Source organism: Dermacentor andersoni, chromosome 3 (assembly GCF_023375885.2).
Source record: "Dermacentor andersoni chromosome 3, qqDerAnde1_hic_scaffold, whole genome shotgun sequence".
Lineage (NCBI taxonomy): Eukaryota > Metazoa > Arthropoda > Arachnida > Ixodida > Ixodidae > Dermacentor > Dermacentor andersoni.
Genome location: NC_092816.1, coordinates 122,798,252 through 122,870,340, shown reverse-complemented (window position 1 = coordinate 122,870,340; position 72,089 = coordinate 122,798,252). Strand labels below are relative to the sequence as shown.

Below are 72,089 nucleotides of genomic sequence, written 5' to 3'. Positions count from 1 at the left end.
TAAATTGGCTGTTGAAGCAGTTCAGCTGAAACGCAATGGTGCGAAATAAGGCGAGAATGTCGGCAAGTGTTGAACAAAGGTCAAGTAGGTCTTGTGGCCGACGCATGCAGCGCTCGGCAGCTGTCAAGCGACTGCACGTATTAGCGAGATGCCTAGTCGTCAGTAGTTACAGTATGATTCGGGTCTGAAATGTTGGATGCGGACCCCATCACATTGAACACAGTGCATTCTATGGCGTCATTCTTCGACAGATGGTACCGATTCTCGCGCAATGAGGATGGGAACAAATTGCCTCACGTGCCGGCTGTCACCTTCCTCCTACTGCCAACATTCCTTCCCCTCCATAGTTGCTTAGCTTTTATTGGGTTCGGCTGCTAATCACGAGGTCTCGGGATCAAATGCCAACCACGGCAGCCGTATTTAAATGGGTGTGAAATGCGAAAACCCGCGTACTTAGGGTTAAGCGCACGTTAAAAAATCCCAAGTGGTCTAAATTATTCCCGAATCCTCCACTACGGCGTGCCTGCCTCAAAATAAGATCGTGGTTTTGGCAAGTAAAACCTCATAATGTGTTATGTAACATTCGTTAAGGATGTCCTGGACAGTCGCACAACTCTTGAATACAATTAATTGTCAGGAGTTGTGCGCGAGGTCTTTGAGTGTGTGGATAGCCTTTATGGTGTTCGATAGCTGCTAGTCTACATTGCGGCTATATAATAAAGGCGGAACGGCAACATGGTAGAGAATGTGGAGAATATACAAATCCCGCATATATTGACACGTGTACTTATCTTTATCGGGCAACCACGTTTCGCCGCCTAATAAATGTAATCGCACAGCGTGGGACGCGCCTGCATGTATCCGAAGTTTCTGGAAAGTTATCGATGCTTCTATCCGCTGTCTGTGGTCGCCGAACCTTATGTTATCTGATTTCATCACCTGACGCGAATGGTGTAGAACTTTGTGGAAGGCACGCGGGTCCGAACGATTAGTCTGGAACATTCGACGACTGTTCTTTAAAAGCCGACGCGATTGACCCGCTGATCAGATTTCCGACGATCGCCGACCGTGTTCGCCGCTATCGTTGTGCTATAAGTGTAGCCTGTTTTTGTGGGCACAGGTTCGCCCAATAAAAGCTAGTTTTGTATTCCACCGTATTGCTGCTTTCTTCACCGTCACTACCACGTGACAATATTACTGCACAATAACTTTAAATAGCGTTCTTGCTTCACGCACGTGGATAACCGCCATAGGAGACGACTTTGGAAACTAACTGCAAGTACTGTATATGTCCTACCCAAGGGTGTACCTGACCTGGTGGCCAGTAAATGTGACGTAATATTGCGAGCAGCTTCGGCCATAGCATGCTAACGAACGCCGACAGAGGCTGAAGTGACTAGCGCAAGAGGCAGGGGACACTAAAGACGCTACAAGGACAAGCGCCCAGTTGGAAGCTTGCGCTTATCCTTGTCGCCTCTTTAGTGTCCCGTGTTCATCCTTGCGCTAGTCATTTTAGCACGGAATACCAACTAACCCTCACACCCTGCCACGACACAGGGACAGTTTGCTCAACTCTTGTGCCGTGACTTTTGTGTCAAGGTGAAAAACCAACATATCCATGTATATGTCTTAATACTTCAACACATCTAGATTTGCCGCTGCGGCGGTAGCCCATGAGTGCGCATTGAAAAGTCGTTAGTGAAATAATTGTGTGCGCCTGAACGAATTCGATATAGGGAAAATCAAAATCCGTCCACGACGACGTCTCTAGTAGACGCTGTTCGATGTTCGGACGTTAACAATGTGTGCCGACTGAAGAAAGGCTGCCCCGAAGTGCTTCTGACGGTAAGGCTAGCTTCTTTACTCCGTAGAATGAAAAAAATAAAAAATAAAAAGAAAAGGAAAATAAAAAAGCAAGAAAAAAAAAGAACCGCATCAAAAGCCCAGAATCAACCATTGCTCGTCGCGACTAAACGCTCTTAGGATGACGAGTAATTTCCAGGCGACGAGCGAATACGCTTTATCAAGAACACTGATAACTCCGGCGGTACAAGCATTGTGGCGAAGTTCAATGCGCAGGGATAGCTTTAATCTTTTTATTTTTGTTTAGTTGACGTCATCCCGCGTCACCGCGGGAAGTTTGAAAAGTTGAAGGTCAGTACGCCACGTGGTGGCACTCACGCGAACTAAACCCTTGTGTCCAGAAAAGCTGGATACGGTAAGTTGTTTGTTAGTAAATGTGTTATTATCTCTTTATATAAAATGTGTTCTAATAACTTACATGTTATGAACGTAAGTGCAACGGGCCTATAGTTATTTACACCTTTTTTTAGACCCACCTTTATGAATGGGGACGACATGGTCAATCTTCGAGTCATCCGGGAGGGCACCTGAAGATAGAGTTGGTGTAGGTTACGTAGAGGTAAAGGGAAATCGGTTCAGCAAATTGCTTTAGAATTCGAGTTAAAATGGCGTCTGGTCCAGTTGCCTTATTGCCGTTAGTCCTGTTTAGTAATGCTCTGATTCGACTCACATCTAGCTCCACTGATTTCATAGTTGAAACGGAACTTGTACATGGTGAAGGACTGTTTTGGCAAATATAGTGAACGAAAGTAATTATTTAGACAAGTAGCTTTCTCTATGTCATCTAATAACTTCTTATTATTAAAGCGAATTTCGATGATGCCAACTGGTTCTGCTCCGTAGCCTTTCAGGTATCGCCAGAATGCCTTGGCATTCGTTGTTATTTCCTTGCTGAGTAGTAACCCTTACCAACCTTTATGATTTTTTTGTAATAATGAATTACAACACGCAACCTTTCAAAGTGACGATTGCGATTAGTTCTTCGATGTTTTAGGTATGTACGCCTTCTATCCCTAACTATTATTAAGGTACGCGTAGTCACCCATGGTTTGTTATGCTTTTTAAGTCTACCGCATTCGATGCTCGGGATATAGGCATCGGTAAGCTCCTTCAGTTTTTCTTTAATCTTGGGCGCTATAACGTAAAGCTATTCCAAACTTTTCTATTCCAATTCTGCAATCAGCCTTGCGCGATCGGTCAAAAACTTTTTGAACGCCCCCCCCCCCCCCCCCCCCCTTCGCCTGTCTGTCACGCGACGTGATGAAAACCGCGATAGCTCCCAATCTGATATGACGCGTACACTCTGATTATGCATGATTCGACTGCACAAAAGAAAAAAAACTGTTATTTCTGATTCGACGTCTTTTCGCCATTAACCCTCTGCTATTCGTCGAAATGTTTCAGGCTGCACCCACATCACCTGTCCGTCACTCTACGGTACAAAATAGCAATAACTCATTGCGTCAAAGTGACGTGTGCGTGTGAAAGGTGCATTAATATGCCGAGCAAAACTGAATTTTCTTTATGAATAGCCGTAGACTGCCCCATTCCGAAAGGAATAGAAGATGACTGCCGCCGATCGCTCAGGCACTGGCTATTCTCACATGCCAGCGAGTGTGGGTTTATTTGCGTATAACAAAACGCTTTGCGTGGCCGCATAACATTGTCGAGCACTTTAGGTACGTCTACAACATTGCTCTGCCGACTCTCCTTTGCTGAGGATCTGTTCCAGCGGCACTTTAAACTGTCCATTGCACGCCGCCGCGATTTTATACAACCCATCGCAACTTAAATAAGGGGAAGCGGACCAATCGCCAGACGCCGGCACCACCCTCTTTATCCTGTAATCTATTTTCAGTGCGCTGGCTCGGCCCCAGCGAAACTCTCTCCACCTGAGCGTGCTCCTCGCCTCTTGTCAGCCAATTAGATAAGAAAAATCGCTTCATGTAGGTAATGTTATTGGTTTTGAAAGCAAACAAAGGTGACCTCCGATAAAGGAGGAGAGCGTTTGATTGGGCTGTTCAGGCAACGCTGCGGGTCACCGCCCGATGCTTGCGTCGGCGGTTACGCAAAGTTGACGTCAGGAGATTATAATAAAAACACATTGGAATAGGTTTTACGTTATAGGGCCCCTTGTCCCACAATTTTTGAATGCCACAATCAACTCAGAGGTAGTCAAAAAGCGGTAAAAGATGAGGAAGCTTCCTTGATATGCTGGCATAATTACCTCTGTCATATAGGTACATTGTTCTGGTCTCTTTTTTCTTTTGTCTGCTGCTTTTGGTTTTAACATTTGTGATAACAGCCAGGTGGTAACTTATTTCCAAAATAACGTTTACCAAATTCACTATATTTTACGAGTTGGAGAAAACAGGGTCCTATGTATTGGTGCCACGAGTTGGGCCAATAGCATATTGCGTTAATCCCCGAAATAATCTACGATACTTTTTATCTCCAAATTTAAGATTCCACCTGCTGTGAACTCACAAGTTCGTTCGCGCCAGCATAAATCAGGCAAATTAAAGTCTCCAGCCAGCATGAACGTGTGACAAGATTCCTCAGAAACAATTTCATAGAAAACATGTAGCGTGGTGAAAGACGACCGCTAGGAGGCCGGTACACAGCTATAGCTGCAAATGAAGAATTATCTGTCAACGTAACCTTGCACCATACTGACTCCACATCGTCATGACCTATATCTAATTCAGATGTGTTTAAAGAGCGGTGAAACCACGCGAGGTATCTTTGCGATAAGCAACGAAGCCTTCCGGAAAAACTTCCTTGTCTCTAACAGAAGGATCTAACCACGATTCAGACCCAAAGACTATATCGGCTTTCACAGAGTCATCAAGAGCAGCGAGGTCGTCAACTTTGTTAGCGAAGCTTCTGTCATGTAATAAAATAATCTGATGCCCCCTTTTCTCTGTTTTGGGTCATTTAACTTTCGCGACTTGAACGACCTCTTCTTTTTCTGTATCCCACTTACACGTCTTACCATGCACAACTAACTTACCAAAGCTTAGTCTGGCGCATTTTTTTTTTCATCCGCTTTATTGGCCTTAGCTTATTCCCAGAGCCTTTTCCAAATATCTCTTGTTTCAGGTGCATAATTTTCGTCGACAATGTGTTCTTTGAAGTTCCTAGCATTAGAAAGAACGTTGGATTTTTCTTTGTGGGAGGAAAAATTGCCGATGATCGGTCTACATTTCGTTATAGCGACCCATACCATACGCTCTTTCTACCGACTGCATTACTAATAAGCCTAAGTTTTCTTTACAAATGTTTTTGAGCAATTGTTCGGACTGTTCCCACGTTGCTGATTCAGTGTGTCATCGACTTCATAAAAGACTATAGGTTATTTCTGCAGCTTTTTTTTTTTTTTTTTGGGGGGGGGGGGGGTCAACGTATTTGTCTCGCAGTTGTCTGACTGCTTTTTCTATTATCCTGATGGTGCTCTCGCGCACAATTACTGAAGCTTTGAGCTTCGCGATCTGGCCTTCTGTTGCGCATGCATTTTGCCGTTAATTGCCGCCATCATTGCTTCGTGCTTCGTTGAACGGCTTGGCGGGGATATATTGATCGGAGGCACCAATGTTCCATCGGCCGCCGATGCCATCCACGACGATGCTGTCGATGAGGTCACGAGCGCGCGCGCGACGGCTCGTCCTCCTCCTCGGTCTACACCAAACTTGGCCGTCGCTGCGCTCCAACAACCAGCTGCATCAACAGAAGAGGCGTAAGCTGCATGTCGGCTTGAGCGCGCTGCCTCCTAATCCCACGCAGCTAACGCGTGTCGCTCGATTAACAAAGGTTTGCCGGTGCCCCATGAAATGTATATGTTATGTTATCGCTCTCTTTTTATTATCGGTGAAAAAAAAAGGCATTTTATTATTCAAATACTATTCGATATTCGATTCGCTTTCGATAATAATCGATTGGTATGCGATTCGGTCTGGCAAATTACCGTTCGCAAGCCACTAAACGAATCTAATGGACACTCGCGTCTCGTCGATAGGGATTCCGTGCCGGAATGCGTGGAAATATTTGCGTCATTGTGGCACACGCGCGTGATCGCGTTACGTTCCTGCCCCTCGTCCTTCTCTCTCTCTCTCTCTCTGTGTGAAGAGGCGATGCCGATTGGCGAAACTACCTAGTGACAATCGCTTTATCGGTATGGCCGAGGCGGGCCGCTTTATGTCGCGCGGTAGGGCGAAGCTCAATTTTGCGCCATCCTTTATCGTATGCGTCAAAGGAGGCTTGGACCGCGAACCGCGCATTGAGGAGACGCGTGCACGGGGTGATGAATTGAACAAATAGTTTGACAGAAGTTATTTCAATATGCATGACCATTTGCACTATAGTATAAGCGCGGGACTAAATATTCACGATTATTCTCTCCAACTTTCCAGTAAAAACGTGTCATAACGTTGTTAACTAAGCAGTTAATCGATGTTAATACTTCCGTTGCTTTTCCTAGCATGTAAGCTCACCTGGGCAGGTAGTTCATCAGCAGTGACGTAATTCGAATACATTTTGTAGGCACTTTTTAACTACCCAAAGTAAAAAAGGAAACCGTACTATACAGGATGACCATTTTTCAGGTATGTGGATTTTTTTTTTCAGAAATAGCCTGTAATTCTAGTCCTTGAGCTGGATTATTCAAAGGCACGCACAGTAGTGGCACGAGAAATCGAAATACATATTCAACTAACTACCGAAAGTTCATTAATTATATTTTGAATTAGTTACCTTACGGTGGTTAATTTACAAATTGTAGCAGGTGAGTTTGCAAGGCACGTCCATTTGGAAGGAATTTCCAAACGACGTCGATTTGGAGATATATGCACCATCACACCTGTCGTAAAAATGCACTGTTGTTCCACTTACTTTTTTTAAACAAAACGCTCTTTTATGCATTGAGGCACAAAAGTAACCGGAACACCTATGTATTTCGTTCCACACTTTTGGAAACAAGACCTCTAAACTGGTGCCATCTTGGAACTTCATTTCAAGTGGATACGTCTTGCAAACTCACCGGCTTCAATTGCAATATGGGCCGTAAAGTAACTAATTCAAACGCTAATTAGCGCTTTTAAATTAGTTTTATATGTGTTTAGATTTATCGTGCTAGTAATGTCGGCCTCTTCGAATAATCCAACTTAAGCTATCAGCCACAGGTATCTTTAAAAATTCCATAAAATTTAAAATTGTCACTCTCTACGTACATGCCCCCCCCCCCTTTTCCGCTAAATATTGCCGCGTGTACTTGCTTATCTCTCTCGGGTGACCGCTTTTTCGTCGGCTAACGCAGGCTAAACGTTATCGCTCACGACAGGACGCGCATGCATGTATCGGAAGTTTCTCGTATGATATCGATCGTTTTACCGACTGTCTGTTATCGCCGTACCTTGTGTGATCTGATTGCATGTATGCGCGACAGGAATTGTGTAGAACTTTCTGGAAGGCATGTGGGCACCAGCGATTATTCTGGAACATTCGATGGCTCGTGTATAAGCCGACGCGCTTGACCCACTGATAAGTTTTTCGACGATCGCCGACTGTGTTCGCCGCTGTCGTGTTTTGACAGTCCGTGAAGACGGTTGAACGGCGAAGCTGTATATTAGGTACACCGAGTGTTACACCATGCAAGTCAAACCTCGCAAGCACTGCAATACATTGTAAATCTTTTGTTTCACCATTCTTTCACCTCATTATCGCTTTTGCGCGCGGAATCACTAATCGAAAGCTCCGTATATTGGGCGCAAAGCCCACCACTGGACATGCAGGCGCTGCAGTCGTTTTGACGATAGGTTGGATTGGTTTGACAATTGACGGGGCGGCCGGCGCTTCTTCTGGCGCAAGAAGTGCCGGCAGCCACGCGCTCTGTAGTATCGCGTTTCAATCGCTCGGCACTGTTCGTTGGCCGCAAACCGCCCGCATGACATTTGTTTCTTTGACGGGAGGGTGGAATCAATCGTCGATTATTTTGATGCCGACATGGCTCGATCGCCGAAAATGCATTGACAACCGTATAAGATTCGCGTATAAGATGGCATTCTCACAGGGGAAAGGGGTCACTCCAGCCCCTTTGCGCCTATTCAAAATTTGATCGTTAGGATAGGTAGTGTCGAGGACGGGCCCCAAAGTACTCATTTGCTGTAGCCACCTATTAGTGATAATTTTTATTCATTTATACATACATGCATACATACATACATACATACATACATACTGCAGTCTCAATGAGGCTATTGTAGGAGTGAGATTAACAACTAACATATAAACATTTATAAATAAGCTTGCGTGAATTGTTTCAGTGGTAGTAAACGGATGTTGCCCGGTAATGAATTCCAGACTTTAATTGTTGATGGAAAAGAAAACTGTATTTAAAGGAATCAGTGTTGGCAGAAAAAATTGAGATGTTTATAGCATGGTGACTCCTCGTACGTGGTGGTTTGGAAAAAGTCAAATAGTTATCTAGAGAGGAGAGAGGAGGAAAATAGATTAACGTGTGAAGGAATTTTCGGCATTCAAGTTTGCGACGCTCTGCAAGAGGAGTGAGACTAAGTAGGGGAATACAGTTAGACGGCGGAAATTCCTTGTCATATCTCCTACATACAAAACGTATTGCCTTTTTTGCACTGATTCTAGTTCTTGAAGTCACAGTGTTTGTATGGATTCCATACAACGCAGCCATATACGAGGACGTGGCGTTAATTCGAAATGAGTTAGAAATCAGATATAATTAGACAGCTAATTACCGTAAATTCGCTAATTACTCACGTAAGTGCGGAAATTGCTCTGTATTTAGAGGCTGTCAATCCGTACACTCAAAATGGTAAACATAATGTGACCTTGATTTATATTTTTCTAATTTTAAATATTTGGTGCAGGTAAAAAAATTACAGGGTATCTTAATATCTCTCTTAAGAGGTGGACGGGGAAAGCCTACTCTTCCTCCTCTTATCATTCGCCTAATTAGTAAGCATATTTAGTCATTTGTAATCAATTGTAGTCGTTACAAGCCGTCGTTAGACATATTGGTCATTAGTAGTCATATACTAGTCATTACAAGTCATTTCAGTCATTATTAGTCATTACTGCTCACTACTAAGCATTTTAGTAACTTGTAATCAATTTCGGTCATTACAAGCCGTCGTTAGACATATTGGTCATTTCGGAGTCATTAGTAGTCATTACAAGTCATTAGTAGCCACTATTAGTAATTACTAGTCATCATTAACCTCTACCAATCTCTATTCACTAACTGTCACTATCAATCATTCTTCATTCTTTATTCTGTCTTTAATCTGTACCATATGGCGTGATGACGCTTCGGCAGACACTCCGGCGGTCAAGTTTGCTGGCACAAACTTCACCATGAGCCTAGAAAGGCTTTTGCCTTAAAAGCGCCCTGTATATAAGTGCGAGACATGACGGCGGTTGCCAAAAAACTGGATAAATTAAAGTTCGAGGTATATGCTACGGCACGCCAATGCTATTTCTGAAAAATAAACGCCATGCAAATTTTCCAAGCGACAACTGATGCACGGCGTGCAGACGCATAGCCTCATTAAAACACCGTATAGCGTATATAGGCGACACAACGGAAGCGGTCGCACGCCAAATCAACATTTCTGTGCCCGCCGTGTTAGCTTTGCAGCTACGGCATTGCTCGAGGTTGCCGGTTCGATCCCGACCGCGGCAGCCACATTTTGACGGGGGCGAAGTACGAAAGAGCGCTCGTGTAATTACATTTAAGTAATCGGTGAAGAACCGCAGGGGCGGCAAGATTAATAGTCGTAGTCCGCCACTACAGCGTGCCTAATAATCCGATTGTGGGTTTGGCACGTACAATCCCATATTTCAATTGAAGTTTAGCACTTCTGTCACGGTGTGATGTGCCGTGTGAGGCAATGACAATGCTCAACCCTCTCAATGAATATGAACAATGGCGCACGACAACGCCTCAAGCAAACACGTCTCGCTGTGTGTTCTGTGTACTAAGCAGACAAACAGCAGTGGTGCACGCAAGGTAACGTTTGACATCAACTTACCCCTGTCGTGCTAGACTAAGCGCTGAAGAAATTAAACATTCGCCGTCAACATCGCCGCTAAGGATCATCAATCAAAGGAAACAGCACACAAAGCTTCGCTTACGTCGATTCTCACAGTGCGTGGTATCGACACACTTTTTTACTTTAGCAACCTCTTTATTTTTTAAAAGTAATCCTGCCTTCCTTTTTCTGGCAGGTTGCGTGGATGTGCTCTGTAAACGATCATCTTATCGCTTTGTTTTCTTTAATTGTGCATGCGCATAACCATATCAAACGTCATCACGCACGGGAAGGTTTACAAATCATCACATCCAAATGCAGGTACCCACAGATGGTTTGTCTAGCCTGACCAGGGTCCAGAATAAATTGCCAGAAACAGGATCGACTCACGTGTGCGACAAATATTTTTTTTTTAATTCTGTGCACATTCAGTAATGATGAATAGCTAAGCATGGTTTTGAACAACCGCTTATATCTGCGAAGAGGCATGAATTAAGTTGTCTGTACAGACGGAGAAAGCGTTCACGCACTTTTGTAAGTACTACGATTTTTGTGGTGCACATATGATCTTATATGTTGCCGTTTTACTTTGACTTGCTGTTATGCACACCAGTGCTTAATTTTCAAGACGTCTGCTTCTCTAAAGATGATTTCAATTACGATTTTGAGAGTAATATAGTCTCTATAAATTGCCTTTGCGGATTTTTATGTAGCATTTCATGCAGCAAGTTAGGTGGGATGCTCTTCAAGGACAACAGTTTCCACAACTAAAGAGACGACCACCCACGAGTTGCCTCATGTAAAACGATTCACCTATCGCCCCTGTGTTGCGTCGTACTCAATAAATTCAAGTTTTAAGCGCACAGAAGGCAAAGTCATGGTCGCGAGCTCGTTGAACACAGTCAGTAGCGCATATTTCGAAAGTAAGCACAACGATATTCCGAGCGCAATTGGTTTGTACCCTGTGAAGAAGCGCATCACTGCAAACTTCCGCCGAAGGTTCTGCCGACACTCGAGCTCCTTCTCTTGGCGAACTTCGCTTTTGCATCGCATCTCTTCGCTTCGAGATGTGCTCAAGAAGACCGGGAAAAATTGAGTCGTGGAATCGCGCCGGGAACCAGCGTCCATATTTCCCGCGTGGAATCAATATCTGTTTATTTTCAAGAATAACGCTTAAAAATAATGAACGACGTGGTTCTCAACGTGACGTTCACACACTTTGAACTATTTCTGTGAGGCATTCTTCTTTTCTGCGTAAAGAATGTATTTCAATGTATGAAACTGTTTACCGTCGTCGCGGTGCGAAAGAAATAGCGATCGCCAGCGTCACCATGCATTTGACCGCTGGAGCAGCCGTGGGGGACCGCGCATAGGAAAGTTCTTCCTGTTATGAGACGCCGAAACGCTTCTGCGCGACACTTTTCACCAAGAAAAACCGCCACATAGGCGTATTTAACGGCGGGGGCGGGCAGTGGTGGGGGAGGGGGGATTCTTGCACCTCCATTGTCAAAAGTGGGAGGCTAAGTATGCCATTTGACCCCCCCCCCTCTCCCTCGTTTTGAAAGCGGCCACTTTTGGCTGCACGCTGGAAATTCAACCAAAACTACAGCTGAATCAAGATTTTCCTTCTTAATAGAGTGGACACATAAGTAACGCTTTTCTTCGCTACGCAATCCCTGCTTGGGCACCGAGGATTTTCGTTCGTGCCTCCTCGGGACGCCCTGTAGCGGACGACGCGCGGGATCCGCCATGCACATTCGCGCTGCGTTGAAGGCCTGGCACTGGGCAGTTCCCGCCCTAACAAATGTGCGGTTGCGCTACTTGCATCATGCCGCGTTTTTTGGGGACCACTATATATATCCATATTTGAAAGCACAATTAGCTTGCTATATTTAACCTGCGGGCGAAGCGTAGGTCGGGATGAAGTCGTATAATCAGCCGCGCCCAACGATTGGCGGGCCTTACGGCAGGAAATCGTTGGATTATCAAATGCTGGAACTGTTGAATCTCCGTCCAGAAATAGCCTGCGTAGCGTTGCAGTCTCAGTATATTATCACCATCAAAAATCTAATCAAACCTCTTAGAAGTATAACCGTCAAATTTATTTGTGCAGTCACGACTTACTGTAGATATGTTCATAAATATGACCTCGGTCGAACGTGCAGAGTCATTTCAATACAGATAGAACACTGACTTGAATTTTTGTAGTGGCGAGTATCTCTCCCGACATTGTCGACTGCATTTTCAGGCTGTTTGTAAATAAGAGCTGCACTATTACTTGTTTCCCGGAAGGGTCAAAAACAGCAGATATTTCACATTTTGAAGAAGTGAGGACCACTTTTTGGTGACGTGTACCGAAAATTTGAACTGTTTAGGTTGCTTATATGGTCTTAAAGCACTTACTGAATACTCGCTTTCTCCCAATTTTTATGCTTTATACACGGCGCTTAGTTTTCCAACGGTATCTTCAGGAAACTATGCTGGGCATTGTGTTTATATTTATTCGTATTACGAAGCAATGTTCTGTGTGACGAGTGATATATGTTTATTCTGTGTAGGTTCATTAGAGCCTTTGGAGAAAGTATACTCATTAAGACGTTCCAGAGTGTCATACTGCCGCTGATCTAAACGTTTTGCAGACTCTTAAAACAACAGCACAAGAGACGGTTGACATTCCGTGAAAATAGAGAGAATTTTAAGCTCAATGCGCTGTGAAACTTAGACTTTCCTGCTTTCCTGCTTGAAGATAATTACTAAACCCACGTTTTTCCATGCGTTTTCGTGAACCACACGAGATTCGTAGCTTGTTTCTCCGGTGTCCTCGGTGAGCTAAACAAGGCCTCTTGTTTATATTTGGGGAAAATCATGGGCATGGTATGGCCAATGTGCAGGCAATGTTGGAAAGGGGTGGGTTAAAGGCGCATCTTTCACTAGAATACATATGCAAGTGGCCCATACCATTATTAGCCTGTTTTGCGGTGTAATACTTGGACGGCTGCGCTGGCATAATTACAACTACAACTGAGATAAATTTTGCGAACACAGGGGGGGGGGGGGGGAACAATGCACCAAGTTTATGTGCGATGGTAAAGGCAAGTTGATCAAGTACAGCCTAAAAAATTGTAAAGAAGTATTCGAAAGTATCACGCTGCTGTTAGAGTTTTGGAACAGGGGCCCCAAAAAATAGCGTATAGCATAAATAGGATATGGAGCAGAAACTTCGAGACTGACAAGGAAGCTCAAAAACAAGTTAAGAACCGCGCAGAGAGCGATCGAACGAAGAATGGTAGGCGTAACATTAAGAGACAGGAAGAGAGCGGTGTGGGTCGGGGAGCAAGCGGGGATAGCCGATATTCTAATTGACATGGAGAGAAAAAAAAAGATTGGAGCTGGGCAGGCCATGTAATGCGTAGGTTAGATAACCGATGGTCCATTAGGGTTACAGAACGGGTGCCAAGAGAAGAGAAACGTAGTCGAGGACGGCAGAAGACTAGGTGGGGTGATGAAATTAGGAAATTCTCAGGCGCTAGTTGGAATCGGTTGGCGCAGGACAGGGGTAATAGGAGATTGAAGGGAAAAGCCTTCGTCATGCAGTGGACATAAAATAGCTATAGGCTGCGACTGCTGATTATATATGTACATATTCATATAAAAAGAGAGAGGGGGAGAGGTCAAATCGTTTGCGGTTTGCTCCTTCACTCGAGAAAGTTGGTATGCCAGTGAACCAAGGCAGCCCCAAGGTAAATTAGCTCGCTGCACCTGCTGCCGCGTTTGCTCATTGCAGCGCTTTGACAGCGAGTTTCCGCGGTCATCGAGTGAGAGTATATAATGACGTATATTAGGTTCTACATTAGGATATTTTTTTTTTGTTTTGTTTGTTATACTATTTCAATGCAATGTAACCCACCCCCTCTGTAACACCTTGTGGCCCTTCAGGGTATTCAAATAAATAAATAAATAAATTAATAAATTAATTAATTAATTTGTTCATTTTCGCTTGTGCTCGCGTGACACCATGCTTGTTCATTTAGTTAGTATGGTTGAGTTTAAAAGTTTATGCGGCCGATAAAACTATTATACTTACTTCATATAGCTGTTCATTAATTTGCTATCACAATCGAAAAATAATTTGGGGTTTTACGTGCCAAAACCACGATCTGAATATGAGGCACGCCGTAATGAGGGACTCCGGGAATTTTGACCACCTGGTGTTCTTTAACGTGCACCTAAATCTAAGTACATGGGTGTTTTCGCATTTTGCCCCCATCTATATGCGGCCGCCGTAGCCGGGATTCGATCCCGCGACCTCGTGCTTGCCCTACACCATAGCCACTAAGCAACCACGGCGGGTGCTATCACAATCGATGCTTCGCCTTTCGGGCGAAACTACGACTTTTTCAGCTAAAGTCATTACGCCATTTCAAGAGAACGTTGTCTTGAAATGGAGCTGTGACGCTACACTTAACCTTCCTAATCGATTTTTCGCAAGCCACTGCTGTAATGTCTGCTCGGATAATCAGCTGTATTTAGTCTATTTGATGTTCAATACCCTCCGCTCCCAGCAGTCTCGGAAGAGAACAGCAATTTACAATAGGTAGCGAGGCACAGGAAGTGGTAAGGGAATACATCTACTCAGGGCAGGTAGTGACGGCGGATCCGGATCATGAGACGGAAATAATCAGAAGAATAAGAAAGGGCTAGGGTGCTTTAGGCAGGCATTCTCAGATCATGAACAGCAGGTTGTTATTATCCCTCAAGAGAAAAGTGTATAATAGTTGTGTCATTACCAGTACTGACCTACGGGGCAGAAGCCTGGAGGCTTACGAAAAGGGTTGTACTTAAATTGAGGACGACGCAACGAGCTATGGAAAGAAGAATGATGGGTGTAACGTTAAGGGATAAGGAAAGAGCAGATTGGGTGAGGGAACAAACGCGAGTTAATGACATCTTAGTTGAAATCAAGAAAAAAAATGTGCGTGGGCAGGACATATCATGAGGAGGGAAGATAACCGATGGTCATTAAGGGTTACGGACTGGATTCCAAGGGAAGGGAAGCGTAGCAGGGGGCGGCAGAAAGTTAGGTGGGCGGATGAGATCAAGAAGTTTGCAGGGACGACATGGGCACAATTAGTACATGACCGGGGTTGTTGGAGAAGTATGGGAGAGGCCTTTGCCCTGCAGTGGGCGTAACTAGGATGATGATGATGATGATGATGATGATGATGATGATGACCCTCCGCTACTGTGTGGGCTCAAGATTTCAGTAGGGCAGCACCAACGCTCGACACAACAATGCCATATTTTTTACTGTTTTTAGTGACCTGAAGAAAAACTTTAGGGTGCTTCCATGGATCTGGGATGAAACAACCAACAGGTGTGGGCCACTTCAAAGCGCAGGTGAATATTCAAATACTGTAGCTCGTTCTCACGGAGTTTACGACTGTGAAGTTAAGTCCTAGCCCCGATTTTTTAACAACCTTCCGAGCGTTAAGAATCCGGTCCTCCAGCCCTCCTCTGTCGATAAAAGCCAGGCAGTCGGCCACATAGAGAAAGACGCGAACAGCTATTTCACCCTAGTACTCACTGATGGCCCTATCAACCTTTGACAAAAAGATGTCGCTAAGGACGGGTGCTACTCTGGAGCCAATACAGACCCCGGACTCCTGAATGAAAAGTTGTCCTCGGCAGGAAGCGTATAGGTGGATGACAAATACATAGAGAACCGTTCCGAGACAACAGTTGCACCGCAGTGGTGCTGTATTTACAGGACAGTAACGCACGGAGATGCAATGCGTTCATAATCGATGTTGAGGAATTGTTTTATGCAATATCTCAAGCGGGACTTATGATGGCCGTAAAGGAGTGCTTCACGGAACATAACGACAGGCAGAAGTTTATTGTGCTTATTGTCATCATCTTCTCTCACGCTCGGAAAAACACATATATGTAGTACGTATTGAGCAATAGAAAGCTATATCGGAATTTTTTCATCTTACTCTACAGTTTTCTAATTGTCATTTTTCATCTAAATATAATAATTAAGGAGTTGATTAATGAATTAAGACTAATTGTCTCATTACGGGAGGAATGCAAAAAAAACAAATTATCCGACTATCTCCAAGCGACGGCAAACATCCCCTTGGTTCGGTCCAGTTAGGCGGCATTTGCATATTTTTAAAGCTTCGCTCAAGTTAAGTAGGACACTAAATGCACGTGCCCAACATGTAATTAAGGTTCAGCAGGTGCCTTGCGATAAGTCATTTATTTCTCGCCTTCTCTTTATTTCACGGCATACAATATCGATGTAACTAATAATATTTATATCGAGTGGTACAGCCGGTGAAGTGCGAATTGAAAGCGAAGCACACGGAAGAAATCGCCATTGTGAAAGTGCGCGGAATGCGACAAGTGGAACATCAGAGAGACTTGGTTGGAAACATGTGCTCTACCGCTTGTCTTTTTTGTCCGAGATTTTCTTTTGGTCTACTCAAAAGTTTGCCTAATCAGACAAAATGAGCCATTAAGTGTGCCAATTTTGTTCAGGTTGTCTATCGAGAGGTTTTTATTCTTAAAAGGCCCCCCACCAGGCCCCATAGAAAATTTTGGTTATACGGTGTAAATTGTTACGTGTCCCCTAGGAGCGTCCTGTAGGAGCGTTCTGCCGCAAAAGTATTTCATTAATAGCCGAGATTTCATTAAGTGCCGCGAACCCATGATTTCAGGAGGCGAGCTCCACTGCCAAGCGAGACACTCTCTCCGCTTGCGCCGTGTAGCCTCCGCAAGCGAAATTCCTTCCCTGCGTTCTCCCATACCGCACCTCGAAGAATGCGTGACGCATACGTTACGGGCCCCGCCTTCATTTTTTTTTTCTCCTCGCTTTTTTGTGGCGTGGCGCACTTCCGCTGACGGTGTCGCGCGCGAGGTGTTGCGATTGCCTCGTTTCGCGCAGCGCATGATTTTGCGCACTGTGCACGAGCACACGTGATTAGTGGCATAAGTCAGCGCCACACGAATACTGAGGAAGCCACAAGCGGATCACAAAGCATGGCCCCGCTCTGGAACCAGGTAGAAAATCACATAGTTTCGCTGTCTGCGCGCGCGACTGCGCGACGTGGGAACAGGCAGAAGAAACGGAAGTACATCTAAACAAAAACATGCAGACATTCAGTGTGTGTTTTATTATTTCTCTAAGCTTTAATTCGTCTATTCAAGCAACATGTTACACAAATAACAGCTGTTGCCTTGAGTAATTTTCGAAGTCACGTGTCACCGCGAGCGACTTCACAGCACAAACACGTGTACGTAGGCGCACTAGCAACTGTACGTCACCCTCCGGCTTGGAGCGGGGCGGCCGCGAGGAGAATAGAAAACAGTGTTCGGTTTGAAATTTCAGATCTTTCCACGGAGCGTAGCGATGTAATACTTTGCAGACAGGATCATCATTTCAACCTTTTTCTCCTCTTCTCAAACTTGTGAAAGCATGTACGAGACTGTAATACCCCTATAAATAATTTGACAGTTCTCTAAGAACGGAACTCCCATCGGTTATTTCCAGCTTTGCAACGTGACAGCGTTATACAATTTTCAGCGTAATATTTCTTTTTGCTCCCATTTCTGTTCACGAATGCTCAGTACCAGGTCAGAAATTCGGCCTAAAGTGACGGCTTCAAGGTTCTTCGCATACATAACTCCCCACGCACGTGTTGACGCCGGATAAGTACACGAATAAGCCCAGATCAGTATTCTGGGAAAAATGAGAGAACGGTAAGCCCACTGCAGAAGAAACACTCTCTTTTTCAAAGAAGTGATTAGGTCTGGCTGGGAAGACTTTTTTCCGTGATACGTAACCAGTCCGCACATATCCTTTATCTCGTCAAAACATGCAATGGCCGTGCGGGTCAAATTTAAGCCAAACGAGCGCTTTTCAGAGAAGTGATTGGATCTGGCTGGGCCGGCATTTTAAGGCTTACCTTTTTTCATTCCGTGATAACCAATCCACACATGCGCTGACGCCATGAATGTTCTAGAGAAAGAATGGTTGGCCGATTGTGCTCTACTAACCCGTCCTCGAAGCTCGCATTCAGTCGGCGTCGCGAGATCAGTTGCAGACACAATGTATCCTTGTGGCTGGCTGGCTGGCTGGCTGGCTGGCTGGCTGACACGACACAGTCTTTGCACCATACATGCAGTTAGTAAGACGGCGAACAGGAATAAGGTTTCTTTTTTTTATTTTGACAGAAATGTGAGGTACAGTTTATTGCAATGCATGTTCAGTGGAATCAGCGCAAAACACGGTTGTGAAGTAAACAAAACTGAAAGCGACTCAATGTGACGTCGTAACTGGGCTTTATCATACATAGCGGGATTTCATAGGACACATAAGTTCTCAGCTTCAAGATACATTGACGTAAAAATGTAAGAAATACGACATGGTTGCCGTGCAAAAATGAACCATCAACAGGTGTTGTGGATACAATGGTGACACTGGAAATGTTACCGTAATAAAACGAATTCAAAGTGCGAGAGCAGCAGCAAAGCTTTGTCATACACGTGTTCTCAACCAAACAAAAGGAGCACAGAATAGGTGTGTGCATACGAAATCAACCAAAACGCACAAATGGGTAACACACACACACACCCAATATCAACGCACTAATACGATAGTGTACAATGTGAATGAGCGTATATTACTCTCCCCTTGAAGTATATAGATCAAGTCATGACATCAACAATCCTTATGAAAAACTGGGGGTCTCCACGTAACTAGACCTTTTTTCTGTTCTGCTTAGTATTATTTGAACTACTAGAAGCGCCACTCATTCGCTGTGCAACGTAGTACTCCCAAAGCAGGAAAGGTAGCTGTACTAATCTTATACAATATGCCTGCCTAAAAAGGAAAAAGCGAAGAACTGTAGGAGTACATCCGATGGACGGTCGCGGGACGGCGATGACACGCAGTCCTTCAGAATATTAACACGCCGCCAGCACAGTGCAGGATACCGCCAAGAGGGAGATGTACGACACATTTCACAGATCGGTAGAAGTGCGCTGAAAGAGTGAGGCCGCACGGTCGGGATGAAGATAGTCGCTCTTGAGGTAAGGACCGGAGGGTTCTTGTAGATTATCATGCAGGAACATTTGATGCTCTTGCCCCCACACAATGGCGTTCTTGCCCTACAAGCGATCCAAACACTGGCAACCTGAAACGACACAAGGCCTGTTTGTTGGCCATTCGGAAACAGTCGCAGTACTGTCGTGCGTATGTCATATTTACTCGGATTAAGTGCAAGGGTGCCAGGCTAAGTCCAATATACCAGCAGGGCGCCATCAATGAGAGAATGAAGTGATGACAGTCGCTTACGGAAGGGGTGGTGCTCACACTCGAAGTAACTTCTGGAGCATAGGCCCAATAGTAAGTGTGCAGGAGGGGGCTAGGTATCCTTCCAGGCCGCAATCGGTAACAGGATTTCGGAACCTGGAACGACACATTGCTAATTTGTTAACCACTGGAGGACACAGCCGTAATACAAGCTGTCTGTACACGACACTTAGCAGTAGTAGTGCAGGTTAAGAAGGAAAGTCCAGTCTGGTGGCCAGCAGGACCACAGCGGCGAGAAAATTCATATGTAACACGGTAGGCCATAAGAATAGTAGTGCTCAAAATCATCTGTAGCTTAGGCAGTAGAGTGCGTCTACAGAAGCACGCTGTATATCCTTGTTGATGGCGCTGCAGAAACAAGAACACAGCAGCTGTACAGCCTTCCTCGGAACAACGCCATGTTCATATTATGTGGAGCAATAAAAAGATCATATTGTCATTTATTCGCAAACATTTTCTAATTTGAAAAAGAACATTTGTAACAGCGTTACGACTTCTTTGATTAGATTTAAGAATAAGTTAATGTGGAAAATGAAGTAGCAATCGAAAGACTATTTCGAGGACTCCAGACAAATTCTGTTCCGGGAGAAAAGTAAAACTGGGCAATGCAAGATATTTCATGCCTGGAATGACTGAACGAACGCTGCCGGAAGAATGAACACGTTAAATACCAAATGCCGCATCAAGCAATTCGAGAAGGCCGACTAGCAACAAAAAGTAAGCATCCTATTTGACGCCACGTGGTCAACATCAGGAATGTTCTAAATGATAACGTTCAGACATGAGTAAACTTGAATACAGATGTACCAACACTAATAATGAATTTTCGAGGACACTCAGTTGCGATGACAGCACACGTAATTAGATTTGGATTGATGAAGTTATCATTGCAACATCAAAAGAAAACGAGGCAAAAAGCGTGCACATAGAAAAAAAAATTTCGGCGAGTTGCAATAAATTTTACGAAATGGGGACATCAAACAGCGAAGAAATTAGAATTTTAATGCGCATCAAGGTGCTGTTGCTACGGAATCAAGCGAGACCAATATTCTAGGGACACGGCCGACGATATTCTGCTACCCCATCCATATGATGACTTGAGTGAAATGCTCACGAAACGCAGATTACTTCAAGCCAGGGAAAAAAATATTTGGTACGCTGTAATTTCTAACGTCCTTCACTGTAACAGCTAATATCGGTGTCCAATCACTGGGAAAACCGGTATATCTTGGGCAACGCTCTTCCGTAAGAAGATAAATGATCCATGGATCAATGCATTGAGGAAGACAAAATCGGAATAAATGCCTTGAGAGTACATCGACAACAAGAAACTGAACCTTAGCACTGACATTTATTTTCTTGGATGCAAGCCCGGCGGCGTATGTAAGTTCAGCATTGACGGTACTGTTATACGAGAGCGGAGATAGACAGTGCTGATGCTGGCAAAGAACAGAGTAGCTCTATTAAGACAGTCGTCAGACTCGCAAAATTAGAACTAGCCAGCGACAATGTGTAATGTGGAGTGACATCAAGAATAATCTGAAACGAGAAAGTGACCAAGTTTTGGACCACTGCTGCAATTGACCTGCATTGGTGAAACGTCTGTTGAACATCGAAAGGAAGAAATAAGCGACTAGTCAGTGGAAAAAACAATGGAGATACGTCAGTGGCAATGAAAATTCCGAAGATACAACGAGAAGTGTCACCGCAGGACAGATTTCATCGCCAATTTGTGGAAGGGATCCGAATTGCTACAGACCAAAGAATAGCCGTGTTACAACAAGCGGGGTAACTATGAAATGATTGAAGGCTATGAATCACGTATTACATATACGCCGGGAAGGATAGCAAGAAGAATTATTGAAGGTGACATATCAGTTGCTTGAACGTTTGCAGATGAACTGCGTGAATGTCGCGGCGTGCATTATATTAGAAGACGAGGCCAACGGTTCACTAAAAGCAGAAGAAATAGCGCTGAGACCAGTATTTGAGGTAACCTGTACTGGGCTAGAAAAAAATGGGGATATTACAAAAGAATACGAAATTCAACACGCAAGCAAACGTGCAGACAATACGCAGATTCCAGATGATTTAGGACAAAAGAAAAGTCCTATTGCACTTTCAAGGATGCCTTCGGTAGGGTCCATATACGAGTTGAACAGCACCCTATCACATTAGATGGAACTCTCCTGACGTATATCGACACGTATATAGACAAAATTGTCACGACAGAGTACGTGACACACAGACTCGTATAATAACCAGATTTCGGCTAATCAGAGGACGAAAGTAAGTGAAATAAGTAATACGACAGCGCGTTGAGTGGCGACGGTGCATTTCTAGACGGTTGTAAGAGGAAGTACCTCTTTCTGACGATAGTGTAACTAAGACCACCGTTGAAGCGTAGACCAGCTATTTCAAATGGTGTGCGCTGGGAGCTATTACAACAAAAGGATCCATTGTCAAACTTTATGTAGTAACTTTTACATGTGCGGTGACAAGAGGTGTGTACTGGGAAACTGTTGCAGAGGCTTCTCCTCGGTTTTCTACAATCTCTTGAGCGCTTCTCAGCTCGAAAATAAATGTGCTCAGCGACAACGCAAGACTTTAAGGAAGACTAATAAGGAATTGAACGCGGTCACGATAAAGTTATTTCGCCAAAAAAAGCTCAGGATTTCATCACTAATCGTCGAGTGGAAACCACTTCCGGAAAACGCACCGTCTTAGGCGGTTGCTATGAAAGGCTCATCCGTAGTTTTCAAGTCAACGGTGAAAAGTGATCGGCCGATGTGTACTGTAATCATTAACATAAATTTACAAAGGACCTGGAGAACCTACTCCTCTAACTCCTGCGGAGCCGATGGACGGAAACATCGAATAGGACGGCAGCCTTCGACAAAAGTGGAAAATACGTGAAATTACAAAAGCATGATGAAAAATATAGCACTACGAGTTGATGAAAGAAATTAGGGGTACGGAAATAAAATCGGGTAGTTAAGGAACATCACCAGAAACTAAAGGAATGCGACATCGTCTCACTTGGAGAGCGAAATTCGAGAGCGTTTCGGAAAGTCTTCTTGGCGAAGGAAGTTTTCCCAAGCATAAACCAAACCTCCAGGGTCGGCGTATTAAATACGTCAGACAGCAAATTTTTTCGGAAGCCCACAAAGTTGGTTTACTTGCGGCACCGGGAATGTATAGCAATAGGATAAAGGAAAAGAGCACCGACAGAACACGAACAACAGCCGTCATTGGAGAAGTTCTATCTTCGGACAACGCTTTCAAAAGCAGCAGTTCGGAACCTGAAATGCCATAGGGCTTATAAACCGTACAGGAGCGCATCCGTAGTGCGATTGGCGCGTGCATACTTGACCGAATTAGTGCTGGGAGCCTAACGACAGTCATCCCAGCAGGAAGCCACCGGCGAGAAAATGCAGATGTAACACGGCTGACCATAGGACGAGTAGAACTAATTCGTTGCTGTAGCGTAGGCCGGAGACTTAAGATGTTCAGAAGCGCTATGGATATCCTCGTCAATAGCCTTAAGCAGACGGTCGGAACCTCAAACCACGCAGGACTTAATAAACACTCGAGAACACAGCCCTACTACGGTTCGAGTGCACATGATACTTGCCCGTAGTAGTTCCGGGCGAGGAACAAGTCCAGTCCACCAGCAAGAGTTCACCGACAAGGGAATGCAAAGGAGTTGACACGGTCGGCGATGGCACGAATGGTGCTCAAGGTCATCCTCTGTAACGCAAGGAGGAGAGTAAACACCGAAAAACGAACAGCTGCAATCGCAAAAAAATGGGCCACTTACTGTAGCTGCTGCACGGCCAAGCTCCGCTCCTGATCGAAGGCGACGTAAGGTCACCGCAATAGCTAAAGCTGGCGAGGTAATTTCCGAATGCCATTTTGCTTCCGTGATTCCACATTTCGCTCGATAGCATTGACGCGCCCGGGCTGCCTTGTTCTGAGAACATTCAGAACAGGTTAATGTCCCTGGCGCCATCGAAAGAGGACTGCTGCCGGCTAGCCTGCCTATAGTGTGAGCTAAGCCTTGTGTCACCTGAGCCTGAAGCTACACGCCGCCACTGCGCGTGTGGTCCGTCCTCTTCGATTCCGTGGCGGAGATCCGATGTGGTCGCAACTAGGCCCACAAACTTCGGGCTTAATCACTTAAACTTATGTAATTTTCTAATACGGCACCTATAAACCGTTGGTAAGAGACAAACAAAAGCAAGTCGCAGTGTCGCCCGAAAGGTGAACCATCGATTTGGATAGCAAATTGGTAGACAGCTATACGAAGTAAAAATAGTATTTTTATGAGCCGTGTAAACTTGTAAGCGTTCGCATATTAACTAAATTAACAAGCAAGGTGTCACGCGCTCACAAGCAAACATGAACACATCTCATTCAATGACCGGGAAGCTCCCTGTCAAAACGCTGTAGTGAGGAATCGCGGCAGCAGCAGCGAGCGAATTGACTTTTCATAATAAGGAGGGTACTTTGCTATATACACACGGACAACAAAAGTAGAAGTGGGCAGGACGCGCGCAGACTCGCAACTGAATTTTAGTGCGTGAATGATGACATATATACAATGATCAAAAACTCAGTGCCCTTCGACTTTATGAAGAAGGATGACAAGCGAAGGTGTGTATGTGGGCCCTTTAATTGCGAACTGCACCTCCGCCACGGGTTGGTCTGGCACTGCACTATCTTCGGGATTGGCCCACGTATGGAGAGTTCTTAACGCCTGCTTCACCTCAGCCGCGGGTCAGCCTTGTATTGCAGTATCTTCGGTATTGACCCGCGTATATGATTATCTGTGCCAAGCAATATGGCTGCAAGCAATTTAGTTTTCCTGAAAATGAATTTTAAAGATTGGGTGCGTTCCCGACTCATGACTTTTTACTGGCCACCATATGTTTGTGACGTCAGAGACTACACCGCCACCGCCGCTGAAATGGTCGCTGAAATCGCCGCTGTCTAGTTCGGAAAATCTGTAAAAGTTCCCTGTGTCGTCAGGAGACATCACCAGCTTCACTTATTTGGCGTTAGCGTCATGTGTACTGCGTGTTTAGCACGCTTTCTGCGTGTTTACATTATGGTAGTGTATGACCTGACGTCATCGACTCATCGTAACGTCACACGAAGCAGCTACCCGCTTCGGTTTCGGAATCTCGTTTATTGGTTATTAAAAATTACCGATGAATTTCTAAGCAAATTGAACCATCCTACCGGTGACAGAACTGTCAATGCCATTTGAAAATGACAATATCATGACAATATCCTAATATGGTTTAAAAAACGCCGGAGTTAAATGCCTGCTTCACGTCTGCCCCAGGTCGGCCTTGTATTTCAATATCTTCGGGATCGGCCCACGTATGTCTTCACACGAACACGATCCTGGGGAACTAGCCCTTAACAGCTTCGGTGTAAAATTGGTTACGTCTGTGTGTTTCTTAATTAATTCATTATTTTGTTAATTTTTGCAGACGACAAACGCGGTAGCAGTGGCACGAGCGCGTTTACGCGCTAGCGCCATGGGGCGCCAACGAGCCAGCTGAGGAAGACGGCGACGACGCTGGAGCCAATCCTGACGATGAGTTTTGTACGTGTCTACACAGGGACGCGATCCTGGGGGAATTAGCCTTTAACAGCTTCGGTGTAAAACTGGTTACGTCTGTGTGTTTCTTAATTAATTAATTAGTTAATGCCGACGACGAACGCGGGAGCAGTGGCACGAGTGCGTTAAGGCGGTAGCGCCAGGGGGCGAAAACGAGCCAGCTGTGGAAAACGACGACGATGCTGGAGCCAATCCTGACGATGTGTTTTGTACGTGTCTACACATGGACACGATCCTGGGGGAATTAGTCCATAACAGCTTCGGTGTAAAATTGGTTACGTTTGTATGTTTCTTAAATAATTAATGCAGACGACAAACGCGGTAGCAGTGGCACGAGCGCGTTAACGCGGTAGCGCCAGGGGGCGAAAACGAGCCAGCTGTGGAAAACGACTACGACGCTGGAGCCAATCCCGAGGATGACAGTTTTGTGTCCACACATGGACATGATCCTGGGGTGACTATCCCTTGACAGCTTTGCTGTAAAAGGCTTCATCATGCCTGTATGTCAGCCAAAAGCGCTGCCGCCATAATCCCGCGTCCAGAAATTGCAGCTCACGATTAGCTATTACAACGGAAGGGTCGCTAACACCATCACGTGTTTTCTTTATAACATACGCCTCAAACAGCTCCCGTGTGCGACGACGGTCCCTATGACGGTATAAAATTTTAGTTTTTACTAGACGCGGAAGACACACCTTTGTATCTTTTTCACAAGACTTGGATTGTTTCGCTACATGGGGGTATACACGTCAGATGACCGATTCTTAAAATGTTCCTTTAAACGGATATTAATACAGCGTCCGATCTGACCGACATTAACACAGCCCCAGGGGAAAGGGTATTCATAAACCACAGCGCATGCGCAGGGAACAAACTGCGACCTGTGGCTACACGGGGAAACAAAAGGGCTATGGCTAGGGGTCTTTTCAATAATTATCAGGACCTGTGCACACGAACGGGCCACTTTATAAAGCAGAAGAAAACACCACATTCACCCCATAACGTTGCGCCACGTTCTTCAATTTCTGTGACACCTTATGTTGGTAAGGGATCGGAGCATGTCTCTTTGGGCGTCACCATAATGGCCTCTGCGCGGTGGTAAGCGCCTGAACGGCCTCGCAAAGCATTGCAGACGCTGCCACGCGTGCCATTGTAGTCCCACGCCGAGGTCCAAATAGAAGGTTCTCGCACTTCCCAATGAAAACGTCTCTGCAACGATGATAATGGCACAATACAGATTCAAAAAACAGAATATTGATGCGAAGGCACCAAACGGCCCATTGAGCGAAAAAGCAGGTGTCTGTCGTCTGGACAAACGGAAAACAGCACCTAAATTCCCATTGGCTGCGACGCCACGTCCCAAGCGCGCCTCGACGGGGCAGAGCGCGATAAAGTGTACAACTCTGCTCGCCAGCGCGCCAGGTGTTGCGTGAGAGGAGAGGGCATTGCCGCGACGCCACGTCACCGTCGCTCTGGCCATAGCTCTGGCTCTCGGAAGCATGTGTCATCCCCGCGTTTCTTGTCCGCGAAAGCTCTCGTCCGCAATCGCTATAAAGAAATTAATACATTAAAAAATCAGAATAAATTAGAAAGGGAAAACATTGGCGGTAGTGAGTTTCGAAGCTACTACCCCCGCTCAGAAACTCAGTGTCTTACCCACTGGCCTAAACGCGCCAAGCGTCTGAACGCGCTCGCTTGCCCGCGAGTAGTTCATAAATCGAAGGACCGCTAAGCGGGGTTCAATTAGACATTAATGCTTTCGCATTCGCAACTCATGAGAAGTGTTTAGGCCGCGGTGTCTTACACCGTGGTTTAGGTGTCCTCGTCTTTTTAAACGGACACTATAGATAAAAATTATTGTAGCTGTGTTAGTAAATTACCCTTCTAATTTACAAAAAAAGCCACTCTTACTGCGAGATGAGACTTGGTACGCCAGAAAAGAAGCAACAACGAAAAGTGGCGGGTGACGCCGCATTGAAATTTCCGCACCAGCTCACCATGACGTCACAAAATTTGACGCCATCTGCTCAGGCTTAGCCAACTCTTTATTGATAAACAGAGACTACACGTCGTATTATATAAAGAGCCATATACTCAAGTTAGGAAGTCTCGAGACCTCTTACCCAACCGTAACGCCAAAATAAAAAAAAAAAAGCATTACAATCCATGACGTCACATTGACTTACGGACCCTGATGTTTCGGCGCGAAATTCACAAATGAAACTTTGACCATGGTTTTCTCTTCTAATAATTAACCCATTACTACAATATCGATGAAAGTAGAGTTCTTCAAGAATATGAATCTAAAGTTACTTAGTGTTGGTGTCCCTTTAAACTTCGAATGTCCGCATATCACGCCAGCTGGGCGTAGGCAGACGAATGGTAATTAATATTATTTCAGTGTTTTCAGCGCTTCATTGCATGAAAGCCAGCCAGTGCAAGGTTCGCTAGCTCAACTGTTTCTACAAAAGTACCGACAGATCCTTCAAAATATTCCTGCACAGGCCGCGCATCAAGATCACAGATGACGTTCCGCCATTCTATACTCCATCGTATGCATTGGGGACAGAAAATCATTGCTAAATCGCATGGAAATCCCTTCTCATTTTAGATTGGTAGGTATCCTGTGCCGAGGAGACTAAGCGGAAAATATTTTTTTGATGATATCCTGAAGGGCGACATCCCAGAATTAAACCGCATCCTAGAAGTCCAGAAATACACGTTCAATAGCCTCCTCATTTGTACATAAGCAGTTGGCACCCCTCGGAACGAACATACCCCTCTCCTGCATCCGCTGTACGTGAAGCTTGAAGAATGTCTTTACCCCAGATCGAGGTATAAGATGCTTTAATTCTGTTTAAAACGTCTTTGCCAGGGCTTAAGCTGTAATTTGTGGCCTACATTGGTATGGTAGGACGACCAATCACCAGTTGTCTCTGCATAATTTTTTTACGTACTTCGCTCATGCACATATTCAATATGATAACTGCGTGGGCATAAACAGACACAATGAATTGGTAACTTTAACTAACCGCGAATGTCTACGTGCCTATAGTCTGTGGAAACTACGCGATTATGCAGGACTTTGCTTAGCCTTAATTGAATCACAGTGCGAAGAAAACGGTCACGAACGTCTAGAATGAAGAGAAAACAATCAACCAATTGACGAACACAGACATTACATATGGTGCAAGTCTTCCTTCGCGGCACGTCTAGAAAGATTCGTGCGTTTTTTGCGATCCCAGAAATATGCCCACACATGAATCCCGAAGGCATGCTGTAGTTTTTGAGCGTTTACACGGGGACAATCAAGCGCTTGCAAGTTAATTGTAGCGCGTGACAGAGTTTGCTAACCGAAAAGAGGTTGCAAACATGCAGGAGAACGTGCGAGCATTGGAAGATTCAGTCCCTTGGCCGCGTCGGCTTTCTCCCTCATTCAGTCATTCATGGAAGGAGCACGACGAAGTGATTCTTGTAAAGACCACAGGGTTGGTCTGGCACCATCACCGATTTGCCATGTGTGCAGGGAAGATGAAACCATACAACATTTTGAAATTTTTTGTCGACGATTTATTAGCTTAAGAAAACGAACCCTAGAAACACCACTCCGCTTTCTTGGATTAGATTTAACAGTTCAAGGTGTGCTTGCTTTGGGTGCCTCCACATTTGGGCATAGCGAAGGGAAGGTTAGCGCTGCCATCCAAGATTTTCTCTTAGGATCAGTTAAATTTAATCTTTGAATACAAAAATTTAGCCTCCTTTTCTTCCACAGAAATTGAACTTGAGTTGTTTTTACTTCATGGTCACGATATAATTTTCAGTTTCATAAAATCATGCAGGCTCTACAATCTCTATAGAGATTGTAGATAATTGAAAGGTATATATTTCGATTATAGCTTATTTATTATAAATGTTTGACTCATTTTACATTTTACGATAGCCTACCCGACTCTTGGCCAATCCCCGCGAGTGGGTAAGCGCCAAACTCAAGGACATCATCATCATCATCATCTGCATCTACTGTTCCTTCGAGCTGCAGTATTTTCGTTTTTTTCCCGTGTTTTATTGAGAGATGCCGCTCCTATTGCCACGGCAATGGAAGTGAAGTCGGCAGAACGCCGACGTGACGTGACTACTTCGGCAGGAACCGGCCTAGTAAGAGAAACCACCCTCCAAGTCAAGCTGACAGCGAGGACATCGTGTTGTACTCTTGTTCAAGCGATGACGCCTCAGATGAAGAAGGCTTCGAAAGAGTGGTACACCGGAAGGCCAAGAGAAGAAACATCAGCGGACGGTGTTGGTCAAATAAGTCAACTGTCATGCCACAGCGAAGGCCATCGGGGCACACAATTCTCTTTGTGCCGGACACACCTGCCGACGACCTCAACCGCCTTAATCGACAAGCAATTTCCGTTTCTCTGGAGGCTCTTGTCCAAGGAGAAATCAAGGATATCAGAATTAACAAGCGAAAGAACGTCCTGTCTATTGATGTCCACAGCCGAAGCGCACTCGATGCTTTGACGGCAGTAAACTCCTGGACAACATCAATGTCCACTACCTCATTCCGCAGGACAATGCAACCACGGCTGGTGTTGTTTATGATAGCGACACATCGATTAGCAACAGCGACCTGCCAATTTTAATCAAACCTGCGACAGATCGTGTTACCTTACTGCAAGCTTGGCGCCTTGGCGATTCGAGCTGTGTAAGGCTCGTTTTTAAATGTGACTGCCTATCATCACACGTAAAGGTCGGCCACTTTCGGCGTGTGGTACGGCCTTTCATACCCAAACCACTTCAGTGCAGAAGGTGTCAAATAACTGGACACGTGAGTGCTGTCTGCCGAAATTCAACGATATGCCCACGACGTACAGGACAACACGAGGCTGACACTTGTCCTTCAACGGAGCCCAAATTGCCAAGGCTTGCACGCTGCATCCTCAAGAGACTGCCTACGTCTAAAGAAAGAGCAGAAAATCTCGAGAAAAATAGCCACAGACGGATCATCACACTGCAGGATACTTCCGCGGCGATAAAACGACATCGCTCCTGGAAACGAAAGTCTTTGAATTCCTCTTCCGGTTCAAGGGAAATGTCTCGTCCGGCAAAGCCGCCTCCTGTTACATCTGTATCCAATAAGAGCACGAATGTCAACGAAAAAAAGCGGAAATGCTATTCATGCTTCATCAAGTGAGGTGTGGCCAGCACTGCCGAAGAGATGCCACGCACCAGAGTCACAGCACATGACTCGCCACTTAAAGTCCAATGTCGCTGCAGTTGACTTCATGCGAGACAAGGATTCGCAAGTGATTGCAATGCTGAAATCGCTCGCGAATGTCGTGCGTCTACTACTGACAAACATGGACACTCCGGCTGCTCGTAGCGCACTGCAAGTACTGCACACGCTGACTGCAGTGCTTGAGAGTTTCGCATAGCACCATGGCCCACACCTCGCTGCCCTTCCACAAGGAAGTCAAGAAAACGTCTATATTGCAGTGGAATGCCCGCGGCCTCAAATCAAGAATTTCAGATAATAGACACTTTGTCGTCGAGAACAGTTTTTCCATCCTCGTAATTCGCAAATCTAACGTTCAGAATATGATCCGCATTCCTGGCCAGAAATGCGGTTTTTTTTTTTTTTTTGTACGGCAACACCAACACCAACGTCGACACGAGTGAGGCAACACAAGCTTCGCTTGAATAAATAACGCATATGATGGCCGCCTAAAAGCGGTTCCTGGAGAGAGAGAAATATAGATTTATTACAGAAAAAAAAAAAAGGCTTGGAATGCATACGGCAGGCACGTAATGCACACAAAATTGCCGCGCGACTGGCCGCTCGAGGCATTTTGCGTGTATTCGCGGGTTTCTTTCACGCTCGGAAAAGCACTCTTACGTAGCACGTATTGAGCAACAGAAAGCTGTATCGGGAGCTTTTCGTGTCGCCCTACAATTTCGCCATTGACACTTTTATTATTGTAATATTTGAGAAGTTGATTGATTAATTATGACTAATTATCTGATTCGGCGCAATGAAGACAATAATTTGAGTATCTCCAAGCGACGGCAAACAACATTCCATTGGTTCTGTCCAGCTACGTGGCATTCGCGTATTTTTAAACTCTGGCTAAAGTTAGCTCCATGGGACACCCTGTATATGTGCTCCAAGCAGATATCTGCAGGGCATTGACGTGGTCTGGGAAGCGTCACCATCCTTTACGAAAGGCGCCTTATGTTTGCTGTTACCGCAACTTCGCTATTTCCACGAATCCGTGCTGACGTTTGCGCATAGTGTTTGCGTTTTAGCAGTGGGGAAGAGCAGGCCGCTTGGTCTAACACTACAAAGAAAAGCAACAAAGACGAACACAACACAACAAAGACAAGGAACTCGAGCGCTCTCTCTCCTGCAGGAGAGAGAGAGAGAGCGGAGATTTAAGAGTGGCCAGAAAAGACAGCTTGTGTAAGTTGGAGTGTATAGGCTTATTTAATTAAGATGATACTTAGAATGTTACGCGGCTACACGTTTGAAAAGCGACCCATTTCTTTTTTCTTTCTGCATCTCTATGATCGCAGCCATGTAGCCTTAATTGCCATATATTTTGAGGTACGCTAATTATGAACAGTAATCACTGCTGTACTCTACCGTACTCCTGAAGAAGAAGAGTAACTTCAATAAAGAGGTGCTCACAGTCATTTTCGGGTGGCACTTTGAGCTAATTTTCTTGCGCGATTGAATCGATTAACCGGATTCAAAAATTACCCGCGACTAAGCCGCTAATAAGTTACTCGGTATATAATCGAGAAAATTGTAAAGCCCTAAAAAGTAAGCCTTCGCCGCAGATTTTCGAGTAAGAAATAATAATATTAATAAAAGAAAACAATCTGAGATAGGTGCTTACAAGAGATTTATGAAGGAACTCACTATATACACAATAACCAAATTGTTCAGTTGTTACACAGAACACATCGATCATAATTAAACGTTTTGTGGAGCGCGCAGAGGAATGTCATAATACTTACAGAGAACAGCACATGAGTTGAAATGACACATACGGCAGTGACAACATGCGACAGGGTACAGAAACAATGCGAGATGCGCAATATGCTCGAGGTCGCAAGAAAAAGAAAAATCATTAAGAAGACTAAATGTTTGACTAAGAACGACGGTGACCGCTGACTACAACTTACAATACCTAAAATACTGTACTGTCAGACTAGCCACAATCGGAACGGACCCAAACTGCTACTTACTGAAGCAGAAGCGGATAATTAAAGCGTGTCAAAGTGGCATTCACGCTAGTAAATAAATGTAGAGTTGAATTCTCACCAAATAAAATTCAGAAAGGAAGAAAAAATATTCAGATTTACAATATTATACGTACAAGAGGATAACCACGCCACGACAACAAAGTGATTTGCAGGGCAGTAAACAGAATGTGCTATGTGCTTTAATGCGGGGCCATCCTATTGCCAAGACGTAAGGCGGAAGCTAGTGCGAGTGGTGGACCTCATACTTTTCGGTGAACTGCGGCGGCAAGCCCGTTGAGCCATTAAGCGGTCGATTCAGGTGCTCGTCAGATAAGTTAGCCCTGTATCTTGACTTGCCATTTTTCACTCTGGAGAACGTTTTGCTTACAAAAGTAGGTAGGGCGCCAAAGGTGGACATGTTCCCGCGCGCGCAGACTGCTTCTACTTTTGGGAACTGTTTATAGCCTAGCAGAGTTAACAGAACCTTATTAAATTTCCTTCTGTGAGCTTGTGCTTTGAAGGTGTGTTTTGACAGCAGTTGAATTACTTCTAATTGAGAGCAACCTGGCAGTGCATCCACATCCCAGCCTAAATGGATGTCTCGAAAGCCTAGACGCGTATTGTGATGTGGTGGCTGGGACACGGCATCGTTTCTTTAACTGCAGTGAAGCCAGCTCCCAGGGAGAAGCTCAGCAGTGACGTTTTGTGGAGGAGCCCCGCTCGCAGGCGGAGACGGCTTTGCGGAGAAAAAAGCAGCCCGCCCGCGAGCCGACAGTCATCGGATCGAGAGCCGTCAGCAGGCCGGATCCGTCCTGCGGGCCGCAGTTTGGAGTCTCCCTGCTCTACGCGATTTCTCCGCAACGCCAATCATACATGCAGGTTGTGTTTGCCAATGGACAAACATCCTGCGTACATAAATTACAGCCAGCGAAGAAAGATGTTAGCAACAAAAGCCTCGTACGCTCGACAGTGCTCACCGAATGGCAGCGAGAGCGAAGATGTAAGCGAAAGTCAATAATTGGTTGTGCCGCGTCAGGAGGCTTCTCACTGAGTTGGAATTAGATCGTGCTTTGCAGTCAGCGTCAAATCTGTGAACATAGATTTGCGTCTCAGATCTCGGTGAACGCCCCATTGAATAGTAGTACACTAACTAGGCCTTGACTACATTTCTTCCCCGTTTAGTAAGCAAGCAGAACTGCGGATAAGCTTTTGGCGGTGATTGTTTATAACTCCCAAAGCTTACACGGTCTCTCAAATTTGAGAGACCGTGTAAGCTTTGGGATCGATGGATTTCTGTCGATCAAACGTGATTGGTCTTTTTTTAAAGTTCTTTGTAGTTCCTTTCTACTGTAGTAACCAATCTCTCTCCCCCCTATTTTCTTTTTCTTGTAGCGTAAAGTTTATGATTTATATTATGTGCCCACCTGAATCGTCCTCACGTTTTTATACAAGTGCTTGCGCAGCTGGGGACCGCACAACTTTTCAGACGCTCCGCAGCCTGGCCCGACAAAGCAACCACGTTTCATTTTTGCTTCGGGATCGCACTTGCGGACACGAGAGCGCGACAAGCGCTGTTAGGTTATACGCGGCTGCCGACGCACAGCTGCCAAACCTCGGCCCACGGCCTGTTTGATCTCGCTGCCACATTTGGTTGCTTCCGGCGTCAACATCCGAGGCAGGTGCATGATGGACGCGCTACATTCGCTGCGCCTCCGTACCGTACGCGGTAAAAGCCGCTTCACCCATTGTTCGCGGCGGCAGAGCTCACCGGCAACACATGACACCTACGAGTCAATTTGGAAACACATTGCGAAGTTCTAGGAGATTTTCGAAAAAGCGCGCCATTGACACGTGGTTCTCCTGTGCACCACTGGTGTCGCGACCTGCCGCGTCACGTGACCCACGCCGCCCTTCAAACTCTTCGTGAGTGGTTCGTGTGTTGGTGGGGCAAGCCAAAGCGCCGTGGACGCAGTGGCACACGTTCGCGAAAACATGTCTGAAAACAAACTGGACAGTGAGATGGAGGATCGCACAGAAGATGAGACCAAGGTGAGTAACGCCGGTAGCATGTGCCGATCATGAATCGACGCCAGCCGGCGGCGCTTAGACGGGGCCGCCACTAGCACTGCGTGCCAACAACAGGCGACCGTTTTCTCGAACGTCCCCGCCGTCGTGGTCACGCCGGGGGCACGTGTTGAACCCTGCGCCCGTCGCGCGAATCTGTGGGTCCGGCGACCGGCGGCTCGCGTTCCGGCTGCGTTATCGAGCGGCTTCCTGCACCGTGCGAACGGCGAAATATTTCAAATTGAATCTGTCTTTCAGACAACGTCCATAATGGCGGGCGATTCGTGGAGCGGGAGTTTGATGCGACCCTAGCGCCATCTTTCGCGACCGATAGCAAGCGCGCGCATCGTTGTCATGACTACGCTTCTCGAGGCGCCCAACTCCCTCTCGTCTTTCATCGCTCGCGCGGCCGGCCAGACGAACTCTCGGTGCCATTGCTCTTCGGCCGTAACGCAGGGATCAGCTTCGTGTGTCTTCGAACCAGCATTCAGGAAGGAATTGGCGTTGGAGTACGTTGGCATATTCGCGCGTGCAAGTGTTAGAGTGGAGTCATGAGGGTGAGGAAGGTCCCGGTAAGTTAATTTTTCCTTGTAGCCAAAGTCTCCGTTGGCACGTAGCGCGTTCATCTCGCGCAGGCCTCCTGCGAAGCGCGTGCGGTTGTTAAAACTCAGTTCGTTTGCGCTTCTGCGTTTCGCCACCGAAGGCAATGTAAACGTCCGAGGAGATTGCGCGTGTACGTTTCTTTCTCACCATTACTTGGAGCGCAGACTTCAAGAAGGTGTAAGCGATCTGCATTGCCCGACATCTTTGCGCGCGGCGGTGTTCGTTCCCGTCGAACCGCATTTGTAATGTCCGTTCGCTTCTTGCTCGTTGGTGCTGGCGCCGAGGAAAGCAGCGGGGAAAGGCGTGGAGGGTCGTCCGCGTAATATCGTTCGAAAATAGTGAACGCGTACTAATCGCCCTAGGTGATGCGTAAGAGATATGAAAAAGACAGCAAAAAAGTAAACGGTAATCTGATCGCTTGAACCGAAAAGAAAAAAGAAAGAATAATTTCCGTTGTCGAGGTCGTCGTCCTGGCTTGCGAGAGTAGAAAGAAGTAGTAGGCGCGAAGAATAGCGGTGCCCCATCGGCTATCCGTTCACTGCGCTAGGCGCGCAGCGATGGGCAACCACCGATTCTGTGCGTTGCCAGCGACTGCGTCTGATTCAGCTACTCTCGAACAGTAACGACTTAGACTAAATATATAAAGCAACATGTGCAATTGGACACGTTAAAGTGCCTTTAAATCGCGCTGCTCGAATTTTCTGTGGTCGTAGAAGGTGCAAACGTTCGAATGAACACGCATTCGAAGGAAGCCAATGACGCTGCCGTACTTGGAGCAATAAACTGTACAAGAGAGAGAGTATAGCGATATGCAAAAGGCTAGGCTGCAAGGATGCAGTAAAACGATAGTTCAAGCAGGCTAGGTGACTATTTGTCTCCACTCTTTCAAAGGGGATGCCAATAGAGATAATGTACACTGCCTCATGTTGTTAAAACAATGACCTCTAGCTTCCCTGGTGTCATCATGTATGGTGCAGCTACTTCAATATAACCTGTTCAAGTCTTGGAACGAACTGCACGAAACAGATGATGGACAGTGATTCAGACAACACGAGCATTCTCTCGCAACTATCTTTGCCCATTGTTTTTCTCACACTATCCGTTTTTGGAGATGTTAATCTACCAACTTGACTAGCTTGCTGTTTTGATCCTGTTAAATGTTTCATGGTTGGTGCTGTCTTAACAGGGAGTAGTGTCATGTTTAGAAAATATCAACTGGTCTTTCAGTATGTGCTCATGCTTCAGGCTGCATTTGCTCTGGTTAACTGTGTGGTTCACTGACCTGACAGTTATAAGAAACAACTCCAGTGATGACATCGTTCAGCACGTGGAGTTCTGGGCAGCACCCTAAATTGCCCAACATATACCTCTCCAGTATAAGCATCTACAGAACTTGTACACTGCGCTTTAGCAAAAGTTGCAACAGCAGTAGCATCTCCCTGCATCTGTAAGACTGGTGGACCTGTGCAGAGTAAGGATAATGAGCTGGAATGCAGCTTAATTTTGACGGCCCCCTGCCGCGGTGGTGTAGTTGCTATGGCGTTGTGCTGCTAAGCGTGAGGATGCGGGATCGAATCACTGCCATGGTAACCACGGTTTGATGACGGCGAAATCAAAAATATGCTCGTGTGCTGTGCATTGGGTGCTTGTTGAAGAACTCCAGGTGGTCAAAGTTGTTACGGAGCTCTCCACAACAGCATTACTAATTACAGCTTTCCGTATGTAATACCTCAGAATTCATTTTAATTAACAATATTTGCATTGCATTTTGTAAGCAGGATTCAAGGCAAGTGTAAGTAAAAGCTTTGACCACATTAGATATTGCGCAATGAAGATCAGCAACTGCATCGAGCTAGGTTCTTGCCATTCGATCTCATTTGCCCTGGCGGACTGTGCTCCAACATTAATTTCATATACTTGCGATAGCATGATACAGATATGATGAAGAGCCAGACAGATGTGCTTTTGATGTGAAAACATTTGCATCAATATTAGGAAATTTACCTACTTTATAAGACATTACTCATAGAATTTTCAATTGGGGTTCTGCTGGGCACGGTGGTAGGTGAATTCGTTGTGGACACTGTCTCACTAGGCACATCCAGACAAGCAGTTTAACTCTGCAGAGATGCACTTGAGGGTGTCTGTGTATGCAGCTAGGTGCTCCAATACACACTTATGGCAATGCATGAAATGAGAGAAATACGATCTTGTCAAATAGAGAGTGCTAACGGCTTCTCAAGCTAGTCAAGTTTCCACCAGCACTTTCCAGCACCAGGCACTGGTGTGCATGAGTTCTAATTCTGCACAACAAATAAGCAATGCTATTGCATGCTGGCCAATTGCTCCTATATCAGTCTCCACATTTTCAACCCGTAATCACTAACAATTATGTCTGGTCTAGCCCTGTTGGCTACCCTGCTGCTTTACACTGTACGTAGAAATTGCTGGTGGCAAGAGTTTGTCATCACATACCATTTTCTTGAGGCGGTGCCATAACTGAGAGCTTTAATCGTGTAGGAATAAAGGGGTGACAACGGCGCTATGCCTTGGCACATAGTGCACCGCGGTTGCTCATCACCGCCTGCCCATCAGCTGCGGTCCAGTACAGGCTCGAGGAAACAATCGACGGCAACCATGTATACTCTTGGAAATCATTTATTACTATTGTAAATAACACCAGAGTCCCTCCATTTTTTTTCTGGTCACGAAACTGCTGCCTCAGTTTCATATAGAGCCAGCGCCCGCCACTAGAGGCTGAACCGTGCATGAGAGGAGGGCATGCGAACGCCACTACCGCAGTGGATGTGTGTGGGGCAGCCTCGGTATTCTAGCTTTAACTTCCTCAACCGTCACTTTAGTTTCACGTAACTATTTTTAACATTGAATATGCTTAAATTACTGCCTGTGCACATCTTCTGCCATGATATGAACGTCCGGGACGAAAGAACAGCCGCTTATAACATGGAGCTTGCGGCGGTCTCATACCAAAAAGAAAAATTATAAATCTGGTATTTTAAGAGCCAGAACCGCGATACGATTATGAGGCACGCCGTAATGTGGGACTCAGGATTAATTTTGACCACCTGGGACCCTTTAAAATGCACCTAAATTGAAATAAACGTAAATAAATGTCTGAATGAGATTTAGGTAGGATTAATGCAAGACAAACTTCGCTACTAAATCTCTTTAAATGAACCTAAAGGTCTGCAAAGCGATGCCATTTCTGAATGAGATTTAGGTAGGATTATTGCAAGACAAACTCCGCTGCAAATGTTTTTAAAATGCATCATCATCATCATCATCATCATCAGCCTAGTTACGCCCACTGCAGGGCAAAGGCCTCTCCCATACTTCTCCAACTACCCCGGTCATGTACTAATTGTGGCCATGTTGTCCCTGCAAACGTCTTAATGTCATCTGCCCACCTAACTTGCTGCCGCCCCCTGCTACGCTTCCCTTCCCTTGAAATCCAGTCCGTAGCTCTTAGTGACCATCGGTTATCTTCCCTCCTCATTACATGTCCGGCCCATGCCCATTTCTTTTTCTTGATTTCAACTAAGATGTCGTTTACCCGCGTTTGTTGCCTCACCCAATCTGCTCTTTTCTTATACCCTTAGCGTTACACCCATCATTCTTCTTTCCATAGCTCGTTGCGTCGTCCTCAATTTCAGCAGAACCCTTTTCGTAAGCCTCCAGGTTTCTGCCCCATATGTGAGTACTGGTAACACACAGCTGTTGTACACTTTTCTTTTGAGGGATAGTGGCAACCTACTGTTCATGATTTGAGAATGCCTGCCAAACGCACCCCAACCCATTCTTATTCTTCTGGTTATTTCAGTCTCATGATCCGGGTCCGTGGTCACTACCTGCCCTAAGTAGATGTATTCCCTTACCACTTCCAGTGTTTCGCTACCTATCGTAAAATGCTGTTCTCTTCCGAGACTGTTAAACAGTACTTTAGTTTTCTGCAGATTAATTTTCAGACCCACCCTTCTGCTTTGCCTCTCCAGGTCAGTGAGCATGCATTGCAATTGGTCTCCTGAGTTACTAAGCAAGGCAATATCATCAGCGAATCGCAAGTTGCTAAGGTATTCTCCATCAACTTTTATCCCCAATTCTTCCCACTCCAGGCCTCTGAATACCTCCTGTAAACATGCTGTGAATAGCATTGGAGATATCGTATCTCCCTGTCTGACGCCTTTCTTTATAGGGATTTTGTTGCTTTCTTTGTGGAGGACTACGGTGGCTGTGGAGCCGCTATAGATATCTTCCAGTATTTTTACATATGGCTCATCTACACCCCGATTCCGTAATGCCTCCATGACTGCTGAGGTTTCGACTGAATCAAACGCTTTCTCGTAATCAATGAAAGCTATATATAAGGGTTGGTTATATTCTGCACATTTCTCTATCACTTGATTGATAGTGTGAATATGGTCTATTGTTGAGTAGCCTTTACGGAATCCTGCCTGGTCCTTTGGTTGACAGAAGTCTAAGGTGTTCCTGATTCTATTTGCGATTACCTTAGTAAATACTTTGTAGGCAACGGACAGTAAGCTGATCGGTCTATAATTTTTCAAGTCTTTGGCGTCCCCTTTCTTATGGATTAGGATTATGTTAGTGTTCTTCCAAGATTTCGGTACGCTCGAGGTTATGAGGCATTGCGTATACAGGGTGGCCAGTTTCTCTAGAACAATCTGACCACCATCCTTCAACAAATCTGCTGTTACCTGATCCTCCCCAGCTGCCTTCCCCCTTTGCATAGCTCCTAAGGCTTTCTTTACTTCTTCTGGCGTTACCTGTGGGATTTCGAATTCCTCTAGGCTATTCTCTGTTCCACTATCGTCGTGGGTGCCACTGGTACTGTATAAATCTCTATAGAACTCCTCAGCCACTTGAACTATCTCATCCATATTAGTAACGATATTGCCGGCTTTGTCTCTTAACGCACACATCTGATTCTTGCCTATTCCTAGTTTCTTCTTCACTGTTTTTAGGCTTCCTCCGTTCCTGAGAGCCTGTTCAATTCTATCCATATTATAGTTCCTGATGTCCGCTGTCTTACGCTTGTTGATTAACTTAGAAAGTTCTGCCAGTTCTATTCTAGCTGTAGGATTAGAGGCTTTCATACATTGGCGTTTCTTGATCAGATCTTTCGTCTCCTGCGATAGCTTACTGGTTTCCTGTCTAACGGCGTTACCACCGACTTCTATTGCGCACTCCTTAATGATGCCCATGAGGTTGTCGTTCATTGCTTCAACACTAAGGTCCTCTTCCTGAGTTAAAGCCGAATACCTGTTCTGTAGTTTGATCCGGAATTCCTCTAGTTTCCCTCTTACCGCTAACTCATTGATTGGCTTCTTGTGTACCAGTTTCTTTCGTTCCCTCCTCAAGTCTAGGCTAATTCGAGTTCTTACCATCCTGTGGTCACTGCAGCGTACCTTGCCGAGCACGTCTACATCTTGAATGATGCCAGGGTTCGCGCAGAGTATGAAGTCGATTTCATTTCTAGTCTCACCATTCAGGCTCCTCCACGTCCACTTTCGGCTAACCCGCTTACGGAAAAAGGTATTCATTATCCGCATATTATTCTGTTCTGCAAATTCTACTAATAATTCTCCTCTGCTATTCCTAGAGCCTATGCCATATTCCCCCACTGACTTGTCTCCAGCCTGCTTCTTGCCTACCCTGGCATTGAAGTCGCCCATCAGTATAGTGTATTTTGTTTTGACTTTACTCATCGCTGATTCTACGTCTTCATAAAAGCTTTCGACTTCCTGGTCATCATGACTAGATGTAGGAGCGTAGACCTGTACAACCTTCATTTTGTACCTCTTATTAAGTTTCACAACAAGACATGCCACCCTCTCGTTAATGCTATAGAATTCCTGTATGTTACCAGCTATTTCCTTATTAATCAGGAATCAGACTCCTAGTTCTCGTCTCTCCGCTAAGCCCCGGTAACACAGTACATGCCCGCTTTTTAGCACTGTATATGCTTCTTTTGTCCTCCTAACCTCACTGAGCCCTATTATATCCCATTTACTACCCTCTAATTCCTCCAATAACACTGCTAGACTCGCCTCACTAGATAGCGTTCTAACGTTAAACGTTGCCAGGTTCAGATTCCAATGGCGGCCTGTCCGGAGCCAGGTATTCTTAGCACCCTCTGCAGCGTCACAGATCTGACCGCCGCCGTGGTCAGTTGCTTCGCGGCTGCTGGGGACTGAGGGCCGGGGTTCGATTGTTGTATTCATATAGGAGGTTGTGGCCAAGTACTGCACCAGGGTGGCCAATCCTGCTCTGGTGAGAGAGTGCGTTACCGGTTCTGGTCACCGGGATCAGGCCGCACTCCAGGCCTGTTTGTGCAATTTTCTCAACACACGGTTTTTTTTTTGTATTTTCTGGTGGAGAATAGCGCGGCACCGGGATTTAAATCACGGTCCTCTTGCACTGGAGACGGATACTCTACCGTCCCCGTAGGAGTTAAATTAAAAATTAATTTAAAAATTAATTTATGGGGTTGTACGTGACAAAACCACTTTCTGACTATGCACGCCGTAGTGGAGGACTCCGAAAACTTCGACCACCCGGGGCTCCCCAACGTGCACCCAATTCCAAGTACACGGGTGCTTCCGCACCTCGCCCCCATCGAAATGCGGCCGCCGCGGCCGGGGTCCGATCCCGCGACCCCGCGCTCAGCAGTCCAACACCACAACCACTGAGCAACCACGGCGGGTACCTAAATTTAAATAAACAGGTGTTTTGCATTTCGCCCCTGTCGAAATGCGTCCGCTGTACGCGGCCGAGCGGTCTCGGTCCAGATTTCTTCATCATTGCCGTTCGCCTCAACACTTCGGTGGGCTCAGCTTTTTAATATTTGCCTGAAATTAAACAACGCGCATTCGCAACAAAGCGCCAGTGGTCCCACTTATCACCAGATGCAAACATATGGGCTGTTGCACCCCCGCTTACCCGTAAGTAAGCGCAAACTCTCCGTTGCGCATAGCGCCAGATTGTTCGCCGAGCACAGCTGTTCACTTTCTGTTAAACTGTGGCAGAGAAGGACTCTGACTATGGGCAGTATCTCATAAGGAGATCAAAAGAATGAAATTGTTATTGCAAAGGGCTGCTACCGTAGAATACTTAATGACAAAGAAAAGGAAATTGAGCTGCTCCGTGCGCTTAAGATTTCTCTGCAAAGCGATGCCATTTCTGAATAGGTAGGATTAATGCAAGACAAACTTCGCTACTAAATGTCTTCGGTGCGTCTTTTAGCAACGGATTAAGGCGAACGTGAAGTGTCAGGACCTGCACAGTTGAAACTAGCTGTATTGTAATTAGGCAATTGCTTTAGCAAGCAGTCGTTTAGAAGCGTCAGTAAGCCCAGCACTTATTCACGCTGCTCGTGGTTTCGACGCAGAAACGACGAGACTAGGTATTTTGGTTCTTAATGCGCAACTATTTACAATATGTTATAATTAGATTAAGAAAAGAAATAGAACGTGTTGGTGCAAAAACAACATACAAACACGATCATTTATTTATCATGTAAAATAAGCGGAGCGAAATACAGACAGCACAGAGACGTCCGGTCACGAATGGTCCACCATTCATAATGCAAGAAGTTTGGCAAAAGCATGGCACCACTGATATAATAGAGACTTTTAGCTTGTACGCTATTCCAGTAAACGGGAGCGATTTGGGCGGATTACCGAATGGTCGGGGCGTAAACGTGAACGGTGAAGCCGCCTGGTGTTGTAGAGCTCAACCAGACAAACGCATAGCTAAAACTGCAGTAACTCACCATATCCTGCTTCGCCACTCGTGCAAATTTTTGGCAGCGGCGTAATTGTGAACACGATTACGCCACTGTCGAAAATTTACGCCAGCAGCTAAGCAGAATATAGTAATTAGCTTTGTGTTTGTGTGGTTGAGCTTTGCGCCACCAGCTGGCGCCACCAATCTGGCCGCTCACGTTGACGCCCCCGCTAAACCGGAAAACTGCCCGCGCTTGCCTGAATACCGGACACGCTAAAAGTCTCTAATAAGCATAAAGAAATAACATCAAACGTGAGAGATATGCATTGGGGGCAGGAAACAAACACCAGCAAACGAATGGCAATAAATACAGAATGCATAATCGATTGTTTCTATAAACAAGAAAGTGTAAAGCATAAGCATTTCATAACACATGGCAAAACAACTCTCAAACGAACACAAGTAGCCACATTATAAATACAGCACCTTTTTTCAATGGCTTGTTAGAGATGGCACCATTCTACTTCTTCAGCTGTTACTTGCAACACGTGTTCGGCCTCGTTGTCCCACCCTGCCACTTTAACGAAACAGCCCAGCACTCGAAAAATAGCGCAGCACATGCACAGAACGCACCCGATCACTCAGCTCGCCTTGCACTACGCAATGCTACGCGCGCGTTTCGGTACGCGAACGATGCTCTCTGTGGCACAGTGGCGCCGCGTCGCGGCCCCTTTGGGCAGCATATGAATCTCTCCCATAGCGTGACGGCGGAGTTTCGTGACCAGAAAAACATGGAAGGACTCTGATAACACTTAGAGTAGGCTAGCTAGCTACATATTGGGGGCCAGCTCCACCACTCAAAAACCTGCCGCCACCGTCGGCGTGACGTGGCATGAGGGATAACGTGAACACAGCGGCCGCGTCAGCTGCTTTGGAAGTGCTGAAGCAAGCTGAAAACGAAAGTCTTAAAGTCCCACCTGCGCCGCGGTTCTGATTAAGTGGTGAGGCTTTACTGCCTTGGGGGTCTGCTTGACAACATTTGAAAGTACTATAATAGGTAGTGGCTGCCTTTGGAGGTGTGCAGCATGGTAGGCTACTGCTCGGTGCCGCAGTGCCAGACGTGTGCAACGGAGCACAGTGTCAGCCTTATTCACACATAGCCGCAGGGCAAGGACCTGCGTGAAGCTTCGTTGGCAAAACTTAGAACCGGCAGATAGCCATTGGCTACATCTTGGGTATGCAGCAAGCACAGACGCAAGGAAGATTTCTGCTATGGCACCGGGACTGCATAATGTTCGTTGAGTAGCAGAAAACGCTCACTGAGACGCTCGCCTGCGCCCGCTGCCCGGCTAATGTCATGCCGCTTTATTAGGTCTACGAACTTGTTGATACAAGATTCTGGCAAGTTCACTGGAATGGAAAGGGAGCAGTAAGAAGAGCATTAAAGGCATGGTTATGTTTGTGTTATGAATTAATGCTCTGGCTTACAAAACAGAAGCAGAGGGAAATCGCACGCTGAGAAGACCGCTGAACATACAGTGCAACGCAACTTGAGAAATAATATTGAAATGTCCAAGAATTTAGAAGACAAAAAAAGATGAATCGTTGCGACGGCACATCACACTCGCTGTAGCTAGGCGTCGAAGTCTCTATAAAGAAATTATTTTTGAACAGTTCTGATAGCGTCAGCGCAACAATGGTTGCTAGTGTGCTGTCAAATGCTCATATGCTGTGTCCTAAAGCTCACGGTATGGTGCGAAAACACCCTCACAGCGAAAGCAAAACATTGTGCGCAGGCACGCATGCAGACGCGCAGTCGGTTACTGCGAACCCGTGCGATCGCTGCATTGAGGCTTCACTCTGTTATGCCCCATTTGGGTATACAGACAGCCCACTATAAGAACATATTTCACGTAGCTTACTCCAGCGTTTGCCTACCTTTCACACAAGAAGCCGGTTCGGGAGACATCGTGGCGACCGCGCGCTGTGACGTTCACTGTACGTATTCGGTAAAGAGATAGCGTCTGTAAACCATTCTGTGCTTTCAGTTTCCCAAGATTATTATATTGACAGTCAAAAACTTCCTTCGTTTTGAGAGCACCTACATAAATGTCCAAGAGGGCTGCCGCATGGTGCTTTTGTTCAGCGCCGTAAGCGAAACCTATGAGAAGCGTGCCGCGTGATCCCTCATACTATGCAAGGGAGGTGCTTCCAACAGATCGCGACTCCGTAACTCCTCGCCCCCAATAGTTTACATCACTGAGGAATTCCTCGAAGAGAAGACGTTAAGAGGGCTTTCGACTTACCAGCTGGGAATACGGGTGGCCACGGTGACCGCCATGGCAAAAACGTCATTGACTAACCACGTGTGGAAAAACTGGAGCGACGGCAGACTGTACTGTACTCACTGCTTGCTGTTGACCAGACTTGGGTAATGTCAGAGGGATCTTGCCTGACTCGCGCGGTGGCACTGGTAGCACTTGCTATTGCTGTGTGCCGCTTGCAAAAGGAAGGCTTCCCCCTGAGCTTGCTTGCACTCGGATGTTACGTTTGTTGTGCGTGCGACTGTCATGGGACACGAGGATTTCCACAATCCCCAGTTGGCTCTGGGAAGTCAATGGTGAGGTCTCCACGAGCCTTCCGCGAAACAACTTTCACCTGGTTTCCTGCAAGTTGCTAATGTCTGCATTTATGTACTTGAAAGCATGGCTCTTCATCTGCTTGTTGGTTAGTGCCAATCTGTCATTGCTACTGCACTTTCCGATTTGGCATCGTACTTCTTGCGAATTTTTTTAGGCGAGAACATTATTGCTATGTTTCGGTTTGTTATGTCTGCCTGGATCGTACACTCTGAAATGCCAGTCCCGATCTCATAGGGTCGTGTGTGTTAGCTTATGGTTTGTTAGTTTTTCTTTCTGGTTGTTGTGTCCGAAAACTGCGACAGTGCACCACAAACACAGAATCGTACATTGGTGGTGCCTGCGTTGACCACTGTGGAAAATGATCACTTTGCAGTGCTCGGCATCTGTGGTAGCAGTACAGTCAACGACCGATTTTTCGGACCCTCTAGGGAACGTAAAAACGTCCGAAAATTCAGGCAGTCCGAAAAAATGAATGCATGCAAAAAAACGCACCCTTTTTGTTTTTTTCTCAGATCTAGAGGTAAAGGGCGAAGTAACAGGCTTCCGAAACCCTGCCACAGCATCAGTGAAGTGGCTATAAAAAGAGGCGTTCAAAAACTCTGTATGCAGCCGACTGCCGGTTTATTATGTACATGTGCATCGTCGGGCAGGCGGTATTATTGCTGCAGTGGCTTGAAGAACTTGTTCATTGTTGTTTTGACGGCGTTCCGGTTGCATGCGATCATATTCGCCTCGATCTGAGCAAGGGTCATGTCAGCACTGTACACCGATGAAAGAGTCAACAGTGCTCGCGTCAACTCGGCGCCTGTAGGTGGCGCAGGCATTGGCTCCTCATTTTCAACATCGGAGTCTTCTGAATCCCCCACAACCCGACGGACTATTTCCTCGTCAGTCAGTTCTGCGCGGAAGTCGAGCTCGTTGTCAGCGTCAACAAACTGTTCAAAAGTTATTTCCGTGGGTATGGAAACCCCAGCAGAGCAGAGGTTGTTGGTCACGTCGTCCGACGGTACTGCTTTCCGCGCTTCGATGCCATCGGCGAGGACGACGAAGACGGAGCGGGCGCCATCGAAGGCAAGCGAAATCTTCAAGTTGCGAACAGTGGAGTTCGCTCACGAGCGTCGAAGCACCTAGGCCTAGCGTCGCAGAGCACACTTGACACAACAGACAACCACACACCACGCTAGCCAAAACGTGGCCTGCGCAAACAAACAAACAAAATGGCGCCGCTCCGGAAACTCCGCCGGAGGCGGAAGTGCGGCAAAGAACATAGCCAGCGTGGCCAGACCAAATCGGTGTGTGACGACTAGATTCGGCTAGTTGTGCTTCAAAGCGGTGATATGCTTCGGCTGCAAGTGGATTTCCTTCTCAAGGGCGCTGCGCGAGGAGCCAAAAATTCCTTCCGTCCGTCAAAAAGTCCGGAAAATTGGACGGCGGGGGGTTCGAGCGTCCGAAACTTCAGATGTCCTTATACATTGATTCTATGGGGCTCGTGGCGGTGCCGCGAAGACGTCCGAAATATCAGGCATGTCCGAAAATTTGGGCGTCCGAAAATTCAGTCGTTGACTGTATACAAAGAGCAGCAAAAGATCAAGCACTATCAGGGTGCTATGCTGAGGTTGTGCAGGACATTGACATTGCTGACGAATCGGCAGAAATGCGGCAGCTTAAGGATGTTATGGCATGAATTCACGTACTGTGAAGTGTGTCCTGTGACCATGGTGTCGGAACATTGGAATAGCCGATGTCAACAAAGCTTACACTGTTAAGTGCAGAGAAGGCAGGCGAAGACACAAGTGGCTGCCCTACACTCACATTCACGACTGTTGTCATGACCTTTAATAACTTGCGCTATTACTTCGATAGGCACAGCAGTGCTCAAGCTGTGAAGAAGGTCCCAAATGCTTAAAAAGAGGCTATTATTGTCAAATATTTTGCCCTGCAGCCAGATAGAAATCACAAGCTATTATTTAGCGATTCATGGCTAAGACTGTCCTCTCTTTCTACCAGGCAGCGATGCGAGCTTTATTTAGTAAAGTTTTTTTTGTGCTTCCTATTTCAAGTCGTAATAAATTTTTGTATTAGAGTAGTTTTCTGCCTCACGTGTAGTCTGCTGTAAGTGTTATTGAATGTTAAGTTTTTCCAAATAATGCGTTCGTTTCTCGTGGCCGCCTAAGAAATATATCGATGGGGTTCTATTGCATATTGTCCTGCTTAGCTGCTTGCGTGTTGAAGTGGCCGTCAGTTGCACCCTACTGGACATGCTTTTCTTTTGTTGGATTGCCAAACTTGTGCAGCATTGTGCTTAGTAAATACATGAGAGGTAGACTGCTCTCCTGCCAACTGTGAGTTCATTAGTCGTCTGCCTTAAAGAGATAACAAAGAAAACGAACTATTTTAGCTGTAATAAATTGCTCTTCTATATGACCAAGAAAGTCACCGTTACCATGAGAAAAGGCTTCGTGAGCAGGAAAAGACACAAGCAAAAGAGGGGCGGTGACTCTGCCTTAGAAGTTCCAGCACCAGCTTGCCATGGTGTCATAGATTTATTTCGCGTCCGCACGTGGCTTGTTTTTATTAGTAAAGATGGGCTGTGTTGCAGTAGAAGAGAGCGAGAGACTGAACGTGATAAATTTAGAGGACATTTGTTGCATCGTAAAAGACCAAGCACCAGGCACCGAAATAGATGATTTCATGCTGATGGGGTTCTGTCACAAAATTTTCATAACGAGGCTTTGCCCTCCATTTTCTGTTTGAATAATGTGCATATTACTGGGAAATTAATGAAAATAAGGTCTTGAAAGTGTACTTCATGAGTTTTAAGGAAGACAGTTGTGGTGTACACAATAAAAGATGGCTGCCTGTTGCAATCACTGCTCTTCTCTCCATGCTGCAGAAGGCCGAGGTGGAGAAGCCTGCCACAGATGCCAAGGAGGAGGAAGAGACCAACGGGGATGCTGCCCCGCCAGCTAAGAAGGCCAAGGCTGAACCAGCCAGGGTGAGTGGGCAGTTTTTCTTCCTTGGGGCAAATTAATAGGCTATATAGGATGAAATATAGGGAAATATATATAGGATGATGTATAATATGATGATGAGGATATATGGATGATCAATATATAGGATGATATAGGCAGCACGGTTCATCTAGAACACGTGGTCGAACGTCTGTCAGTACCTTCATGACGAAAAGTAGATTCCCATCAGTTAGCCACAGAAACCATAAATGTAGAGCAAAATCCTTCTGTCAGTAGTCACTGGCATAGGTTGGCGTATTCACTCATGAGCACCCCGACTTGTACTCACTCTACACATTTCTAAGGCGCAAGATCCTGTGTTGGTGAGTGACAAAGGTTGTGAGAGGATGGGCGTCCGTGTAAGTGCTGGCAAGTTTGGTGGGACCTGTGCACGAACAGGAGTGGGTAACATGAGCACAGTCGACGGCCAATTTTTTGCTCAAACATGCCTTATAATTTGGACGCCTGCATGGCACCATCACGTACCCCACAGAGCCAATGTATAGGGATGTCTGAAAATTTTGGCCGCTGAAAACCTTTGTTGTCATATTTTTTGGACTTCTTGCCGTGACTGCAGGTTCAGAACGACATTAACTGAAGCCACCACTGGCGTCAAGTTGATTTTCTCGCAGCATCAAATCAGCACTCACGAGCCAATCCGCTGGTAGCCGTAGCTTCCTGCTGTTTAGTGCCGTGTTTTTAATTGAAGAGCTTCGCCTGTCAGCAATGGCGTGAAGTCTGCCTTTGTCATCCTCACCGATGGATTCGAAGTGCAGAAAGCATAGCTCAGGTTGCCTAATTCTGGTTTCCAAAGGTCAGCTTTGCCACAATACAGTGGTGTTATGCAGTCAAGCTTGTGCATTCTATTGTGGCGAAGCATACGAAGTGTGGAAAGGGGTCACTGGTACAGGACACACTCCGCATTCCTTAATTAGTATTCATATGTGCATTTGCACTCTCCTGTCATAGTATGAGCACCAACACGCCTAATAAATGTGCTTGCAGGCTTTCAGAGCTATTTTGGCGATGGCTGTGGCGATTTGAGGTGGTTAAAGACATGCATTAATTTTTTTTTTCTGACTGCCTAATTTTTTGGCATTTTCGCGGCCTCTAGGGAGTCTGAAAAATCGGACATTCATTGTACATGAATGAAACTTAGTGATGGTGAGTTTGAGTAAACGTATGAAAATGAGTGACCACATGTGTGAGTGTAGGTGAATGGGAGTATATGCAAGTATGAGCTTGAGCAGGTGCCGGTAAGTGTGAATGGAAGCGTTTGTGAACATGAACGAGCGTTGGTGTCTATCAGTGAGCGCCGACGAGTGTGAATGACTACGTAGCCTGTGACAACGTTGGTGAGCGAGTATAGTGACTATCTTGTTAATCTAACCACCGATGATCACTGGTCATTACTATATTGACACTTTAAAGAAACGGGAATTACCTTCTTGGACAACTACACCCTTAACTTAAAGAAACAAGTGGTTTAAATTCTGTGATTTCCATCGGGTTACTACCGATGGGAATGAACCTGCAAATTAAGTTGTGAGCAAAGACACATAACATTGTTTTGTGGCATGTTTACAATGATGTGTATTTAAATCTGCTAACCAGCTTGCTCTTCGTGTATGCCTTTCTTTTCGGTTTTTTATATGCACTAAGTCACGCGCCACCATACTATGATCTCATGATTGAGATCACACAGTATCTGTAAATAAATAAAAATTTACAATATGCGAAACTTTGTAGGCAGGCTTTCCCATGCGTCTAACTTGTTCTAACGAACATCGCTGCATTCCCATTGTTAGCGCCGTTGATGCTGAGAGTCACATTTTAAAAGCTTTGATGGCGTGAGGGATGGTGGGTGACAAGAAGGGTGGCGCCAATCTGCCACGATGACGGCTTATTTTATATAGAGTCGACGACCAATAATTTCTGCCAGTTTTGTGTTGTCGTAATGTGTCGATGCAATGACTGCAAATGCTTGAGTCAGATCTGCATGTAAAGGTTTCGGAGCACACGGCACATCATCATCATCCAAGTCAGTGTCACTGTTTGACGGTGGGAGAACTTGTTCAATTATTTCGGCATCATTCAGTTCGGCACACGACAAAACAGTGCTGTTGACGTCTATAAAGTCTTCAAATGTAATGGCAGTAGGAATCGGCATACCGTAGCCTAGGAGGTCATCAATGATATCTGCATTTGAGCTTGTTGTGGTAGGTGGCAGTTCAGCCTCTTTACTTATGAAGTCGAGCTCATTTGAACTGCGACTCAAGGCTCATTCAGAGGCGGACTGTCAGGGCAATGGTGCATTGGTGCCACTTGACGCGGCCTATAACTTCATGAGAAAGACTTCTTGGAGCCAGCAGAGTGTTGTCCGGAATGCAGACTAAGCAAGCAAGCACAGAATGGCAGAAGGCTGTCCGGAAGGCAAACTCAACAAACCGAATGGCAACAGCGGGCCATACATGGGGGTGCCAAAATAGGATGTGATGATCGCTATGTTGATGCGACCTCACAATGTAGGCAAAGCGTCCAAGATTGGCATTTGCAGTTAAATCTGTAGCGTAGAGCATTGGCCAAGGCAATGCCTCGAAGATCACCATCTAGCGAGTAATCGTTAAGGCCATACTTGATGGCTCGTTGAGGTTGCCAGAGGAGATAATGGCGGCAGAGTTCGCATTTGCTACAGCCATGGACGGAGTCCAGATAATCAAATATAGAGCTGGCAGCTGTTGGAAATAGCTGTCGTGTTTACAGGTTAAATCTATGGGGCCATTTGCAGTGCTGCAGACTGTCCGAATTACTGAGCATGATGAGATTATCAGCGTCCGATTTATCGGTTGGCAGTTGTATTCTTATTCTAGGCTTGGTACTGCAATCTTGGCCAGGTCGTACAGCCGCTGTGAATAGATTTGCATCGGCGTGACACTAAACCATAACTTTGGTGGCCGACACCAGGTAAAACAGTGCTGGTTAGGCCTAAACGTCAAAGCAGGCATGGCAGTGGATGGCAAACTGTGGTGGGGAGCTTGATGATCACCGGATCACAGATCATGCACATGGGCTACACTGAGGACTGCAGAAGCGGCGAGCTTGCCTACCAAGTTCATCTTTGCTCTTGCAGAATGGAATGGGTTAAGCTCGTGCCTAGACAGAAAGCATCAACCTGAATTTGTGCAACACAGCATAAACTGTGGTGTCGCGCAGTCAAGGTCACATTTCACAGCATTGGGACAATGCACAACAGGAGAATGCAAAACACTCCCACAGCCTCAACCACAACAAAAGTTTAAGTAGACTAAAACATAACAGTGAGCAGGAGACTGTAAACAAAGTTCTTGTGCTGCTGGAGTTGTAATAAATGTTGAACTTGCATTTATGCATGAAAATATCTGAATAACAGCACTTAAAGAGTGAGCTGACTTCAGAGATGAACCTGGTCGGTCCCCTTTTGGCAAGTAAAAAGCAAGCTTCTGTAGATTTGTTAAACATCTGGCTCTTGTGTCAAGGCTTTATGCAAATCCCACAATGATTCAAACTGCTTGCTTCAAAATTCCACGCCGAATCCGATTGAAACCTTCACATACAATATGGATTTTTTACTTTACAGTTCATATTTAACAAATTCACTGCACACCATGGGATGTATTCTGTGACGATTGCTTCGGTGATACTAACGCCGAAAGTGATCGTCGCAGAATGCGTCCTCATGTTGCCGGTTTGGTAATCTTTGCGGAAAGACCATTAGAGCAGCGACCTGTTCTGAATGTGCTTCATGCATACCTGATCTGCAAGATCTTCATGCATACCTGACTTGCATGATCTGCAAGCTAGAAGCCACTTTTAAACCTAATAGCGTCTGGCTGGATGAACTTGTTGGCATATAGCATTCGACTGTGTAATTGTGTATTCACTTGAAGCTAAACATTTCGACAGAATTACCTGTCTGGTCGGGAAATTGATTAGGAATTTCAGACTGACTCCAACCAAATAAGTGAATCTTATTATCCCGATGTTTCGGAGCCCATTCGGCTCCTCGGGGGGGTATTCTTATGAAGGACCCTTTAAAAGAGCTGCGCACTGCCACTCCCGAAGAATACACCCTGAAGAAGGAGCTGAATGGGCTCCGAAATGTTGGGCTAACAAAATACACTTATTTGGTTGGAGTCAATCTGAAAGTTCTAATTGTGTATTGTAACAGACATGAAGTTGGGGCGTAGTCACGCATGATCTGCAGGTCAAGTGTACAAGTGCGTTTCCAATGCAGTGCAAAACATATATGTGGCACCACTCTTAAGCTTTCATTTTCATCATTTTTTCAGTTACAAAAGCTCCACTCTGGCTTTGAATGACAAATTTGTTGTTAAGAAACCGTAATCTATCACTCTAGCTCAAATGTCCCTTTTAACTAAAGGAATGAGACTCAACCTTGCAAGTTTCAAGAACTTCTTAGCCACGACTGCCCAAATCCTACAAAAAGTACTTTGTTGTCTACGATATCACATTCGCCTTCTGGTGCTGAAGTTTTAGCGCAGCGATATTTTGAATGGAAGTATGGTCTTCCCCTTCTTTTCTTTCTGCCTTGTTTCTTTCCCGAGTAATGATCATTCTTTTTCTCCAAATGAGCAAAACTAGGGTGTTGATAAAGCCTAAATGAATTAACGCTAGCCTTTAGTGACCAGTTTTAAAGTGCCAATTTATTGTGTTCACTAGAAGGTTGGTTCCAGTTGTTTGTTGGATCAACAGAACCTAATTAGAATTTTAAAATGTTCAGTGAGCTTTGTCAAGTTTCCACAATGCGCACTCCATGCGTGAATTCTCTACAAAAACGCCAGATATGAAATCGTAACTCTTTTGGGCCCACCCTGCTTGGAAAGCATCCTCTCGGGTCGGCAGAATAAGTGGATAATAAGCAGAACACTAGCTCACGTAGAATGTTGCTTATGTTGACACTTATCGGCACCACTGGATACCCACTGGCACTCGCCCGCATAGGTACGTGCAGCCACTCTCATTTATTCTCACCTCTGCTCACACCTTGGTTGCCCACTAACGGCACTATCTCGTGCCTGTGGGGCGAGTGAGACTCCCAGTACTCGTGAGTGAATATGCAGACATTAGACCAGGTAGCCGTTGTGTGCCTTCCGAGCCAGTTGCCTCAGCCCGCAACCCTGCGCACAATGCAGACGCGTCCCCAGCGCGAGAGCAAGTCGGCGGGTGGACGGCGCGTGAGCAGCCTGGAGGCGGCCGCCAAGGAGGGCGAGGCCCTGCTCAAGGAGCTCGGCCACAAGGACAGCAGTGACCCGGACAGCGGCCGCAGGCGCACCCGCTCCCAGACGCGGGGCACCCCGGCTGCTCCGCCCGCACGGCAGCAGCGCCAGTCCAGGGCGGCTGTAAGTCTTGCCGCTGGCAGGGGCACGTGGGATGAATTAGTATTTTTTTTTTCTTTTTGCAAGACTGTGGCTCTGTGGTTGCTATTACAGTAAAACACAGATATATCGAACCCACATATATCGAATTGTCTGTATCGAACTTGTAAATTATCCCCTTGAAAATTCTGTGTAAAAGTATAGAAATTCGTACGTTTATATCGGAACGGTGTTTTTACCCACCATTGGATATATAGAACGCCGCGCAAGCTCGGCACTCGCTGCACCCTCGAGCCTTCACGGCACTGCGCCTCCGCTGAAATCCGAAACGCTAGGAAGCAGGCCAACATAGGCAATTTTTTTTTCACGCAAATCAAGCATTATATAGCGTCGTGCATACGGAATTAGTTGTCACTCTTGAATGTGCCAATTGGTAGGTCATCATCCGCCACAGGTAAAGTCACAGGGCATGTATTATTTTTTTCGAATTTTTAATATATCGAATTAATTCGCAATCCCCTTCAAGTTCGATATATCTGTGTTCGACTGAAGTGCAAACGTGTCCCCTCCCCCCTTCCAAAGAAAGAGCCTGTGCAGATCTAATCAACTGAGAAGTGCCTAACATTAAATGCGAGGAATGATGTGCAGTTGACCATGTGAACCACAAACACAGGAATTGGAAGGTGGCAGGACGAGCCCATGACACCAAATTTTTGAGCGTGACTTATGCATTGCATGTTAAACTGTACGCATTCCGCAGCTAGCTGCGAAAATTTGAGCACGTTCGGTAGCGTAGGAAATTCATATTTAAATTCCTTTTTTTGTCGCACTTCAAATGTAAAGCGGCCTGCCGACACTTGAGTTGTAACGCAATAAATTGGCGCTCCCGTGAATCCCGTGTGTACTACAAGCCCCTGAAGTAGTGCAGGAGCTAAAAATACATCATGGCCGCCATGTGTTGTTTTGCTTTTTGCTTGTGCTTCCTGGCAGTTTGTGGCTATTTTCTATTGCAAGAATGAACTAATTGCGAGCACTATTCAATGCTGCCGGCACTACTGCACCGTCGGGATGCCAAAACTTGCAAAGGGAAACGTCCGATGCGGTCTCGAACTGTTTCAAGGCAGACGACACAGCAGTAGCCCCTCATTTCCTGACGTTGCAAAGCCATGTTGAAATGGTGGTTGCTGTAGGTGGGGGAGGGGGGATTCAGAAACAATGATTTCACATTGAAATTTCTAGCTAAAATGTGCACTGAAGCTCAGTTATTTTATTTGTCTTTTTTTTGCATAAACATACTGGGTCATCTACTTTCAATTGCAATGATAAACTGAGAACAGTAGGACGATTGTGTCATGGCCTGTGAATTATTTTATTTGTTTATAAAATACTGCGGACAAGAAGTCCAAGCAGATTATTTAGACAAAAGAACAGGATTAAACAAATTCTTTGGTCATAAGGTAGACGATTACGAAAATTTTAACCACTTGGTTATAATAAAACTAATTTATACACGAAATAACAACATTATTTACACAAATGGTATACAGGTGAAGGACGCTTGGTAGTTTCAGTTAGTTTATTCCAGTCAGCTGTTGTTTTTGGGAAGAAAAAAAAGAGTACCGAGAAGTGTCAGTCCCTGCAAAAATTGGTGTTAAAGAATGGGCATGGTGGTGTCGAGTGGGTCTGCTTATCAAGGGGGATACGTATGTTGTGGTGTCTAACGCAAGCCTATGATTAATTAAGAACCTCGAAAGAATTAAAAGAAAAGCAGTACAATTTATTACAGTAAATTCATGCCTACTGACTCCCCCGCTGCATTACTACCTGAAAATGGTATTGAATTGTTACAAATTTGAAGAATGAAAAGTCGACTAGAGTTTCTCTGAAACTTAAGAAGCATTAGTACACTTCTTACTAAAGGATAAATGCCATCAGCTAGAATGGTAAGCTCAGTGTATGGTTGCAAGGAAACACGTCTTTGCACTTATGGCAGCATCTTGGGGCTGGGGAGATTGAGCAGTCACATGAGTGTCACAAGCTTTAGTACGGCAGTACATTCGTGTTCAATACTCCACAATATCCATAAACACTATGGAGGAAGCATCGCAGCTCGCCTGCTTTATGCTTATTACGTTGCTGTTTACATTTGGTTCTCCTCAGCTCCTGTCAGCAAGGCAAGTAACCTTGGCCTGTGTCATTTGGGATACTGTGGCGACTTGGCATGGTGGCTGTGGGATTACCTGGCCACATCAGACACTTTCCGTGTGATGCATAATAAAAATTCCCAAATGATACGAAATGAGGACACTCCATTATACAATCTCTCGTAGCCCACGTGTAAGTATGAGACCTTGAGCCCTGTGAATTAATCACAGGGTGTCTACCAACCGGGAATTCTCAGGGAATTTGAATAGTCTGGAAATATTCAGGGAAAACTCAGGGAATTGGTGCTTTTATCAGGGAAAATTAGCTGCAACTTTATTGAAAGGGAACGAAAGTTGTGTTAATGCTGGCTCCAGTGACATAGGAATTGCAACGAATCGTCATTGACTCCATGTAATCGGCACGAGGTATTGCCAGAGTAGTTAACGACCGATTTTCCAGACACCCGATTTTTAGAACGAGGAATTGCAACGAATCGTCATTGACTCCGTGTCATCGGCACGAGGTATTGCCAGAGTAGTCAACGACCGATTTTTAGAACGAGGAATTGCAACGAATCGTCATTGACTCTGTGTCATTGGCACGAGGTATGCCAGAGTAGTTGAGCAATTTTCCAGACGCCCGATTTTTCGAACATGCCCGATATTTCGCACGGCTTTGCGGCACCACCACATACTCCATATACTCAATGTATATTGCCCTGACTGCAGGTCTGAAATGGCATTTGTCAAAGCCACCACCCCCGCCATTTTGATTATCTCACCACCTCAAACCGGCACTCCCACACGCAGATCCGCTGGCAGCCATAGCCACCACCGCGGCAACGTTGGGCCTAGCTGCTTCTACGTTCGCTATTAAGGGGGGACATGGGGATCAAAGCAAACTTTTTTATTTACCAGCCGATTTTGATGAAATTTTGCACAGGTGTTAATAATATCACATAAACAAAACTGTGAAAATATGGCTGCGATATCTGAAGTACTTATTTGTTTACAAAATTTTTCTGCTTTCATTTTTGCAAAATGCCTGCACACCTGTATATTGATGGTAGGAGTTCAAGCAAACATTGATAGCACTCCTATATGTATCCTCCACACAGTGACATTCCTGTAATTTTTTTAGCCTACCAGATTTTTTTTATATTCTCATTCCTTGGTAGCTACTTCAATTGCATGAAAATCTCGACTGTGAAAACAAAAGATAAGAAATTATTGAAGCAACTATTTTGAAAACAAAACATGTCACTGTGTGCAGTGGTGCACAATGAGTGTAACAAAACAAACGGTGTAAAAATATTCATAACAGTGGCTGAGTTATTGGCTTTGCAAGTTGACCTTGGTGGTAGAAAAAAGTTTTGAGAAAACGGTGTTCGAAGTTTTGAGCCATGTTTATTCGAGTAGAAACCACCGGCCTTGTAGGTGCAGGTGTCAGGTTGATCTCTTGGCTTCTTGGATCTTTTATGCTTGCTTTCATGTGCTTTTTGTGCCCTCTTCTTGCTCAAGGCATCTTTCTCAGCCGCTCGACTCGCTTGAGTCCGTCACCACCGAGCATGCTCCTCCCGCCGTAAACCCTATCTTCCGTTCGGTTGCCGGCACAGAACCAAGTGACGCGCGGACAGTGGCGGCGGTCATATTCAACACCTCCGACAAGATGAATTGTGACTCAAGATGCGACTGTATGGTGCGACCGTTGCTGATGCACGGTTCGTTTTCACGGCCGGCAGACGCACGCGCTTGGACCGCACTTTCGTCGTTCATCTCGGTGACGGCGGTGGCACAATCGCGGTACGTCGCGGAGTATTTACGGGACGTCGCAGGCCCGGAAGCATCGGAAACGGCCGTTATTAGTTCGGTATCATCACCATTGGAGCTCAAGGCTGCAACAGCCTGCGAACTGCCCGGCAATGCGTCGACAGTCTCTCTTGCAAGCTAGCGCGCGGACACATCTCTGCTAGGACTACTTATCGTTCGGATGTTCGGCGGCTTGCGCTTGCGGCTGCCGAAGCGGTGCTTGGTCGCGTATTTCGTCGTCCACGTCCGCCCAGTCATGCTCGAAACCACAAAATGAAATAGAAAACTCAAATCGGAATAAAGCGATGAAGCGGCGGTGTACCTCGAATATCTAACACGTACACAAAGGCGCAGCAGCCAGCGCGCGAAGAAACGGGAGAAGCAGACGCCGCAGCAGCTCGCTTCCAGACCCGGCCAATGGGGCGGCTCATAGAACGCACGTGACGGAGCAAGCCAATCGGCGGCCGTAACAAGCAGCTCCGCGACCTTCAGACTTTTTATGTTTTTATGCTTGCTCTTCTCTCTATCAGGAAATGAAGGAGGGGCGTCAAAAGGCGAAGAGGCGCGCTTTTCAACGGTACCAGCATGGCCGCGCTGCGTACTGCCGTTCCGGAGCTAGGGGCGCTCGAAAACCGCGACTTTTCCACCGATTTTCACGAAATTTTCGCTGTATTGCCTGGTGTATATATTTATTTATGGTACATAGCAGTCGTTTTCAGCGGAAATACTTGGAAAACTTATAGAAAAGGGGTCAAAGATTCGGAATCTGCAACTTTCTAAAAAGTGATTTTTGGGTCGTTTTTCCATAGTTGATCCCCGCGTCCCCCCTTAAGTACAGCACAGCTTGTGGATCACAGCAAAACAAACTGGACCAAAATCAGTCAAGCCATTGTTGTGCTACGCTTTCCACGAGCGAGGTGATTGACAAAAAAAATGCAATTGAGAAAACTGGCTGCAAAGTTTGCAAAGTTTTAAAAGCACTGCAAATTTATTAAAAAGCACCAGGGCTGTAATATATTGAATCATTGCTGTCAGGCATCTTCTTACACCTTTGCCTCTTTATTTGGTGGGCTTTGGATGCCTTCTTCAGGCGTTCTTTATCCTTTTCTTGCGCCGTTTGGAGTAGTGCATGACCACCATTTTCACTGCCAGGCCGAGCCTGGTATCGCAGTGTACACCCACAGAACGCTGTTGGCATCATGGGCACAGAGCTTTAGCGATCAAAGAGTTCATCGCGGAAACAGGCATAATAATGAACTCGCAGTCACAAGGGGCCTAAATTTGTTCTTGGCATTGCTGCTTCCGCTCAGTCGCTGACACTGCGCGAAGGGAGTCGCGAACGCTGCATGCCTGCGCTTCTGCAGTCACCGCTGACACAAAATGCGGCTCGAGGTGCGTCTGAATCGTGCGACGATTCGTCTGGTGAGCCTTGAGTCACCATACAGTATGTAGCTCGTCGACGGTTGAAGCTTACTCGCAGGCTGCGTGTCCCTGTCGCACGATGCATCGGAAACGCACACCGTCTCTGCCGGCGATGGAGACCTTCGACCCGCGTCGCCTCCAACAACGCGATCTCGGTTGCAGACTCGCGCGGCCGTACGCACAGGTGCGAGAGCCTCCGTTGGCACGTCTTCCGGTGGCTTGGTTATCAGTGTCGATGTCACAGGGCGATTGTCGGTATCGCTGCTGGAATCGCACGGTGCAAGATAACGCGGCACGTTATTCGCGTGTTCAGTCGGGTTCTCCGCTTCCCCCGCTGGCCGCCGCCTTTTTCTCGCCGTAGGAGGCTTGCGCTTCCGTTTTCCGAAGGCATGCTTCATTTAAAAGTTCTTTTCGAATGAGCGACGATCCATCACTGACCTGGGAGCTTTCATAAATCCGAATTCTGCGAGTGTCAAACGAAGAACGACGCCGGCGTGGTTTTCAAAGCAGACAACTGCGGTCCGCTGTGGTTGCCAGCTTGCCCGCTGCTGCAGCAGCAACCAATGGCGAGACGCCTTTCAGTACGGCAACCAATCGGAGGCCCGCTTTCATCGCAGGGCCCGTGTGACCGCCTCTAGCAGACCCGCGCTTCTTTTGTGTTTGTGTGTTTGTTACAAGATGGCGACGACCGAAGAATTCAGAAACGGAATGGTGAAACTATGGTGGCTAGAGGGGGGTAGTGTGACGGGCGCCTCATCCGCGCCATGGAGGAGGAGCGCGCGGAACGCGGTGAAAATTTAGCCACCGCTAGGGGCACTGCTGTGTTCAAAGGTGCCACGCTTGCGACGGCCGGGCACTGACAAGGCTTCGCCGGCTGCGTTGACGCTTCGCTGTCGCCTCTGTCGTCGTCCGTGAAATTTCTCTGCAGTGTTGGGTCGTCGCGTTGCCACATGAGGAATGGACTCTTCAGATTCAGACTGTTGGATGTAATTAACCCTGCCGTCAAGCCGCTCAAGCACGTGCTTTATACCTGGACGCAAAGGCGGGTATCGATCTTGCTCGCAAAAACTTTCTGTGTTTAAAGCCCCAACTGATGTCTTGCGAAGGGAGCAGTGGGCCTGAAATATTAAACGGGCTGAAAAAGCGCTTACTAACGACAGCGTGGTTTGTGAACGGCACTTCGACGAAAGATTCGTCGAAAGGACCTACCGGCACACAGTCAACGGTGAGGTTGTGGAATTGCCGCGCGATCGTCCGCGTCTGAAAGAAGACGCCGTGCCTGCTGTGTTCCCTGAGGCACCTAAGTATTTCACGAAGAAAGCTCCGATGAAAAGGAAAGAGAGAAATATATGCGAGCAGCTTGGACCTGCCGCAAAACGGCAAAAGCTGAACGCAATCAACAGGCAAGACGCCCAGCAAGAAAACGCCGTAGCGCAGTGCGCGCAGCTACGCCAGGGGCCAGATATACCAGATATCATTGCCTGAAATAAACAGCACGCCGAGCAACTTGAGCGTGCGTGTCATAATGTCTGCCTACCTGATGCAACATGGAATAAGGTAACGTTTCCAAGTGAACGTTACAGTGAGTTTTTCGGAGCCAGTGAGCTCGAGGGCGAGCAGGTTGACCACATTTTGGTGCCGAATTTAGTGAAATTCAAGTCAGAAAGCAACCAACCGGAATCGTTGTGTTGCTCTGTTTCTTCGCCGGAGGAAGCGCAGTCAGTGCTCGACAGCACACATGCACTTACATTGTGTGGAGGCTGCGGCGTGAAACCAGAGAAGCAAGGAACATATATATCGTTTGCTGGGTGTTACTTTTCCATCAAGTGCACTTACGTATCTGAAAGTAAGGCCCCTGAATAAATTGCAAATACTTGAGAAAACTGCTGCAGAATCAATTTTCACGAAAGCGACGGAACGGGAGAGAAACAGTTAAAAGAATAATGAATGAAAATGTTCGGTGAAACAGAGCCCTGACTACAGCATTGCTATTTCTACTCTAAAAATATAAGCTCTCCTAGGAAAAGAGAAAATTAAATTTAAATGATTTCAACACTGAACCTTTGAGAGCGAAAAATAAACACGCGTACCATTGCTTCTTATAAGAGAAAATATTAAGCAGTTTACACTCCAAAGCCCATAAATAAACAAACACTCAAGACACAGTGACTGTGCGCTCGCTTAAATGGATTAATTCACATGAAGTTGGCGAAAGATGTGAAATCTGGTCAATGCTGAGAAACATTTAATTATAACCTAAATGCCGCTTGCCAGTTGCGTCTATCAGACATATTGTGGTTGTCGTTTATGTTAAGTAGCACCATTTAAAATTTCAAACGCACGCTTTTCAACTAACTAACAAAATTACTAGTTCATGTCCTGTTAACACGGACGCGGCGTGTAATTATTGGAAACAAGGTGAAAGTAAAAACACGCGGCCCAACGCGATACCGGCCAGCGCCGCTGGCACCTGTCGCGCAGCCAGCGCCATCTACTGGGGCCGCCATTTTTCATCACAAATTTGTGCACCCCTCCGCTCCCGCCCGTCACACTACCCCCCTATAGCCACCATAGCGAAACTTCGAGCTTTCGAACGATACCAAGATGGCGGCGTTCGGTAGCGGGAAAGACGAGTTAGGGCTCCGCGAACTGCGGTGTTTTACGCAATTTAAAGCTGTTTTCTCGCCCTACGCACTGATAAATTAATTTTTTTCGGGCACTTTTAGCGCGTTTTCAGTCAAACCATTTTGATACAATGTAGATTAGGCATTGCAGATACCGAAACGCGTCGTTGCCAAAAATCGATCTTTTTTGCGATTTTCGCGATCTGATCCCCGCGTCCCCCCTTAAGGGGAGACGCGGGTCGAAAAACGGCGATTTTCATCCAAAAAGTCAGTTTTATGTTTTGGACTGTTTCAGCAAGATTGATCCCTCCTCTTTCACATATAAAGAAATCAGAGCCATAAATGATTGGGAAAGTATAAATAAACTTGGTGAAAGCACCCGAGGTGGCGAGAAAAGGTGCAAATCTGGCCCATTTTCCAGCGCGTGATGCGTCAAATCGCGGCGTTGCAAGCTATTGGGCTTGTGCAAGGCAGTAGGCCTACGCCTTTTCTCTTCGAGGTTGGCTTTGCCGCGTCACAATCTGCCCAGGAAGTAATAATAAAAACAACATTTCACCGCCAAAACCGAGCGCTTTCGCTGGATTTCTAAATCACGTGGTGCAATTCCGGCCACGCCATTGGCTGCTAGCGCGCGCCGCGGCCACAGCTTGTCTGCTCTTCCTGCAACGCGCAGCTCTCTCGACGTGTTCCCAGGCTTTCAAGCATTTTTCTGCTCCTTGTTTCGATGGATCCCGTGAAGAAACGCAATTTTCGAGCTCGGAAGTATTGTTCGAGGCACAAGTTCAAGGGAACCCTCTGCAAAGTCAAGCGGCGTGCAACGGAGACGTCCGCGGCAACTAAGCCTAACCTCGGTGACGGCGACGCTTTCGACAGTTCAGAGCCGGCCGGCCACTCAAGATTCGTAGACAGCGTAGACGAATTCGTCAGCGCATCAGAGAAAAAGTTGAGGATCTTCGAGAATCAAGGTGGGAGCGGCGAGGAGATGGCAAGCACCTTTATCTGCGAGATCGGCGTCGTGAACACACTGGTGAGCGTCGTGGCATGTCCGGCGTGCGGACGGCGTGATCTTTTTATCCGTGAGTCGGGCAAAAAACGGAAAGGACTCGCGTCGTTTTTGGAGTTGTGTTGTAACAATGCAGCGTGTAGCACATCCGTTATCTTGTCAACATATTCGTCGCGGCGTGCATCTCCGGCAGACGACGCTACCGGTGGAGGGCGCCCTTCGGCCAGCCCAAGAGAGAGTTTCACCGTGAATATCAAGGCAGTGGTTGCAGCGCGCGCAATTGGAGTTGGACACAATCAACTCGTCCGCTTTTGTGCACTTCTTGGTTTGCCAAAACCAATGCACCATAAATCGTTCACCGCAATAACGAAGAAAGTGCACCTTGCTGCTACAAAAGCAGTGGCTGATAACTTGGAGTTGGCTCGGAATGCAACAGCACAGAAAGTGGGATCTGCCAATCTAGCTGTTATGTTTGATGGTACTTGGCAGAAAAGAGGCCACAAGAGCCATAATGGTATAGGCACAGCCATTTCTGTGGAAACGGGACTTTGCCTAGACTTTGAAGTTCTTTCCAACTATTGCCAGAGTTGCAGTACACGCAAGCCATTTGAAAGTGAAGAGGAGGAAAAAATATGGCAAGTTTTTCATGTGCCAGTGTGCGAAAAAAATGTAGATTGCTCAGCACATGCCATGGAGACTAATGCTGCTTTGAGGATATGGAAGAGGACCGAGTCCTACAGTACTCCACTGAGGTTTACAACCTTCCTCAGCAATGGTGACAGCAAGGCTTATACAGCTGTGTCAGTGGCAAAAGTATAGAAGTGTGCCCATCACAAAAGAAGACTGCACCAACCATGTAGTCAAGCGGCTTGGGACTGCCCTGCGAAAACTGAAAATGCCACGAAAGCAGAAGCTTACAGATGCAGTCATTCAAAAGCTACAGAGCTACTTTCAAGTAGCCATCACTGCCAACAGAGGAAGTGTGTGTGGAATGTATTGTGCAATCTGGGCATCATTCTTCCATTCATGCTCAACGGATACTGCCAAGAGCCACAAGTTTTGTCCAGAAGGAGAAGACTCCTGGTGCAAATTCAAGCGGGCAGAAGCGTTGGGTCAGGCAGCCCCAGTGCACACCCCTATTCTCACAAAGAGCCAAGGTGAGACAACGCTGCCCGTATACAAAAGGCTGACAGAAGAACAGCTACTAACTCGCTGTGTCAAGGGAAAAACTCAGAATGGAGCCGAATCATTTAACAGCAAGATTTGGCTGTTGTGCTCCAAGACAAGGTTTGCCTCGCGCACAGTAGTGGAGATGGCAACAGCACTCGCTGTCTTGTGGTATAACCAAGGGCACAAAAGCTATGAGCAAGTTCTGCAGGAACTAGGAGTGCTTCCTTCCAGGGAACTAGTTGCGCTGAGCAAAGATTGTGACAGAAGAAGGATCTCCAGCATGTCAATGAAGCTGACAGCAGAGGCAAGGTCTCACCGTCGCCATCTGCCCAAAAAGGCTCGTCTTGAGCATGGTGCTTACAAGGACTCTGAGGGGACAACTTATGGTGCAGGTGAATTTTGAAGTTGTGCACTGGATTGAGATACCCTGGCCTGCATTGTGTGCAATTTTTATATAGATTTTAGTGCTACAACACAAATAAAGAACTTTTGTAACTTTCAATTGCGTTTTTCTCAGCTTCATATTTTTGGCCAAACATGGCTTTTGTGCATGACATTTGATGTACTTATTGTGGCCCAATCAAGACCAAATTTGGTGTGCATAATCTTTAAGATGTGTAGAATGCACCTGTATAGGGTTTAATGCAATCAGTTTATTTTTAAGAATGGGAATATTCAATACACTTGGGTACCAGCCATTGAAAATGAAGCACCAGGTATGAAATTCTCTCAAAATGTTGCCTGTAAAGGAAATTGCGTTACCTTGGTTATTAGCACTCACTGGAGTGTTAGGGACAAGAAAAGCCATTTTGCACTGCTATATCATGCCAACTGCTAGGTCCAGTAGCTGCACAAACATGCACTGCTTTTCACTTATGCATGGCACTTAGGACATGAAAGCATCAAGCTATCCTAAAACTAAAAACAGATTTGGAATGAGGATATCAAGCTATATAAGTGGTACAATTTTCATTTGTCTAGCATTAATATTTAAAAAAAGGTTTCTGAGGAGCGTCTCCCCTTAACGGTTTGCATACTGCTGCTGAGTTTGAAACCTTGGAATCATGCTTTTGAATGAACTGCCCATTTATATGGGTCTTTCTATAAGTCCCCTCCACAACCAAAAGATCATTTATTGAGTGTATTAATTGTAATTTTCAATACACAGCTTTGTAAAGCAATGTGCTGCTTAGCATGTTTGACATAACGGTTTACATAAAGGAAAATGCCATAATAATTGTGGTGTCACCTGGTGGTCAACCTGGTACCCTGGTAATCAGCATACTTTTTTTAAGGAGTTTCGCCTTCACATTCTCACTATAGGCTTTTATTTTACTGCAAAAAAAAAAAAAGCGGATGATGTTGTCAATAGTTAACATCCCAGTCCAAAATGATTTAATGTTTGTTTGGTGTCTGCGGAAGCATGTAAAAGCATTCAGGTTAAACCATGGTTTGGTTTGGCTACAAGAGAGATTTACGATAGCGTATGGCACTTGTGGTGCGATAAGCAATGCTACAATAAATAATAAGTGCTGATGAAGGAAGTGCTTTTGACGTTGTACTGTGTTTCTCTTTAACCATTGAAGTGCTGACAAAAGACGGTTCAGAAGTTGGCTTTTTTTTTTTTTTGTATTGCCAAATTTGCTGCAGATTGGAAATATATATATATATATATATATATATATATATATATATATATAGCATAGGGGTAGTAAACTGACCACTTGTGCCTGAAAATACAAGATAACAAGACTAGAAATTTCAGATTTGTTAGGAAATTAAGTTCCGTCACAATCGCTCGATGCTTAAGGTACATTTTAGAGCAAGAAATTTGTGGAGAATTGCTTGCAAATGCGAAATGTCCAAGTTTTTCAAGAGTGGCTATGGGTGAATAGAATGTTGCTTTCTTACGAGTCCCAAACCCATCACGCTCCTTACACCACACGTGTGTTTCATTGCGAACTAGATTGCCAGTGTTGCTTAGACCTTTGCAACAGACAATGCGTTGCCTTGTTGGTCGTTCTTTGCCTGCTGTAGGCGAGATATAAAAGTCCACAAAGTGCCGTGCTGTCGGACGACTAAGGCCTGTTTCTGAAGAATGTTCCCACTTAAGGGAACAGCAACTAGCTGCCATCATTGTTATTTGCAACCACCTGGTAGTTGCCAGGTGATGGTGAGAGCATTCTCAGTAATACTATAATTGCTGTTTTTAAATTACAAATAAATGAAAAATACACATGTGTGTGCAATCACAAAAAGACCAAATAAGTATTACATCATTGCACTTTCGTTCCCCACATGCCAGTTGTGCGTAGCTGTGTCTGCTGAGCATGGCCTCCGAGATCGCACCGACCCATCTGCATAGGCTAGATACCATGGCCGCCACAGGTTGTCGTGAGGAGCCCTCTTGTTGTCGAGATGATCAGGCAACCACACGCGCCGATTCGGCTCTGTAAGTGACTTAGCTCCAGGTGCCCTAGCGCTGGTGAGAAGAAAGGAGAGAGAAAGCCACACATCGGACTGATAACTACCTTGAGCTATGTTATGCATGAAGGACTAAACATTTTTTCTGGCAGGAGATTCGTGAGGCGACGTCTTTTAATAGTGAGGCCAGTCTATGATTACGTGATTCAGTCTTTTTAATAAGAATTCTGAAGGTTTAGTACATCACCAGTAAGCAGTTTATTGCGCTTAGTAATTTGCTGTGATCAGTCAAGGCAGTTTGGGTTAGGGTACGCCAACCGAGACCTTACTGCTTTGGGTGCACTGGTTTTTAAATAGACAACCGATATTCAAAAGAGTGGCGATTTTCACTTAATTTTTTGTCGCTTACGTGACGTGAGGAAAACCAATTAGCTTCCTGCATCTTTCATTTCATATAAACATTATGTACTTGAAAATCAGATCAGATTTGGTGGCAGGTGAGAGCCGCCGTTTAATGGGCGCTGCTGTGTTAGGTTATAAACGTTTTTCGGGGAGTGTTATGGGTCGCACGCTATATCCATGCCAGTTTGAACGTGTTCTCGTTTGCTCTGAGAGTGACCCAAAGCATTTTTGGGACCCACACTATTTCTGGGATTTTTGGCGTTTCATTCAATCTAAATCCGAAAGGCTCCCTCATGTCCTTCCTATGTGCAGAAGTGAGCGCTCATTTGTGTTAGCTTGCTACTCGTGCGCAGTTTAGTTTTCATTTGTGCAACGCTTAAAGGCGCTAGATTGGTTGTGGACCTCATGGTTGTTTACGTATGCCGCAGGAGCCCGCACGGAAGGCCCCTGCCAAGCCGGCCCGCGGTGCTGCCAAGAAGGCTGCTGCCTCCAAGCGCAGCAAGAAGGAGGAGGACGAAGAGGAGGAAGAGGAGGAGGAAGCCTCTGCCGAGGAGGCCTCGACAGCAGCCACCAACGAAGACGAGTCGGCCGACAGCAAAGGCAAGAAGGACGAGAAGAAAGACGAAGTGAACAACGACGAGGATGCGAGCAAGGCCCGGCAAGAGGACTCTGAGGACGACGACGCCGACCACAAGGAGGAGCCAGAGGTCAACAACAAGGAAGAGAAGGCGACCACAGACAGCAGCAGCAGCAGCAGCAAGGCGGCCACAACGACAGCCGATGCAAAAGCGGACACCGAGCCACCAATTGCCAAGGAGAACGCCGTCGCAGGGGACAGTGTGGCAGCGCCGCCGGCTGCAAAGCCACCGGCCACCAAGCCACTGGAGGAAGTGGCCGCCTAGTGTGCATGGTTGTCGTTGACGGCTGTGCGCTCTCCCTCTGGCAGGCGCTGCACCCTCTTTCAGATCACACACACCTCTCTTCGCATCATCCCAATGTGAAGCCTGTTTGTTGCAGGCTTTGAGAGCTTCTGGTGCTCATTGGCGTTGCACCACTTCTCCTCGGGTTCTTCTTTTTTCTTTTTTTGATAACCATGTTTGAGCGAGGTCCACCCTGGCGACGCGTGGAATGGGTTTCAATAGTTTCCGCTTCCTGCTTGCACCCCACCCCCCATCAGTCTTCTTTCTTGGGCTCTGAAGCAACATCCATATTTATTTGTCCCGTTGCATATTCACTCAACTTCTGTGGGTGTAGGTTGGCCCCTGGCGATGTCAAAAAGCGCCGTGTGAGGCGCATGAGTGCGCGAGCTGCTTGCCATTTCTGCTGTTTACTCTTCGACAGCGCCCTGTGTGATGGATGCAGAGGGCTTGCTTGGTAGATAAGGCTAAGCGTGGGTTTGAAGTCCTATGTGCTTGGGTGTGACTTGGTGGCATCGAATGCACCTACAGTGCCGCATTGGCGGTGAGCTCTATATCCTGGTATGTTGGCACGTGCAGCACGTGCCGTTGCCACTTGCACGTGCTGGCCGGCACTGTTTCATTGAATCACTATGCCTTGCAAAGAGTGAATACGGCGCAACTTGCGTGAGTTGGCTCCGATTGTTAAATCATAGATACCACTTTTGTTAGCTGTCGGCTTGCTTGATTTTGAATGTGACTAGCACGCCTTTGCAGCAAACAGGATCCACATTGGGATTACATTGAACAAAACGACAAGGGAGCTGCGGCGCTTTTGTGATCATTTGATGACCCAGTCATTCTACCTTTTTTTTTTCCCTGAAACCTTTCATTATGTCACGGGCTGCTGGATAGCCACACTCATGCAGGAATCGTTTACGATGATGTCCGCAGCTTGCCTGCAGTTTTGATTAGCCGTTAGTGAATGCGGGGTTTGTATGCCAGCAACTGTCCCCAGCAGGTGTGGTCCTCACCGTACCAGCTTGTGCAGACTTGTTGCTTGGCACGGGTTGAACTTAGTATGTATTTCTTTAGCTGCTTTTACTATGCTTGTTTCCGTTTTTCATCCACGAGTCGTGTTCATTTTCTTCTTTGTGTTTGGTCCTGCAGTATGGCTTTTGCAGGAGGAGGTGTGATTGGCAAAGCATGCGAATTCGTCTCTTCAAAATTTTTTTCTTCAAAGCGAAATCGTTTAATACGATGCTCTTTTGGACGTTCTTCCTTAGTGCAGGCAGCTGTGTACAAGGCCAAGCTTCTATTCTGAAAGGGATGAAGAGGCAGTAGCCAGTCTTACCTATAATCTGCGTACTGCAGAGAAGGGTGTGTCACACTGCGAGCATTGTGAAATGTACATCACAGCTGCCAGCACTAAGGGCTACTTTCAGGGAGCCCGTCACAGTTATCCATTCTTTCCCTCTTTTTTCTTTTTATACCGTCGTTTAAAACTTGCATGCCCCTTGGGCAAAAAAGGGTATCTGTGTTCATTTGCTTCTTCATTCAATCATGATTGTAGTTGGCAAAAATTGCGCGGAGTCTTTTCTTGTAGATTTGTATTGTCCATTGAAATGGTGGTAGCATAGCTGCAAACTCCTGCTGTTTGTTTGGTATCATGTCATTCTGCCAAGAAGTCAGTGGCATCTGGAGATTGGAAGGACGCTGGTTTCTTTTGGCTTCAAACTTAAAATGTTTCTGAAGAGTGTTGTGCTTGGTTAGCAATTCGGGGGCCTGCTGAAGCTTCTATGACATTAAGACAGGGCATGCGTTTACAATCTTTCATTAGCTGCAGCCCTGTTCCCCCCCCTGTGCCCTTTCAAAAAGCTACCACTCAGAACAAAGTGTTTCCGTGTGGCAGTGCACTGTAAATACACGCATTTGCTTCCTTGGCACCTTTGTCAATTTAATTCAAATTGGCTCTTCAACATGCTCATTTTGGCTCATGTCAGATGTACTATTCTCTGTTTTTCCGGGCATACCCATGCATGCTGCCATTTTTTTTCTTCATTTATTGTGCTGGTTGACGAGGGGCACGGACAGTGTGTGTGTGTGTGTGCATTTGGAAGTGTGGGTGGCTGGTGCATTCTTGCGCAAATAGCTTTGGCTGACCAAGCTGCTGCTTTTGCGCAGAGCTCAAGTCCTGGAAGCCTCATCAAGTGAAGTGCGAATGCTCCTTGGTCATCTGGTGTTAAAGTCTGTCTGTGTGGGTTCTTTGAAAGGTCGCCCCTCCCCGCCTTCCGTTTTATTAGTGGTGGCTGCCTGTCCTTTTTAAGGATTTAGCATCACCTCTGTCTGAACTGAATGTACAGGAGCAAGCCTTGGTGTGTTCTGTGGAGCTTACATCCACTGCCACTTCTGCTTGCACATTGTTGTGTTGTGGGACTGATGGGATGGAGCGGGGATCCCAGCCCAGAAGGAATGCATTAGCAAGCAGTTGCGTGTGTGGTATGGTGTTGGCCTGTGTTTTTTTCTACTCTGTGCTGCGAGCTCACGTGTGCCAATTGTCATTTTAAATGCAGTGGCATGTAGTCAGACTGGTTTGGATGGGTCTCGAAGAAGCGTGTTTTGTTAGAAGGCCTTCGTATTGACTTGGGGCTTGTCAGCATCAGCAGACCATGACTGAGTCTGTTGGGTAGTTTCACAACTGAGCTGAGTAAACAATGATTATAGAAATTACATTTTCTCTTTGCAGAATCGTTATTATCGGTGAAAACTCGGTGACCTCACGCTTTGCGGAACTGTAGTAAGCTGTCTTGAAAGAATGTGTTTAGATTAGGCTGGAAAAAGCAGTTGAGGCACTGGATTTTGTTTTCCTGAAAGGTTAGTGTGCTGAACCTAAGCTCTCTCTTAGTGTTTCTGTCTGACTTGAAAGCTGCAAACCTCCGTAATGTTTATAAAGCATGGGGCTGGTTTGCTTGCTGTGACGACTATTTTTGCACATACCCACGAACATTGCTGTCAATAATATGCTCCTTGTTCTCCTTGCGTCCTCCTGTCTGAGTGCTTCGCAAAGTGGCCGTTTTCATCCTTTCGCTCCTCTTCCTTTTCTAACAGCCGTGCATTTTTGTAGTTGTACACGTTTCCAATGTTTTGGTCTTTCATCATTTCATTGTTTATTTTTTTTCTATTCATTCATGATGATGGCAAATGTAAATTCACAATAAAATTTCCATCAAAGTATGCTGTTTGGCCTTTTGGGCTCTTTGTTGACCGTTCCAAGCCATCCGAATTCTCATTTGGAGGGCAGGGAAGAATTAGTGGTGTGGTTTTATGTCAATTTACTGGTATCACAGTTCAAAAAGTTCAGGCCCATTTTCAACTTACAAATTTTTTTCACAGTACAAAGCTCACTGCTTATGCCATGCAAGGATCTGTACAAGAAGATTGCTAGAACATAGGAATTTTCTTCAAAGCCCTGAAACACTTTTTTGAACATTGTAAGAAAACATTGCCGACCTGTCGTAGAGACTGCTGTGAACATGCGGGCCAAATGTTGCTGCACTGCTTGCACCATAGTATTAACAATTTCCTGTCAAACGCAGTGGGAGATAGCTTGCTCTTGCTTCCACAATATCATCGAAAGCAGCTGGACACACCAATGCTATTGGCCGATTTCGTGATCGTGAGAGCATTCTCAGTTATACAAAATTTGCAAATTTTAATAAAAGATTTCAAATAGCGCGAGGACCTGAGAAGAAAACGAGACTTGAGTGCTCTGTCTTTCATTGTTTTCTTCCCACATCCTCGTGCTATTGAACATCTTTGACCATAGTTTGACCATAATTGCTGTGGTTGTGCTAAATTTGAGTTAAATGAAAAATACATGTCTGTTATCTCAAGAAGACTAAAAAATAATTTCACCTTTGCACTGCGCATAGCTGCATCAGCTGTGCATGGCCTCCGAGATGGCAGCGGCATGCCGCGTGGCGCAGTCTACCGTGGCCGCCACCGGGTGCTGTGATGAGCCCTTTTGCTGCCACGACATTGAACTTATGGCCAGGGCTAGAGTGTACTAGAATTATGTTTTAGTCTAGTACACTCTAGTAGAGATGTAAAATTAGCTGAAATTTTGAGGGGCATGAAAACTGGTTTCTTTCCTGTTTCAGGAAAATATGAAAAGTGCACAGAGCTATGAAAAACCAGGCACATTTATTTCTCTAACACTGAAAATAATATAACTGTTACATTATTGCATCACAGAAGTTCCAGCAGAGCTGAGTTCAAAATTGTGGCACGATTTCACATCAAGGCGTCTTGACTGACGTTTGTGTCAGTATCCCATTCATTTCCACTTGATGTATCAATGCTTCGCTGTACAATAGACAAAGCCTTCCGGACATTGAGGTTCCAGTGCACGTACACAAGTTTTTGCATGCAATCTCTTGAAAGCCTTTTGCGTAGCTTGGTGTGCACATTTTGGAACTCGGGCCAGTTTCTTTCACATGCTGCAGAAGGGGGAATCTACAGTATGCGATAAGCGAGGGGGCTCAAGGGTTGGCGCTC

The 72,089-nt window shown here is 46.0% G+C and overlaps 1 protein-coding gene and 1 pseudogene across 2 annotated transcripts; both read left to right on the top strand.

Annotated features, from left to right (window-relative positions):
* The first annotated feature begins 34,073 nt into the window (after window positions 1-34,073).
* LOC126537735 (uncharacterized) lies at window positions 34,074-70,766 on the top strand. Of its 2 annotated transcripts, none has more exons than XM_050184826.3 (4): window positions 34,074-34,228; window positions 48,146-48,247; window positions 53,456-53,662; window positions 67,065-70,766. In XM_050184826.3, exons 1-4 carry the CDS (start codon window positions 34,172-34,174, stop codon window positions 67,536-67,538), a joined length of 840 nt encoding a protein of 279 aa, XP_050040783.2. In that variant the 5' UTR covers window positions 34,074-34,171; the 3' UTR covers window positions 67,539-70,766. The 2 variants fall into 2 exon arrangements, with proteins under 2 accessions (XP_050040783.2, XP_050040794.2); XM_050184837.3 differs by lacking the exon at window positions 34,074-34,228 and adding an exon at window positions 34,645-34,815.
* Window positions 62,182-64,312, top strand: LOC126538693 (uncharacterized; annotated as a pseudogene).
* Window positions 70,767-72,089: the final 1,323 nt, after the last annotated feature.

Excerpts from the sequence above, each read along its gene's own strand:
- LOC126537735 (XM_050184826.3), top strand. The coding sequence starts at position 34,172 with ATGTCTGAAAACAAACTGGACAGTGAGATGGAGGATCGCACAGAAGAT. Across the intron at positions 48,248-53,455 it reads CCAAGGCTGAACCAGCCAGG|ACGCGTCCCCAGCGCGAGAG; the intron begins GTGAGTGGGCAG and ends CGCACAATGCAG. Across the intron at positions 53,663-67,064 it reads AGCGCCAGTCCAGGGCGGCT|GAGCCCGCACGGAAGGCCCC; the intron begins GTAAGTCTTGCC and ends CGTATGCCGCAG.